General features: G+C 36.9%; 1 protein-coding gene across 1 annotated transcript; it reads left to right on the top strand.

Annotated features, from left to right (window-relative positions):
- The first annotated feature begins 7,858 nt into the window (after window positions 1-7,858).
- On the top strand, window positions 7,859-53,508 carry TNFRSF11A (TNF receptor superfamily member 11a). The gene is made up of 10 exons (XM_072411822.1): window positions 7,859-8,461; window positions 35,036-35,102; window positions 35,204-35,329; window positions 38,133-38,276; window positions 39,470-39,563; window positions 40,945-41,033; window positions 41,385-41,486; window positions 43,583-43,635; window positions 44,258-44,834; window positions 50,649-53,508. Exons 1-10 carry the CDS (start codon window positions 8,375-8,377, stop codon window positions 51,023-51,025), a joined length of 1,716 nt encoding a protein of 571 aa, XP_072267923.1. The 5' UTR covers window positions 7,859-8,374; the 3' UTR covers window positions 51,026-53,508.
- Window positions 53,509-60,074: the final 6,566 nt, after the last annotated feature.

Below are 60,074 nucleotides of genomic sequence, written 5' to 3'. Positions count from 1 at the left end.
AATAACCTATTACCCTATGATACTTTATCAGTGAAGCGGATAAAGTCAGATCTGATTGATAGCTTTATCAGGTTGGAAATCTCATCCGAAGTGAAAACCTGCCTGTGTCTACTAGATCCAAGGTTGTACACAAATGGTAAAGTTTAGCTATAGAAATCATTTTCTTTGATTGCCCTTCAATTACCTGGTAATAACTGGTATGGAACAACAATGCAGTGTAGCATGTGATAGCAATCATTTTATTGTAGCAGTAATAGTTTACCTATTACTATTATTTTGGACTAATAACTATTACTACTTATTTTGGATATCCCAAGGACATCTTAAAAATCTAAACGGAATGGTTGAAAAAGAAAAGATTCAAGATGTTCCAATGGCCTGATCAAAGCCCAGACCAACCCATTTGAAATGCTGTGGCAAGACTTTAGTATGTAAACGAGTGCATGCTTACAAATTAACTGAAGCAATGTCGTAAAGGAGAGTGGGTCAAAATTCTTCAACAATGATTTGAGAAACTGTAAGTTATTTAGAAAATTATTACTCCCAAGTTATTGCTACTAAATGTGGGTCTACAAGGTGTTAAATTATGGTATGTACTTAGTTTTTCACACTTCTGATCAGTAAAGCTGGGTGATATCAAAAACATTAGCTATTTGTTAGCAAATGTACAATTCTGGGCCAGATCCATTCCAGGTTTGCTGGATCACCGAGCTTCAAAAGACTTTGAAGTTGTAATTCTCCTTTGGAAAATCTGTTAGAAAAAAGGTGCCGGAACTCCATTCCAGTGAGTTCAATGAGAAAAAAAGCCCTATATATTTATATATGTGTGTGTGTGTGTGTTTCATTGAGCAACTTTTCTTTTTTTGTACTTTTGTATGTGTTATTCTTGATATTTCTTCAAAAATGTATTTAAAAACCATTGAAATGAAAAGTGTAACTCCGCCCATCCACCCAAATCTTTTTTAGAAGGAGGAAGGAATATCTGTGAGGTGTCTTGCCAATGTCTTTATTGGACAGACGCTTTTCCAGTAACAGTTACCATTTTTTGTACCAATAAAGCCTTTGCAGGTTTTTATTACAGTGTGAGTTTATATTTGGGAGATTCCCCTCACTGTGGGCCCAGTGCCTAGGGTTATCTAAATAGGAAAAAAGGGAAAACTTGATGATATATCACCTTGCCCAGTTTTTTTTTAGAAAAAATGCCAGGCTGGATTTGTACTTTCAGTTTGCTTTTATTGTAAGTAACCATGTTTTCCCAGAGGTGCATTATCTGGCCTCACTCATAATCAGAAACCTTGCTGTGGTTAGTTGTAATCTATACAGTATTGTATGTGTTTTTTTTTTTTTTTTTGTTCCCAGGATTATGAAAGTAGATCTCAACAAACCAGAAAAGTTTCATATCTGCAATAAGGTAACAACAGGTCAGACCACATAGACATGGGCTTTTACAATAAACAGAAGTAAAGTCATTTTTTAACTTGTGCAACTATTCAGATAGATATAGCTATTGTGATTCTTTTTTATGGCCCTGTTAAGGCATTTTGAAAACTTTAATAATATGTCAGTATCTTAGCCTGGAAAGAAAACTCAGTAACTTTAAATAGAGTTCTTGTATGATCACTTCCAGTATTATTAAGTTTTTGTCAAGAAGAATTATTAGAAACTCTAAGTGTTTATTACAATTTGTGCCTGATAGAAATTGTAGCCCTGTTTCGAAGGATGTTCAACAATTTTTAAACATGCAGCCAGACATTAGATTTAGAAGACATTAGAAGAATGTGAACTTCTTCATTTACTTCTGTGCTAAAGAAGGACATCTACTCAGAGTTAATTTGACTTAGGAAATGTTGGGTTAGCTGCCATCATAGGTGTTCCTTAAACAAGTCCTTACTGTGATCGAAAAGGAGGGTCAATCCCTGAAAAAGGGGGCACATATACCAATAATGACCAGGTGGAGATATTAGCTCTGGTTCACTTCACCCAAAACTTTCCACTCAAGATATCTATTTGAATCTAATTTGTTTTTTTCAAGTGGTTACAAAGTGGTTTTCAAAGGGGTTACAGCTACTCCAAAGCATGCAAAACTGAAAAGAATGCATGCTCAATTGGGTTCAGATCAGGTGACTGACTTGGCCATTCAAGAATATTCCACTTCTTTGTTTTAATAAACTCCTGGTTTTCTTTGGCTGTATGTTTTGGGTCATTGTCCATTTGTATTATGAAATGCCTCCCAATCAATGTGACTGAATTTAGCTGGATTTGAGCAGACAGTATGTCTCTGAACGCCTCAGAATTCATTCGGTTGCTTCTGTCCTGTGTCACATCATAGATAAACACTAGTGTCCCAGTGCCACTGGCAGCCATCCACGCCCAAGCCACCACACTGCCTCCGCCATGTTTTACAGATGATGTGGTATGCTTTGGATCATGAGCTGTTCCAATCTTCCACATACAAGCACCCCCCCCTCAAATCAACTCCAGGCCTTTTATCTGCCTAATTGATAATGACATGCCGAAGGAATTGCCCACACCAGCCCATGAAAAAGCCTTTGAGTCAATTGTCCAATTACTTTTGAGCCCCTGAAATAAAGTGCAGGCCTTTTATCTGCCTAATTGATAATGACATGCCGAAGGAATTGCCCACACCAGCCCATGAAATAGCCTTTGAGTCAATTGTCAGATTACTTTTGAGCCCCTGAAATGTGGTGATTAAAGCTGAAAGTTTGCAGTTCAACTGCATCTGAGTTGTTTCATTTAAAATTAATTGTGGTAATGTACAGAACCAAAATTTGAAAAAAGTTGTCTGTCCAAATTTTTATGGACCTTAACTGTATATATATGATGAATACTTAATAAGAATAGGGAGTTATCTATAGGAACGTTGCACCATTATCTTAACTAACCATTTATTGCCTAAAATTACTTCTGTTCAGTAGAAGAACATTTTGGTATTCATAGGAAAGCTTCAGCCTGTTAATATTGTTTATTCTTGGGAAGGCATGCACATCATGAGAAAAGCCATGTAAACTGTGTTTCCTTCTGAAAGTGCTAGTAGCCTAGCTGCCCAATGATCACTTCAAAGTATTAAACAGTTAATCATGTCCTATGTGTTTATAAATTCACTTATTTACAACTCATCCTCAGAGTAATAGCAAATCCAAATAAATAGTCATACATGTAGTGCTTTTGCTACAGACCTTTGGGCCCCAATGTGAAATTTGGACCCTGCCCCCCCCCCCCCTTTTTTTTTTGTGGCAGCTGTGCTCGTGGTTTTCTAGGTACAGATTTATGGACGGAAGGGTGTTTTTGAAAAAGCCTTAGCAATTACGACAAGCTCCACCGCATCCGAATCCCCCTTTCCCCCTTCAATACATCGAGAAAGCCTCTGAGAACATTAAGAACACACCTTTTACGTAAAAAATACCCACATCAGAACCCCCCAGACGTTGGTCAGCGCAGACCCTCAACAGCTTACTCGCAAGTGTAACTTCTTTTAAACCTATGCAAAATTTTTATGCAAACCTGAATTTTAATACTTACATACTAATAACAGCGATCTTGGTCAAACATGCTAGTGAAACCCTGAATTTGTTTTATCGGTTAAGATGTCAGCCATAAGGATCCAAATGCCTGAAAGTAAATCTAACTGGTATTTTAGCAATACCCATTATACATACTTTGTTACTATGAAGATGGTATTGTCATCTTTTTGTATGAAGGGGGATCCATGTATTTTTTGGGTGCTCTTTGTAGGAGCTTTTACGTTTTTTAATAAACATGCATGGTCCAGACCAGTGATTTTCAACCATGTTCCCTGGCACACTAGTGTGCCATGAGAGATCTTTGGAATATGCAATACTATGAAGTTCCCTGAGGGATCTTCCTATCTAGTTGTCATTTTATGTGATGATAAATGAATATGTCTCCACAAGAGCAAACATTGGCAGCTCATACTTTGTTTCACTGAAACAGAAACAGTTTTCCATTGTCAGCCTTTCATCAACTGTTAAACTAAACAAATTTATGCTACAAAATTAACTACCTGTGGAAACTCCCATTTGTTTAGACCAGTGTTTTTCTACCTTTTTTGAGCACATATTTTACATTGAAAAAAATCCTGAGGCACACCACAAACCAAAAATGTTACAAAATGACACTCTGTAGCTTAATACAATAAATATAATGACAATATAGTTTCTCAATTTATTTATACTCTCTCTTAGTGCGAAACCTGGGCCTGTTTAGAAGACTTGGATCAGGGGTGCCCACACTTTTTTGGCTTGCAAGCTACTTTTAAAATGACCAAGTCAAAATGATCTACCAACAATAAAAATGCTAAACATATCTTTATTTAGAGTATACCTTATGTTTAAAATACATATTGTTTACCTTATATAACAGCATAAACATGTATGGCACAATACAATTCTTTTTTTTTTATTATTATTTTAGTTCCGCTTTAAAATGATGCTTTTGCGGATTAAAGTTCACTTTATATATCAAAAAACAAATGCACATGTGCAGCAAACTCCTGGCTCAAATAGTTTTATGTATTATTAGCCCAATCACTCCACTAGCTGTGCATAGGTGTAACATAGGACTTCCACATTTAATTCAACAAAATTACACATGCCACATCCGGAAATTACCATTTGTATCACAGGACTTGCTAAAAAACTGCTAAGCTTTAAAATAATAGAGTGCAACACATTTTGAGCAAACTGTGTCATATTTAAGTAGGTATATTTTTGCACTCTTCATTCTTCAGTCTGTTAATGTAAATCTCTATTCCAGTTAGGTATATTTTGAAAATGGTGCATGGTTTCTTCAGTACCCAGTAACATGTCATACCCAAATATTGATCTGAGTAAAAATGCTAGAAAAAAATTAGGCAGCTTTAAAGCCTTTGCCAAATAATTGTCAGGTGACATGTAGCAGCCGCTCCCCAAAAAAGGAGTGTGTTTTTACATCCCCTGAAAGTTAGACTTTTAACAACCACTAGAAATCAAGACACTGATACAGGGAAAGATGTAAATGCCTTCAATTTATAAGAATATACATAAAAAGAAGTTCTAGCCAAGGTGCAATAGGACTCACCCAACCAAAGAGAGTGCAGAGACGGAGCGCAGAGAGAGAGAGCAGCCTCTGTATTCCTTTGTCACACTATGGGTTCTGTGCTACCACAAGCCAGGAACTATGGCAGGGGTGCCCACACTTTTTTAGCTTGCAAGCTACATTTTAAATGTCAAAATGATCTACCAACAATAAAAATGCTAAACATTTATTTATTTATCTATATCCTGAGTATAACACAGAAGTGACTGAAGCAAATGAGACATTAAATGGCAGAACATTGCACAGACATTGCACTACAGGAAAGCTACAGTTTACCTGTCATAGGAGAATGAGGTGCTGCACAAGAAAAAGAACTGCTAATTTGTACAAAGGTATCTCGGTAATTAAATCCTGACCCCCGAGCCTGAACTGATTTAGCCACCCAGCACTGCTCACCTCAGACTACCCTCTCTGCTTCCCTCCCCTCTGTTACATGGAGCCTTTACACACAGAAAGACATCCCCAGCATCCCAATAAATGTAGCAGCCGGACTGCTTGTTACCAGCAGGGCAGAACTGAGCCAGGGCTGAGATCACTCATATGACAATGGCAATCCTCCCCTGACTTGGCTAATTTCCCATGGCACAGCTGAAGCGTTTTCATGACATCCTAGTCTGCTGCAGAACAGTGGTTGAGAATCACTGCAATAGAGAACAGTGTTGTTTATTTTAAACCCTGTGATTATCACTTTTTAAAAGAGGCCATCATGATCACAGTGGAATCTATGGGAGCTGCTCTCCACTTTTAGTGTTAGTTGCTCCTGCATTCCAGTGAGTAGTTTTTGATTGTCAGTTTAGGGTTACTATTTTACAATAATCAATCACTGATCACCAGCATGTATATAGCTCATAAACATCACAGACCACACAGGCAGCCTGTGTAGCAATTTTTAGGACATTTATAATTTTTGTTACACCCTTTTGAAGACTAGTTCAAAGCTTACTTCATTTTAATACTGGCTCCTTTTGCAAATACATTTTGACAGCATGCAATTATCAGCATTCCATGATTTATTTAAATTCTATTTTGACTCTGCAAATTGATTTAATTAACAGATCTAATTCTTCCTTTTTCATGGAGGAGTTCATGCCAACATATAAACACACAGCCTTTATCCCTCATACACACCACTATCTGCTCTGATCAATCCATTATCACGTTGTGACACTGGGGATTTCCAGAGGTGTGCTGAGTATGTTTAGCTTGGACTGGTGTTTGTGATCAAAGTGGAAATGGAACACAAAGATGATCTTTAGTTAAATAGAGCCAACTGTGTGACACTGTAGCTGATAAGTATTGAAAAGAACCTGACACAAGGGAAACATAAAGGCTGCCATTGCCATTTTTTGTTTTGGTAATTCTAGCTGCCTGGTTATCTTGCTGATCCCCTTGCTTCATCATAAGTAGTCACTGCCCCTGGGCAATCAGGCAATTCATATAGTTTTCATCAGACTTTTCTTACTAGCTTGGGACCCCTGCACCTTACATTACACACTACTGACCTCTCCACTTTGCATTACACACTACTGCACTTTTTGTTACATATTACTGACTTCTGCACTCTTCTTTATATTCTGCTGACCTCTTCACCCTACATTACATACTTCTGTCCTATGCATTCTGCATGTGCATATGTGCATAGTACATGAGTACATCTCATGTGCATAGTACATGAGACATATCCTTCTGTCTCATGTACTATGCATTACTTACCCCTGCCCTATGTACTCTGTGTTACATACCACCAACCTCCCCAGTCTGTGTTACATACTACTGACTTCTGCACTCCGAGTCACTTAGTTATGACATGTGAACTCTGTGTTACTTACTCCTGTCCCCTGCACTCTGTGTTACCTACAGTGAATCTTTGCACTCTGTTATTCCAGATTCCAGACAGTAGCAGGTCATGAAGATGAAGTATCTTCTGTGGCCAGGTGCCACTTATGTTAAACCTCAGTTGATAGGACCCGAGTGTGCTTTTGTCTATAGCAAATGTAAATATATATTTTTCTTGCTTTTAACAATAAAAATTTCTCTTAAAATTTTTTTGGAAGAATAAAAATATTTTGGCTACAGATACACTTTAATACATTATTAAATGTATTTTATTCAAATGGAAGCAGTGTAAATACCTGAATTTGATCTGGCGTTATCATCTACTGTCCTTGTATAGTAGAGATGGAGTCTAATATGAAGAAGGAGCCAGTCAGGTAATAAGCTGGCAAGAAGTATACTGATAGAACAAGAGAGTAGAATGAGAGATGAGCTCATCGCTGTGTCTATTTTCATTGTCCAGTTACAGGCTGTGGCAGTTCCAGGACCACCATATGATTTGGCCAGAATGATACCAGTCATCAGCATCTAGTGACAGAAAAAGTACTTTGAACTCTCTGAAAAAAAATCAGAATATCTCAACAAAAGCTGGAATTGTTACATTCCTTTTTATATGATTCTTCTTTATTATGCTTTGTTATGGCTAGAGTTCTGCTTTAAAAAATGTATCCTATTTTCTAGCAACAGGGTTGCTTAAAATAATTGTCCGCATGCCATCTATTGTACCTTAAATTATGACATCTTAATATGAATCATGAATCCTAAAAAAGCCTTCAGAGTCTAGCAAAGCTGAAGCTGTATATGAGTGAATGCCATGGCTGTGTCTCCAGGCTGTGTGCAGCCAGTGTATGGGAGGAGTAGGGGGCTGGCTCCACATCTGGGAACATAGCAAAGTATGCAGGAGCCACACACAGAGGGAAGTATTGCACAGACACAAGATACAACCCAAAGTCCCATCAGCAGGCGTTTGGGACAGTTTCCAGTGACTGACTGCATGAAAGGACATTGTGGGTGAAGGAAGAAGTCAAGAGGAGTGCTTGGAATAATTTGATTTAGAAAAATGAGGACTGGGAATGACCACAGCTCTGTGTCAGGACTGGAGTACATTCTGAGATTGTGGCAGCATAAAAGGGAATAGTTGGAACTCTTATTCCTGTCATTAAAAGGGTGAGGACAGACTTTACAGACTGGCTGGAGCACACACAGATCACCCCAGGACAGAGAGAGGAACAGATCACCCCCAGGACAGAGAGGGATCACCCCCAGGACAGAGAGGTGAACGGATCACCCCCAGGACACAGAGGTTACCAGGTCACCCCCAGGACAGAAAGTTGATCATATTTCAGATCACCCCCAGACAGAAGAGTGAACAGATCATCTAAAGGACAGAGAAAGGCTATTGAACACTGGAATCAGCTACCATTTAATGACTAGAAGCATGGAAGGCTTGGTGAAAAGATTATGGACGATTTTGATACTCTGTGTCACTTTTTGGAGTTTTGGAGCAGAAACAGTAAGTGTCTTTTTCCTTTGCAAAATGTAACTGCTATGTGAAACTGTACGTTAATTAGACATGGTGGTTTATACTTAGAGGATAGCCTGTGCACAGCAGCAATGAGCAGTGGTTTATTGCAGCACATCTGTTTTAGTGTCTGGAGAACATGTGCAACTGTTGCCCAAAGAAACTATATTTTTCTTATATTTCAAATGAAAGAAAATGTATGGTCCCCATGCAACATGTCCAGATGTGCATTTGATCCTATGAAGTACCCAAATGGCAGGTCTGATTGGTTATGGCACTGTTTTTGCATCTTGCAGACAGTTTTAGGAGCTCTGATGTAGGACTAGTTATAGGTTCTATATGTGATCATGCAACCTACCACTGCTGCCTCCTACTGGATAAACAGGAGGTCCTATAAAGAGGAAATCTTTCATATTGGTAGGGATTTGTGAAGATTATTTGTCATTGGTTGCCTCATTAAATAGAGGACTTTAAACTAGAAACATACATAAATATATGTGTTTGACAGAAGGAGGATCAGTGTCTCATACACTAACAGGGTGTGTTCTGACATGCTTTTAGTAAGTGAGCTGAGTAAATGGAGATTCCCCTCATCTGCTGTCTACTGCTGCTTAGACACATGTTTTACAAGAAAGCCTGGGCTACGGAAACTCCCTACATCCTATCATTGTGTGCTAAAAATGTACAGGATCTAGCAGCACACTGTAAATCTTATATTACACAACTGATATGATTGCATGACTTTTAAAATCCAATATAAAATATTCAGTGTGGTGGCATCACAAAATACAACTAATATTTGAAGAGTAGTCATATCACCAATCACATCTGGATAAAAGCGACATATGTAATGTGAATTATTTTTATGGAAAGCCATCTTTGTCCTCTTTGACCCATGGTTTTCAGTCCTAGCAGGGAATGAAGCCACCGTGCTTTGGTTCAAGATACATGCTATGATTATGGATTTGATTTTTTCTTAGTACAACTGGGCTTATGTTTTGCCAACCCCTTAAAGTGAAAAAAAAAAAACCCTCCCAGACACCACTACTCTAATGCACATATATAGTAGTTACATTGTCAGAGGTCACCCAATAGAAAGAAGATGTCCGATGTAAAAGAAGCAGTAGAGAAGATGGCAATATCAGCGATGGGAAGCGGGGACCTGGTATGTTTGCCAAAATGCACAAATTGGCGGTGCATATTTGTTTAATTTTGCAAGAACCTAGGTCACCCCTTTAGCTTTAGTCCCACTTTAAAATGATATTTTAGGTGGGTATTTTAGAGCAACAAACTGATGGTAAAACTCTCTTTTCATGCAAGAGTACTGCATCAAGTGACAGCCAAGACAAAACCAACTGGTTTCTGGCTACCATGATGACTGCAGATGCCAGAAATTATTGGGGACTGCAGAGAGTCAGTGTACCAACCCAAGACAAAGAAAACAAAGATTTTTTTCCACAGTGCAATAACTACATAACAATGTAAACATTAAAATATTAAAACCATCATGATTCTATGGTGGAACAGTCTCAATTATTGTTCGACACATTTCATGACAAAAACCACCTTAGCACAAACTCAAATGAGATCTATCAATTACACATGATAACACATTTTAAAACATCATTTCACATATAGGTCCATAAATAACAAAATAAACACAAAACATAAAAGCAGAGAGTTTTTTCTTTTTCATTCATATTACAAAATATATTTATTTGTTCTCCTTATGAAATTTATTTTATCATTCCAAAGTCAAGTTAGTTTAGAGTGCTTCCCTTTTTATATTTTTCTTTATGATTTGTAAATAATGCTCTGATAACACATGTTTATCAATACCACTGGTTTATTGTAAAAAGCTAACACTCTATGATAAAGTTTTTTTTTAGCCAGTGATTGGACATTTGTAACCACATGACAAAAAAAATCAAAACATTATCCTAATGCAAAATCTAATGTCAGACGTTTAAAGCAAACTTTCAAACTGCTGGAGTAGATGTCACATCCAATACCAACTACACAATAGTGCTACCTGCAGAATTACTGTTTTCTAATGAAAATGTGGATGTAATAGATGAAATATAATCCAATCTATTTTGGAAGAAGTCTAATGTTAGAAGGAAGAGGCCTAGCTCTCAACAGCACAATTGTTTACAGCACGAGTTTTAAAATAGGAATTTATTGTCTGGTTCCCAATTTCTATATTTCCATTTGTTGGTCTTTATTATCTGTTTAGGCTTCCAGTTTATGACCTAGGCTTACATAGGTTCTGTCTGTTTCAAGAGGTAAATCGTGGAAGCTGTACTACTGGTAAATAAAGCAAGCTTGTTTTGGGTGAATGGTTAAAGTCCTATTTAGGCTATGCCATGCATGTACATTAATGCAAATGATTATTGTGTGTTAGCCATACTGCATTATCCACTAAAAAGGCGAGTGACTCTTTTTTTTTTCTATTGTACTATTTCTACTACAGGTAGAAACATATTATAATAGGAAAAAAAATGCAAGGGTGTGTTTTTAGCCTTAGGACAGATGCACATGTTTGCATTGTGGCAGCATACAATAAAATGCTACAGATGGTAATGTATGAGCTGCTCATTTTAAATGGCACCTCAAGAGACCTTCCTTCTGTCTCACAAGCTCCTCACATAGACATTGCAGCTCAAACTGGGAAGGGTTCAACAACAGAAACAGTACTTTTAATTTAGAAAATAGGCGTCAGGGTTTGGCGTGGCCAGATGCTGACTGACAAGCTACAAGCTTTTGAATCAGAAATTACAATGCTGACAGCCACACTGCTGCAATTCTTTTTTCTTCCCACTGTACTGCAAACAGTCACAACCTACATAGGAGTGGCGACTCTACTCTGAATTCAGGAGCAGTGCACCATTGTTGCCACACATCACAGGTACCCGCATTAGGTCAACGTCTCAGGCAGATTCAACGGGTATTTACAGAACTTTGCAGGGGGAATAAAAGAAAACTGTAAGTGCAGAGGCATTTATAACAATACTTTATTACTATTTTTATATTAAGCCGTGTTGTTTGCTTTAAATATAAAAATAAAGCCTTGTGTGGTGCACTGGTAGCCTGTTAAACAAAAAGAAAACATGTAGGTTACAATTCCTTTCATAGTTAGATAAGTCACTTTAAATGTAGTAAGTAGCTACCAATCACATAGAAACATTAACAAAGTATAAAAACTCACTTCCCCCTATTTACAAAAAAACGTTTGTTTTTCTGTCTGGATAGTTCAAAATTGAATATTGTTGGGGCACCTGCATCCTGACCCCAAGGTTCTTGGGGGTTCCTTTGTTTATCAGCCCTACCTTTAAATTTAGATTAAAGATCAGGCAAATAGAAGCCAATCCTCTCACTAAAGTTTCTGGAGGAGTTTTGACCCTATTATTTTGAAGGTATATTAGGAAAAGGAACATCTAAATGGTAGATACATACTATATAGGTAGTTTCCCTAGAGAGATAGTTCTCTGTGGTGTTGATCACAAATCTACACAATTTGCTAAAAACTAAAAAGACACAGATTAGGTACTTAGTCATGCTAACAGGTGTGTTTATGTAAACTATGTGGGATCATTTTTTTCACATCAAGCTGCTTAACTGCTTTTGAAGGGAAATACCAAGTAGATAACAAATCAGATAAAAAAAAAAAAAAAAATAAGAAAATCAAAGGCCAAGTTCAGTTTGTTGAGTTCATGTTTTTTGACATTCTTTGTACGGTATGTTACCTGCAAACAACTTGCAAATAGCAACTGAAAACTTTGTAAAAATAAGAGTTGAGTTGTTTTAGAGTTCAAACTCCAGGGTGGTCTTCCCAATTTGGCTTCATTGCCCAGTCATTTTGCTTTTGTCTGTCAGATAATACACTCCAATATTTTATTGCAAGGTAAACCTGCCTTGTCTCTCCCTCCTATACTGCAGCTAAACATGCTGCTTACATAGGGCATGTTTGGCTTTACCCTATCGGCCTGATTTTCAAAAAGCTTTCCAAGAGTTGGGATGATAAACCATCATGGAAGAACCAAGGTGATCCATCAAACTTGAAATTAATTCCTAAAAAACATTTGCTTTTAGTTAGCAAATATTTTCATCAGCCCAAATCCATTATAGATTTCCTGAATCACTCCCCATGGTTCCCCATGATAGTCTATCTACTCCAGTCTTTCAAAGCTTTCCTAAATCAGGCCCAGCCAAGCAGAAATTTGTTGGCTATTATCTGTCAACAGACCAGGCTTTTGAGGGGGGGCCTGATAATTCCCTGCAAATGAAAAGCTCTACTATTACAGCAGAGTCTGAAGCATGGTCCAGGGCCTTATTTCTGCAAGAGGAAAGCAGTACTCAATAGACTTTGATCACCTTTCTTTGTACTGAAGGACAGAAGCAGAGAAGAGCTTTGCTTTATCACCCGAGTGTACAGTACAATAGTAGTACAATAGTATGTTTGTGTGTAAAGTACAGGACTTTGTGTGTTTGTATGTACAGTACATAAATCTGTGTATGTTTGTGTGTGCATTACAGATTTATGTTTACATGTACAGTACATGACTGTGTATTACAGTCCATAATTGCAGTAGTACAGACCACTGTGTATGTTTGTGTATATAGTCCAGAGTTCTGTGTATGTTTTAGAATACAATGCAGTTTCTGTGTACAGTGCAATTTATAAATTGTTTTGTGTTAAATGGCCTGCAGTTGTCTAGTGGTTAGGACGTCAATTTGACACCTGCCCAGGATCCCAAATTATCTAAAACTGTCCTTGTCTGTCATATAATTCACTGTAACTGTAACACTTGCCTGGTCTATTTCTCTTCTATTGTCACCTAAACAAGATGCTTATTCACTTTCTGCCAAATTGCAATATTTTGGGCTCTCAGATAATACATTGTAACTTTTATTGAAACATAAAGCCTGCTTGGTCTCTCCCTATACCAAAGCATAAAAAAGTAGTTGACATTTGTACAGCCAAAAAATGCTTTTTTATGTCACTCTAAAGTCACATGAGAGAAAAGATCCTCTTTTTTAAAAGGGTTTTCATGCTTTGTTAAATGACCATCATTTCAGTGCCCATCTCTCCATAACAATAGTTTGCCTATTAGCCTAGAGAATGACCATAAACAGCCTAACAGAAGCCACCATAACGGTCCCAGGTTGACCTAGACAAATTCGATCATTTCTGGTCACTGGTGCAATTATCATCAAATTACGTCCTAATTACCAGATACCCTGTGCAGGTACTTTCTGTAATGTAGTACAGAATGTAATGATCCTATTCAATCAAGCAAACATTATTGTTCTGGATACAGTACAGTTAAAATCTGATGATACTGTTGACTACAGCCTTTTGTAGTTATTATTCAATGACTTTGTCATTATCAGAGCAGCACACAACCGTGAGCATATGTTTTATCATTTTAACATTATCTATTATTACAATCAGGGCTCGGTTTATTTTTCCACAGAACAGGGACATAAATTTTGGCAGACTTTTTTTTACCACAAAGCACACAGCTTTGCCAGCAATATAACTGTTACTATTTCTGCAAGAGTTTAGATTTGACAAATGATGAATCATTACCAGCAATAATGACCTTTTTACCAATACTTGCTAGCTATTTTACGTTGCTAAATATAGTAGGGTCCTGTATTGTGTTGGCCATTGATCAGTGCAGAAGGTTTTAGGTTTATTAGTTAAAAAAACATTGAAGATAAAAACACTAAGGGCTTTATTTATAAAACAGGGAATCTGATTCATCAAACATTCCCTAATGGGAATCCATTACTGACATTGAAACACATGGACCTGGAAGATCCCCACAAGGGAATGTTTGAGGGAATGTCTGATTCCCTGTTTTATAAATAGAGATCAAAATAATCATATATTTCATATGTGAAAACTTGAAATGTGCCTCAACTTGCTAGAGAATTTGACTACTCCAGGAAGAGTCAATTCCCTAGCACAGCCTCCTCCCTCCATGTACATTATAGCCCTTTTCTCTTCTGGCATTGTCTAATTACTCTTTGTGCTTTCCCAGCTCATTTGCCATCCACTTACATTCTTTGTCCTTTCTTGTAGCAGGAGAATACTAAAGATTGTTGAGAATACTTGGTAACCTAGTTTTAGTGCTTTTGATTTTCTACACAGTAGAGGCTTTTATAGGTGAATAAGATCCATTATGTAGTTTAAACACACATAGAATCATATATGAAAACTTTTGGTTAAAATATATGGTCTAGCAACATGGACTCTTGTACCCATTTTAGCTAATTTAGGTTAATAGAGATCAAACATATAAATCAAGTGGAAGAGTTAAAAATGTTGTCTTTTTTATTCTGCCCGTGTCCCCATAGGCAACGTCCTTTGCTCCCTGTTGCTGTGATGCTGATATTAAGACACATATTGTAATAAAAATATTATCACTATTGCTAACTCTTCCCCATTACTAAAAATGTGTTTTTTTTTCTACCGTATGTGAGTTTGGAATTATTTTCATTACTTCCTGTCCTGGCAAAAGTTCTATCAATTCCGAGTCGGTTTATTCTGAAATTGGCATTTATATGTATTTGTGCTGCCGCAATATTTTAATTCCATGATACATATTCTTTATTTAGTAAACTACACAATTCATTTTCATCATATTAGTATTTGAAAATAAAAAACTAGAACTAAAGCTCAAATGTATTCTTCACTAATGTGTTTGTTGGATAACACATTGCAATCTACTTCCCAGAGACTGACCACAAGGCCATGCATGTGTGAATGCAGCACAAAGTGGGTATCATTTTGTAATGGAGGAAAGTGAACATTGCTAATCCTCTCTGGTAATATTGTGTTGACTAACATGTCCTCATTTTTTCCCTATTGGCATCAGATTCCTCTGCTGTTTTTCTCATTTTGTATTATGTGACCAAATTCTGACAATCACAATACACTCCTGTAAAGCAGTGCTTTGCCCATGCGGATATACTTATCTCCCTACCTACCAGCAAAAACGTTTTCATTATTCCTCTGCCACCTCATTTAGGTTCCTGGGGGTGCTAGTTGTTCAATGTTTTGCTTACACAGAGCTATGAACTCTCCTTAAATTTCATGGCTACTGCTTTACGATTGACCCATTGCCGTCATATGCTCGTTGTATTTTCTTGGCTCCTGGAGGTTAAACAGGGCAGCCGGGAAAGATAAGAAAGATGAATGTAAGCAAAACATTTATATTTGATAGGGCTTGTTGATAATAATATGAGCTTCATAAAAAGTATTACAAGTAATTGTACAAAACAAGAAGAAAGTTTTTAACAAATATATGTATGAATGGAATAGTGGTCTATGAACATTGAGTTTGTTTTCAGTTTATATCATTTATAGTGTTGTACTTGTAAAACAAAAAGGGTAGCTATGAAGCAGAGGAAGGCAGCTGCATGGATTATTCCTAGGAAAACATACATTGTTGCATTTGGGAAGCAATCAAGTGAGTGATTCAGATGTGCTTCCTGACCAGGGAACACATTTCCTGTTTTCTTGGTTCCCTCTCACCTATGGCCTCTATTCAGCCACTCCTGGGTGGAGTACTTTGTTTTATCGTTACTAAGGGTTATGTGAATATGAAAAGTGTATGTCTAGCCAAATTTTTTTGTTTTGTATACAGCAGGGAAGGGTTAAAACCCCTATTGGGTTATTCCTTTTCGGTCGGCACTCCACCAGGGAGATTTTCCTGCTCTGCCTGTCGTAAAGAAAATGAGATGACATTTATTCAAAGGGAACAAAATGTTCACCCCAGAGAGTTGGTATAAGAACAGGTGTCCCTATTGGAAGATTTCATCCCATGCATTACAAATAAATTTGGATTTGCCCTTACTTTCTGTTGACAGTGCTCATAAGGTGGCTTTCTGCAGATGGGTACAGAGGCAACAATAACAACTTGGCAAAGGGTCTTATTCTTCCCTACTTTATCCAAAACAAAAAAGAGAAAAAAACAATTGTCTTTATACATTAATCATTCACCAAAAATGTTGGTGGCACGCAATTATATAGAGAGAAACAAAAGAATGTTGACTTTTGCTCCTCCCAGCCAATAAAGAAGGCAAATTGAGTGGACATGAATGCCGCCACTTTTGGGGTTTACATATTTGGGAATGTGACCTGGCAGAGCAGGCCAAGAGCAATAAGGATTATATTAATCAGACAGATTAGAAAACCCTGTCTGGTCACTGTTATTTATGGTTGTACCACAGTTATCTGTTCTATGCTTCCTTTTCCTCCCCATTCCCTTTTGCATATCATACAGTCTGGAAACTGTACCATTCATCTGTGCAGTGCTGGCTATATTCACCAACATCTAGAGACATTGAGAATGTATAGGCATATCTTACTGTTCTTTGAATTTTTTTGCCTGTGGGCAGCAAAACAGTTTGGACTAATTAACTTTTGTAAACTCTTCAAAGCTTTTAAACTTGTAAAACTGCACTCAAAGTCTATGGTAAGATCTGTTATTCTCGTATTAAAGATCAAACTTTAATCAATGTGATCTATTTTGTATAATATCAATAGTTGATCACACAACATTTACATTTACATTTACACATTCCTGTATACCACTTTTTCTCAACTGTTTTGCACCAAAACAACCTTTGAAATATTTTAGGTCTTAGGGAATCACTGCTAAATCCAATCAATGTGTGGACAATGAGAAAATACCCTTTTTATGGTTGCAAAAGGAAAGAATTCTCACCGCATCGCAGTGGTAGCCAAAATATTACTCTTATAGTTAGCTAAAACTGTCATGCCACTGGTTCTGATAAGATGTAGGCCCTGGAACTAAATAGGCATCATTAGATGGTAGGCCAGTTAGCCACATCGTAGGGGACCAACCTTTGGCGGAACATTCACTGCAGATGAAGCCCCCTAATATACTGTGCGTTTTAAATAACAGATATTAGTTTACTATCAGTGAATGTTTGGTGAAAGTCACTTTCACTTCTTAATAAATTTGCCAAAAACCATATATAAAAAAACGCTTTATACTTTGCCAGGTCTTAATGATAATGGGAACCCCTTTGTGTTCATTCCTCTGTACACTTCTGTTTTAGATAAACGCTGGTATATTTCAATTATTTCCATGCAGAGAGAGGACAGCATGGATATGTGGGCATTCTAATATATCTGGATCAAAATATGTCCTAAGATTTTGTATCCTTGTTTGGGCTGAAACCAGACACAGAGCAATGCAGTTTTATTCATGGCTTCAATGACCGCTTTTGTCATTAAATTTAAAAATATGTTTAAAGTTTTTATGTTGTAGTTTAAATTTATAATGATCAACAGGTAAAATTTTAGCCAAGATTACCTTTTTTTTTCCATGTGAAGTCCCAGCAACGGGATGTCTGACAAAGCCAAAAGTATTATACAAACATACAGAAGTTTCATGTTCTTACTGCAAAACTCATTCTATATCAATCCATTACTTTATTTTTATCCAATACTTTATATTTGTCTATTTATTTTCTACTGGTTTGTAAGGCAATGATGACAACAATGGTGGATAGATAACAAATAATAAATACACACAGCATTAAAAAATTGGGTTGTGGGTTGGCATATAAGAGACTCATCTTTTCCTTTTCAATGGCACTGCTTCATAATCAGTTTTTTGTTTAAATCTAATCCATCTAATCTCAATTTGTGTATTCAATGGAGCCCATGTCAGCATAGCCTCACAGACTCAAGCTTCATAATATTTAAAGCAAAGTTCCATTAAGGATAAAAATTGTCTATGAATTAGCAGTAAAATAGCTGTGTGCATTGTATTGGAAATATCTGAACATTAAGGTGAAAAAGTACTTACTGAAGTATAATTTCCAGCTATAGTGGTAGTCTGGTTGTATCAGATATGGATTGTATTTTAATAAATTACTATTGTGACAACACAATGCACTTAATGTGTATCTCCCAGCTGAATTAAATACACACACTTTATATTACTAAGTGTGAAATTGTGCAAAATGTAAAATGTTATTAGTGGATTTGGTTATGTTTGCTATTTTGTACCTTTCTCTGGCAGTCTGTCAGTTATCAGCCCTGAGCTCAGGTAGAAGATCAGTCAACCCCCATGGGAACCCTATAGCTTGATACTAAACTGACATTTGTGCTCTAATGGAAAGAGATAGTAATACACTATCAGAACATACATAATGTATATGCAGGAAAGTTTTTACTAATATAGCAACATAAAAGTAAAGAATCAAATTCTTACAAATATTCCCTACTAAATATTTCATATTAAACAATAAAAGCAATAACAAGTATCAGCAAGTGTTATCAAAAATCTGTAAAAAGCCACATGCTTTTTATTGTTAGTTTCAATTTACAAAAGCTGAGCTTTGGGGAAATCAAATATTGTCTAAATACAAAGGGCAATTGTATTGTTACTTAAATCTTAGCATTCTTTTTATATTTCCTCTATAGCTGTGCAGTAATTCAGTGTGAAACTTGGCCTCTGTGCAGGAACTTCCTTTTTAGACCAGTCACTTTGCTTTTTGCAGGGTGCCTGGTTTGAGCCCCTGTAATTTTCTGTAGGTATCCTCCCAGAGCTTTCTGCACAGGTTATATGCAGGAAGGACGATAATGCTACTTTCAAGGAAACAACTGGACTTGCAACAACATTTTAGTGCACACAAAGTGGATTTTTATCCTTTGTGGATATTGGGCAATATATTTATTGAGTAAAGTGTTTGTTCGACAAATGTTTTCTTTAACATGGAATATATAGTTGTTTATACCAAATACATTACTATTCTCATATCTTTTTTGTAATACACTAAAGTTCTAATAGTGTAGAAACATTTTGTAACAGTGAATAAATCAGTTCCACTTTTTTGCATCAGAATTTTTGTGGTTTTGGTGTTTTTTCAAAATACTGAATTTATGAAGTGTTAAATTTAAAACTTAAATCCAGACACTTGCAGTCTAGGGTCTAATATTCATAAAGAATCATGTATTGTAAATGTCATGTATGTAATTGAACATGGAGCTAAAAATTCCTTTATTTTATACTTAGACTTTTTTATTTTAAAAAATCTTCTTCATACTAGTTATTGACTATTTTGTAAAATGATTTATATAAGTATAATGGTTTATTAATGTAAAGAAGAAGGGTTCATTATACAGTAGAGTCTTTTAGTATATTTTGATGCTGTTGGGATTATTGGATCAGGCTGTTCATAGACCATAGAAACCATTTACCAGTTTGTTAGGTTTGCTGGAAATCGAAATGTCCCCCTGAAATACCAGTGACCACTTTTTTCTTTGTGTCTCTGTATTTTATGTAGTACTGAGGCAACTAAGCAAATCTATTTTATTGTCTAGTAATATATCTGGAAAACACTTGTCTCATCGCATTCCTATAGGCCATACTTTGTCAGGCTGATGGGAAAGGTAGAATAAAGTAAGGGGTGGGAAGGCATTGGGATGTGTTTTGTTTTGTGGGTATTTTTGGTTTAGTTGTAAAAAGTCCTTTAAAAAAAATAGTACACCAGTAGAGTAGATGGGCATGATGTGTATATGTATTTAAGCTGTAAAACAGCGCTAACTATCATTTGTATGTACAGTGTGTGTTTGCAAGAAAGTATTGTGCAAGTATAGCATGGACATGTAGTGACTTCAAAATTCCCTCTCACACGATCTTCACCTTCCTTTTTTTTTTTTTTTTTTTTTATTTATTTTTTATTAGCAACCAATAAAAACAGACAATTACAAAACTCAAACCAGTGTATACAGATGGCAAAAGCAAATAAAAGCGTGAAAAGGCATACAATTTTACAGAAATAGTCATATCTAGCAACTTGAGAGAACATATAGCATGCCATGTAATGATAAATGGAAAAGAGAAACAAATGGTATACGTACATAAAAACATTTCCGTTATACCAGTAAGCATTCTACCATTAGGTTTCATTGGTCGCTGATTTTATATTAAAAAGTATAGGAAAAGAGAGAAAAGAAAGAGAGAAAAAGGAGAGGAGAAGTAAAAAGGGATGGGGGGGGGGGGGGTGCTGTATAGGGATATAAACAGAAAGGAGGGTAGTGGGAGTAGGGATTGGTGCACAGTGGAGGCGCTGTATGCTCACGGTAGTGGGCGAAGCAGCCGCAAATAATCTGCAGTGGTCTTAAATTCGTCCCAATAATACCAGGTACGTAAAGGTCTGCGTGCTGAACGGTCTCCTGCACTCATAAGCTCCTCCATGTATTGAATATCATTTACCCTGGTCAACCATTGCTGCACAGTAGGTGGAGCAGTTTGTCTCCATAGGGGGGGGATGCAAGCCTTGGCTGCATTCAACAAATGTCGCAGCAGCGACCTTTTATAGCATTTCCTCGACATTGCTGATACATGAAGCAAAACAAGCTCTGGTTTATCCCTTATCGACACTTCTGTCAGCTTTAGCACAATATCAGCAACAGCCGCCCAGAACGATACTAAACTAGGACAGTTCCAAAATATATGCAACAACGTCCCAACGTGTTGTCCACATCGCCAACAGTCTGAGCTAGTGTGTTGAAAGAGTTTTGCCAGCCGATCGGGGGTTCTATACCACCTGGTAAGCACTTTGTAATTAGTCTCCTGATAACGATTACTAATAGAGGCTCTATGTCCGTAATATAACATACACTCTATTTGTTCTTGGGTAAATTTAACTCCAAGGTCTCTTTCCCATTTAGCAATAAAATATGGTATTGAGGTTTCCTGAGTTGTTAGTTGTAATTTGTATGTATGAGAAAGAACTCCTCCTAAGGGATCGCCATTCACACATAAACTCTCTAGAGTACCTAGTGGGCGGCCGAAATCCTGTGCCGGAGGTAGTGATCTAATAAAGTGTTGAAACTGTATTGTCCTCCAGTTATCCAGACATCACCTTCCTAACCATCCAAAAAGTTCAATCTTCTTTGTTCAAACATCATCTACAGCCAAAATCTATTCCATGGACTGAGATGCTGGAATAAGTGAAATGATTTTCATTTTGTTGCCTGTTTAGTGGCTTTTATGTTTTTGGATGTGCGTCCATGTGTTGTTTATTACAGCTCATCCCCATGCTGCAGCCTCTTATTCTTTGTCTTACTAGAGAATTACATGTATTGTTTGAGTGAAAGGTCACTAAGGGGGAAAGAATGAGAAATTCTTGTATCTTGCAGGAGGCCCAGCAGTCATATTTTTCCCAAAATTTTTAAAATATTTTTTATTAATTATATTTTGTTTAGTCATGTGCATTGCGGTAGGACAGATTATTCATTCTGAAAAGGGTGCCCAGGCACCACAAAACAGGGTAACCTTGTCATTGATAACTATCTTTACAGCTAATCTTTTTTCCTATTTTAAAAGCATATCTAATATGTAAAATAACTCATAATGTTTTTGTTTAATTCTACATTTATGTTTAGCTGTATGAAGAACATGCATGTCCATTTTCTGTTGCCCACGCTGAAAGGGACTGTTGTTGTAAAACAGGAACATGGGTTCTGTGCTCATCCACTGTGACAATACATTTTTAGCAGCGGATGTGGGAGAACAAAGTAGAGCTTGGCAAGAAAATGCATAGCCTGCTCTACATCTGTTTTGCAGCTGGGAAATGCTGAAGCATAATAAAACATTTTTTTGGAATTTCTTCCTGGAAACAAGTTTAGTCCGTCCGATTTAAATATATTTTTCTGGACTGTGAATTACGAGTTTACTTGTGAAATTGCTAAATATTTGTATGTAAGTATGCGAGTGAAATCATGCAATTTTCAATGATTATAAAATAGGATTAACTGAGGATCTTAGTATGAGGATAGAAATGCACAAGGATATATATACACCCTGCTCCCAACCTTGTGCATTTCTATCCTCATACTCCTCAGTTTAAACAGAACTCCAAGATGCTGTTATGTGTAATATTATATTAACGAGGACATTATTCCTTATAAATATATTAAACAAGGCTTCAATCCCTAAAGGAAGCTAAAACTTATATCTCAGTAGATTGTAGACATAACTCACAAATTCTTTCCAACTTTCCAGTGGCAGTTTGACCGAGGTGTGTTGTGTTTGCTATGTCTCTGCACAGGGCTTCATTTAAATGTCACAGTATGTGATAACCTGATTGTATATTTAATCAAAACCCAACACACATAAAAGGACTCTCTGGAAGATTCTCTTTAACTTCCCGTTTTGATTGACACCACTAAATGCACAGACCACTAAATGCACAGACTCCGGACTGTGCATTCGCCCAGCCGTGTTTTACTCAAAGTGGAAGAAAGTCCCCCCCAAATTCATGATGCCAGAACCCGCCCACTCTCCCATCACAAGTCTGAGCCTGTGATGGGAGAGTGGGTGAGTTTTGTCCAGAGACACAATGCCCATTGCCCCAAACCTGCGATCCATATGGGAGACATGGTCCGCGGCTCTGACCCGTGCGCCCCCCTCAATGGCGTCCTTCTCCTCACCCCGCTGGTGGGTGCACCGGCCCACCTTTCACACAGCGGCGGCCTACTAGCCAGTGCCTCTCAACCAGGATTCTGGAGAACCCTAAGATTCCTCCAGGCATTGCTAGGGGTTTCTTGGGTCATGAACAATAAGGTCAGTTTACCTGACACCAATTCTTTTTTTATTTATCTGCAGTGGTGATATTTTTTCAACTGGCTAGTAATGTAAGAGGCATTCTTCCTACTGTCAACCAGATTAATGCACAGTGAGTTGCAGATATAGTAATTATAGACAAGTTCCTTGATGACCTAAACATATTTTAAGGGTTACCCAATAAACAAGCTGAGAAGGGCTGGTTTAGACCATATGACACAATAAACTGACATTGAGGAACTGGGCATTTAATATGCATAGTAAATACACAATAGGTTATATGATTTTAGACTATGGTGTGTACAAAGTTGCAAAGAATTGTGAATTATGTTATGAATTATGTTTATACCTAAATAAATATTTATATTATTGTTTCACATTGGCTACCTAAAAAACTTACATTGTTATAACCACTCCCTAAAAAAACAGACACCTTCATGTGTTGTCAAACTTTTTTTTTTATCTAACACAAAAGAATAGGCACCCACAAAACACAAACATTGTGCATGCCAGATATAATGTTCTTTTCACTATAATCGATCATTCTCTGACAAGCCTCACCTAGACTAAATTGCCATTTGTTTCTAAAAGAAAAGACTTATCATGATCCTCCCACAAACAAAACAGTCATAAATATATGGAAGTCAACACTAATTTGTGTGTACATAATGTAAGAGATTTGAAACAATGCTTGTATGAAAGGAATTAGATTAAAACATTAACCTTTTAATGCTCAGTTCTAGCTTCTACAAAAAAAAAAAAAAAAAAATAAATTTTAAATTATACTCAGCAGGCTAACATATTAGTCCACAGTAGTGAGACGCTGCTTTCAGAGTAAGCAGCCTTCTGTCCAGCCACAAGCAAAGATAGAATAATATATGTTGAGAAGAAGATGAGGGAGGTAAAGCCAGGCTTTTGAAGGGCAACCAAAGTTAAATTTAAAAACATAAAATCCTATTGTTCCAACAACATAATTTAAAAGATTAAGAGCTGTGTCTCTATAAAAGAATCATAGGCTAACATATAACCACTAGTTTCCCCCCAAAAAATAGCAATATCGTTTAGTATCATACTAGGTTAGCGATGGCGGTAAGGTGTCCCACCCGACGCGTTTCAGCCCATACCGGGTTTCCCCAGGGGTAGGGGGAGACTTAGTATTATTGCTGGGGCTTTTTACTTCATTAATAGCCTTGTGATACTGAATTGCTACTTGTAAGTGATTTGATAACGAGACCAATATCAATTTGGATGTACTGCTGGTGTTTCCAGATGTCCCAGACGGTGTGATAGCTTAAAATGTTTTTTCCAGGACCTTCATATGCACAATGGTTATGACATCTCTGTCTGTCTTAGTAGAAGTAAATGACAGTGATTTAGCAGGAGAAGATAAAGTGTTGTCTTCTCGTTTGGAGTTTTTAAGTTGTGGTATGCGGGTGAGCTGCAGGCAGCCGTCCAAAAGGGGACAGTGCAGTCTACTGCTCGTGCCTAAATGGGTTAACCCATCTGTGTGATGTTACTTCTTCTTCTCTTCCTCACACAGATACACGATATGTAATCACAGGCTGGGCAAATAGGAGTCCACTCCTCTTTGATTATCCATTGGGGCTTTTCTTTCAGGTGGAACAAACTAACAAACTAATATATGTTGATTCTATTCTTTGAGAATCTTAATAACTCCTGTGAGTACATCTCCAATTGAGACTTAACAAGTCTCTCATTAGGTACAAAGTTCAGCCACCCTGAAGATTTTTAATCAATAGATTGCAAAATATGTTATTGAAGTTTTAGACACATTTTTAAGACAGTTTTAGTAGCAGGGGAAGGGCAATAGACTGGCATCCAGCATTGCCTGTAGTATCCCAGCAACTGATCTTTTCCCCAATTTTGACTTATCATGCTTTGTTCTGCACTGTCCCTTTATTAGGGTGTCCATCGTGGTGCTCCTTGATACTAGAATCTTCCAGTTGTCAGAGGAAGCAGTACCGTAGTCATGCTGTGATGTCATACAGCTATGAGGCTTGTACACACAGGAGTGCCTAGGCACCTTCACATACCGGGACGTACCAAAAGTTCTATACACTATTTCCAGGGCTGACAACAACCTCCAGACAGGTGGACTCACCAGCTGACAGCATGACTGTTATGGAAATTTGTATTTTTTTTTTTTTTTTTATAAAGCACCCACATATGCAGCTTTCCACAATAACTAGGGGTTGCAGATGACATACCTTCATACCCGATGAGGACAATGACATGGGAGAAGAAGTGGGCCCTGCCCAATAGAACTCTAAGAGGTAGGGGGGAACAGTACACAATAGGATAGGATATGAAATGATAAAAATATGATGTTGGAATTTGAGGCAGATGAAGATCGGTAGGCAAGTGTAAAAAGGTGAGCTGAAGGGGCTTTTTTTAAATATGTGGAACTAGCAGCAAGCTTAATAGCAGTGGTCCTCAACCTTTTGGACATCAAGGACCACTAAATTTACGGACTCCGGACCGCTAATGCATGGGATTGATGTGTCACTCCAAGCGTGATGTCATTATGCCAGAACCGGCCCACTCTCCCATCGCATGCTCAGAGACACAACCTACCCACCACCCTGAGCCTGCGATGCATACGGGAGACATGGTCCGTGGCTTTGGCTGGTGCACCCCCCCAAGCGGGGTCTTTCTCCTGACCAACAAGGTCTGACAATGCTGCTGAATATTGTTGACCCTCCACAAGAAATGTAGACATCCTCAGGATCGCTGGTAACTTTTGAGGACTCAATTCATACAGAAAACATGATGTATTAAGGAATTGTATCACTCTAACTTTATTTTAACTAAAGCAAGACTTTTTAAGATCAGGTTCACTTTAAAAACATACTAACTGATAATTTTTTTTTTTTCTGCTTAGTTCTAAAAGAATAATTTTTAGGGCTTTCACAACACTAACTTTTAGTTTTTAAAATAGCCAAATATGTGGAGTTGTGCAACGAGCCTGTCCTGAGGGAAATCTAGTTTATGCTTCCCATGGTCCCTTTTCTATGTCTGCCTTCTTTTTTTTTCCTGTACATTTCAAATGTGGGAAATAAATGAAAAGCAGTCAACCTTAGATAAAAAATAACACTAAGTCTAGTAAGGTTTAGCCTGTCAGGCTTCTACATATATTGTATTTTCTGCATGAAGGACTTTGTGTCATTATAAAATGGAAATACCCTGCTGCACTGCTTTTTGCTGCCATTAACTAATGTAACTTTAGATAATATGACCTAATAAGCAGAAACGTGTACATTTCTTATGGAACATTGAATGAGAAAAAGAAAAAAATCAAGACATTACAGGGTTTCACCAGATACTTATAACCAGCCAAAATGCACAGAGCTTTTGTATTTGTTTTTTTAGCCAAGATGTTACCATATCTTCCCTGAAGCTAAATATCAATGCAATTTTTAATAAGGGGATTTTAAAAGTAGTACAATTACCTAAATTTGACCTTGCTAACCTTTTTCAAACCTTTATACAGCAGAGAAAAAAGGGAAAAGCTGCACAAGGAGCCAATTCCTTGTGCTAGAAATGAGGATAGAGTAACAGGGATAAGCTGATCTGTCTACTGTCCAATCACAGGCTAAAGGATGAACCAGATCTCTACTTTACTTTACTGCATTGGAAAAATAAGGTCTTTAGGTTGTCTATGCAAATAACTTTTTTTTCCAGATGTACACAGACGGTTTCTTAGCTCTCCTACCCTGTTTCCCCGATGATAAGACACTGTCTTATTTTTTTTTGAAGGCCAAAATATGCTTTAGGGCTTATTTTCAGGGGGATGCCTTATTTGCCCATGAAGAAGACTACAGTACACAGTTATTGTTCATGTGCCATTCATGTCCACTTCTGATCAATCTGTGCCAATCATTGTAAGTAATCGGTGGGTGGCTTATTTGCGGGGGGGGGGCTTATTTTTCATTTTTACCTAAAAAGGGGGGGCTGTCTTATTTGATGGCCCTGCCTTATCATCGGGGAAACACGGTAGTAATATGATTGATATAAGCAGAGCCAGCATCAAGGGGACATTTATCTAGCAGTCTGTTGTTCTTGATATTTATTTTTTCATGAGTAAACCAGGAAATATTAACAAAACGTGAGTTTAATTTTCCCTGTAATATTTGGTGCTTACATGAGAGGTCTTCATTTGCTAATGTACCTTTGATGTACTTGGCACGAACACCCATCGCTTGTCAAGGTGTTCACCTGATAAAACAAGAGAAGGTAATTAACCAACACTATTTCGGGGGTCCATGGTGAACCTTCTCAGATCCCACTGCTTCTGAGGCCTTAGTCACCTACTCCCCAATTCTGTGGAACTGTTTCAGGATTTTTAACACACACCCTGATTCCTACAGATCCAGGCTGTGTCCTGGGGCCCAGCTATCTCCAACAGTGTTTAAGCTATTTGCAGGTTCTGTTAGGTGGAATGAGCCCAATCTGAATAACCCCAGTAAAGGAGGAAGAGGGTGGGAAAGCAAAAGCAGGGGCAAAACTTCTGATTCAAGTGTTTCCTAGTGACACCACCACTTATCAGTACCATTCTTCTTCACCTACCCCTGGGCATCGTTGTTCCTCGCCAACCCCCTTTGATCACTATTATTGTATACTTCTTATAGTGTAAAATACATTTGAATTTTTTTTTCCAGTTACCTAAGTCCATGTCCCTCGTCAGTGCCACTCGGAACCCTACTACACTGCAAAATAGAACAGAAGAGTTATGACCGGAGGTTGCACATGACTGCCTATTTAAATGATTTTTGATGAGTATGTTAGCCTGTTAGGAACTTTCACTGTAGCCATGTCCCCATTTCATTATAGAAAATGTATCAATTATTTCATCAAACAAGTAGTAAGATGAAAGTATTTAACAAATATAGAAAGATATTGTGATGTGTTCAATTATTCTGCCCTCCTCCCCTGGCCAGATTTAGGCTATATTCAGGCTGCAGGTTGCAGTTACTGCTTCCTGAAACTCCTAAACTGTTCCCTTGGGTATCATCTCACCCACAGCCACCCATAGAGATCAAATAGGGGTGGCAGTGAGTGGTTCTGTATCACCAGCTACCGTCTGCTTTAAAATGTTCTCAAAAGAACCAGCACAGCGGTGAGGATCGCTTGGAGCTTTGTGGGAATTGCTGCCTCACCACTAGTCTGAACATAGCCTCACCCTACAGCCATGGCTTCAGTATGTAAAAGTATATTTTAAACACTCCTGAAAGGTTTCTTTTTGTGTTTGTGATGTCGATTTTATTGGTATTAGATTACATTCCTTTTTTACTAAGAGAGATTGTGTGCTTAGTACTTAGCTGTACTGTGTAAGTAAATTGTTGGCAAGCAGCTTTGGTGGAGATCTGAATTATAATGAAACTGAATTGTACCATTTTATGTCTAGAATTCATGTCTGTTTGGTTGTGTAAACATTAAATGAAATGTTCTAGGACTGAGCCTTTTATGTACAGAACAAATATGCCTTTTTTAAGAGTGTACAAATATGAATGTTCTACTGGTAAGTTTACCTGTAACTTTCCATGTCTTCATGAATATCCATGTTACAATATACAGCAGAAGTATCATTTTTCAAAATTGTACTTTTATCATACCTCACAACATTTGTAAATAGAAACACTTATTAGCTCAAAAATAGGGCAGTGATACACTTTTACCCATTTTGTGGGCCACCAAACATGATCAAGCAAAAGTCTTTTTTCACTGCTATGTTTCCTTTATATTAGCTTTACCTAAATTAAAATTCAATCATTCAGAGGGTAGATAAAAGGTAAAGTACAAATGAATACTTTTTATTACTCAGCGAATCATTTTTTATAGAAGTGTATACAGTACATCCATCCAAAAAAGGGACAAGTGATTTGAGGGTCAGAAGGACTTGATGAAAAAGGATGGTACCTCTAAATAAGGGACAGTTGTGGGTATGATTTCATTATTAAAATGTAGACCTTGACAGGGGACTATGCGCAGACATCAAAGAGACGTCTTGGGAAAATGATGTCCTTAGTCTGCTGCACACAGAAGAAAGAGCATGAGTGTGCCACGATTTATTATGATTTAAAAAGTTCTGAAAGTAGATGGTGACTTTTGATGGTGATGGTGCTTTCATAAATATGGTTCTGATTGTCTGCAAGAAGAGAAGATTTATACTGGTAATTAGATTTTTCTACTTGTGTCAGAGAGAATTAGAGATAAAAATATATTCTACAAACTTTGGACAATTTGGTGCATATTTATTAAATTATCGTCAAGTGAAAAAACAAGACCAATCCACTTGGCATTGTCTGACACTCCCTATGTGAAACCAGGGAATCGCTTGTATTTTTTTCCTTTTTAGAAGCTAATTTTACTGGGTGAACATTGAAATGTAAATCTGAGAGATGGGTGAAAAAATGGGTAAAGGTTGTTTAAATTAACCCAAGGATTCAAGGTATGTAGCCTAAAGCTATACAGATTTATAAACATTTCCCAATTTGTCATTATCAATGCCTATTCTAATAATTCACACACCATGACTCCTTACAGCATGTATGGCGATTGTGTGCATTATATCTGTGTGTTGGTTAATGTACATGAGTAACTGTGTTCATGTCAGGGTATCATTGTATGAACTTAGCATTGTTACTGAAGGTATATAAGGACTTTATATCTATTAGTAAGTAGAACTAAATATCTTTGTCTGCTTGTGAAAACAGTGACTGCATATGACTTTGGGCTGCTTTTTAACATCTTTGGAGTTTTTTTTATTTGATTTATATTTAGTAATTTTCTCTGTGCTTTAGCAAGATCTACTTATTGTTTCAAGATCCTGCCCCCGAGATAGCTATGCACCTGCACACACATTACACACAAACACCAATGTACACACTAACATGCATACAATATGCTAAACACACACCTACCTGATCTCCCTTTGCAACTCTCAACTCTAAGCACTTATAACATGCTTCTGTGCTTTTTCCTGCCTTGCTATGCCCAACCTCTCTTCTATGAGTAATGGATTATGGGCTCCTCTCTCTGGGCCATGTGGCTTCCCCTGGGAAGGAGCTAGGAGCTCTACCTTTATGCTAATATTGTAGGTTGTGAGCAATAAATTTAATTTGGCCTCTGATGTCCCTTCCTTGTGCTACGCTAGCAATCTTAGTGACAGGAGCAAGTAAGATGGCAGGGGAACAGGCCGCTGAAAGCTCAAAAAATAGGACAACAAAGTTATGTACCTCCCTGATACCTACACGCCTGAGAATGAATACTTGCCTTTCCCCCAGCTATGAATTGGGTTACTCCTAGGAATAGTACTACAAGGACAAATAATGCAGTATGTAAACTGGGAATATGTCAAGTTTTAACATTTTTGCCATTGTACCATTTTGGTCCATGCATTATACTGCAGTTTTTAAATGCCCCAAAGTAATCTGTGGATCATGCTTACTTTTGGCACAAGCAATGGACCTGTCTTATTAAAGCTCTCCAAGACTGGAGAAAATAAACTATCATGGGAGAACCAGGGTGATTCTGGAATGAATTTGCTCCGGGACTGAACACATTTGCTATTTAAAACCACATGATTTGTGGGAAATATTTCCAGGTTTGCTGGATCTCCCCAGTTCCCCCATGAAAGTCTTTCTTCTCCAGTCTGCTTTGCAGTTCTTTTTGAATGCCACGGCAATGCACTAAAAAGCATCTATGATTTTGTCCCCATAAGGTGTCATTGGTAGTACATTAATTTTTAGAGGACTCTCCAGTGCCCTGCAAAAAAAATTGAAATGAGCTCTCATACTCTTCCTGCAATAGGGCCTTCCAAAATACCAAGAATTACATTTTGGCCAACCATGTTTAAGTAGTTGAATACCACTGCCATACCACAATAATGTTTGTGTTGACAAAATTGAAACCTCTGAATATTTTGGTGTGGCTCTCACATTAGGAAAGCTATAGGAAAATCTAGTTTATACTGTTTGTAAGTTCATGTAACATTGCTAAAACAAAAGTTTTAAAAGTCTGTTATTTAAATAGAACCTGTGTGAATAGAAATATGGGAGCTGCCAACATGAAAGATTCTTTTGGGGCTGTCAAAACAATTCAACCTTTTCCACTTATTCACACATAACTTGAATCAAGTATGGGCATATGTTTAGGCATTCTTGACTGCATGCTTGTTCCAGGTAAGTGGTTTACTAGTTGGTAAAACCAGAATAAGCATGACAGTTTTGGAGCCTGTAATATTGTTGCACTTTAAGACCTCAGGCTTATACCATATAGTGGATCTTTGACAACACTTCTTTATTCACTTGAATATGTCTTTTTTTATTGATTTACAATTTATATAATTTCTAAATTTTTTTGTTTGGGGATGCAAGGATTATGTGTCCTGTCCTGCATGTTTGTTTCAAGTCAGTGAGCAGAGTTACTCTTACTACTACTACTCCTTACTAATGTTATCAGTGTTAACTGTTTACTGTTTACTATTATAAGTAATAAGAGATTGCTTCTGCCCTACTTCAAATTGACCACGATAATTCCCAGAAATTCCTGATTTCATCAGAGATTTTCCCTATAAACTACGATGCAGAAGCGATGTGGGTACATAGTGCTACATAGCACTATTTTATGGTTCTTTGTAGCAGAAGATCCAAGTCAGGAGCTCATCCAATATCTGAAATTAATACAAAACCATTGCTGTCGTGACAGCTGACCGTTCCAGTATGGACCATTTTAATAACCACTGCAACAGAGAACTACTGTGGCATTATTTGAAAACACCACAAGTTTTATAAGTGGTTAAAACAAGTTTGTATTCTTTATTTTATTGTATTTTAACAAACAATTCAAACAAAACACTTCAATTTCCAGCAGTTCAGATAGGTACATGTAAATCAATAAGCTACATCAAAAACATTTTTTTCCACACCTCAAATATAATAGTAAACAGTACAGAAACATACTCATGAAGACATACATCTTATGAAATCTGAGGAAGACAGGAAATCCTTCCAATAAAACCAGGTATGCTCAAATTTCTCAGGGGTATCGTGGATATTGGCTGTTAGATCCTCCATAAGCATAATCCCGGTAACAATTTTAAACCACTAGGTCACTGAGGGGCAGGTATTCAATCTCCAATTTGTTGGATTACAAATTTTCCCTGCATTCAGCCAAGTGGCTCACCACTGATGTTTTATGAAAACTGAGGAAGAGGGGGCTATGTTGGAGCAGGAAAAATGAGGGATCCTGAGGCAAAGGATAGTCGGTGAATTTCTGTACAATATCTTTAACCTTGTTTCAGAAGGGTTGCAGGTTCGGGCATGACCAAAAAATGTGTACTAGCGAACCTTCTCCCACTTCACAACACCAACATTGGTCTGTGTTAAAACCTATGTAGCTAAACAGGACTGCGGTACCATCTAGACAGGATTTTATAATTAGGCTCCTGAAACCTACTACTAACGGAGGTGTGGTGGGTAAGCCAAATCACCTTGGGTCGCTGCTCTGCATCCAATGTAATATTAAGCTCTCTTTCCCACATTACCATACAAGGGGGAGGGTTATCATTAGGTGGGGAATTCAGCATAGCTTATAGATTTGAAAGAATATGTCTGTCTATTCCCGTACCTGAGTAAATCACTTCAAATGGCGTGAGTGGCCTGGCAAACTCTGCTCCCTGGTAAGGCGTGCAGAAAATGAGACACTTGACTCACTCGCCAAAATCCAATGGGCCTCGATCCCCCCAAGCAAGTCAGATCTGACAACCGTATCTATGAGTCACCCTAAATAAATTTCACTGCCCTATAATATCCCAAATCCTTCAGATGAGCAAAAAGAGTGTCGGCAATGCCTGGCTCGAATTATGGATTTTCCAGCACCGGATATAGTGGGAAAGGGGAGAGAGCTACGTACGCTAAGTGGGGAAAGGGGAACAGTTTGGAACACACCTTTAAGATGGAGCCTATCAACGGATGTTGTAAAAGATTCCCAGTTAAGTTGCTTGCCAACCATGGAGCCAAGAATAAGCTTTGACCTCCGGCCAACTGCTCTAGTCCCAACCACTGCTTAGAGAAGCCGTTTCTAGCCCAATCTACTGCCCTCACCAAATGGGCGGCCATGTAATAATTATACATATTAGAGACCCCTAAACCACCCACTGTTTTGGGTTGGAATAGTAGGTTGTGATTCAATCTGGGTCTGTAATTGCCCCAGATATATTGAAGAAATGCTGTATTTATCTTGTTAAAAAAGTTGGCAAATCGGAAAGGTCTGGAAAAGGTCTGGAAAAAACCTAGGCAGTACATTCATTTTGAGCCCTAATATTTCTATGCTCACAAGTTTACTTTAAATGATCTGATATGGGTTTGTGAAGGGAAAACATTTGCAACAGAAAGTAAATGGTAGCATATCTTTAATGGTGGCCCACTGATAAAAGACCAGGGGCAGCCACCAACATCATACATATAATTCTGGATATGTAATGCCACAGAGGATGCCATAGGATATAATCCTCAATGACCTCTGACATGCTACAGAAACTAGTCTGAAATATAAGTCTAATAAAATCATAATAAACAAAGTGTAATATAAAATATTATTAAATATAAGTCTAATATAAAACAGATAAAACATAATAAAAATGATATAAAAGGTCTTTTACAAATCAGTGTTTGCACATTTGTGCTTTCTCAAGCCCTCATTTCTCGCCACCTTTGAATTTACACACCAAGAATCACAAGTAACATAGATAAAGAAAAGGGAATAAATAGGAGGAAAAAGTGAGAAATAGCACATCAGGAACTATCAGGTATTAATGGGGTAAGGAAGCTTAATGGCTTTATAAACAAGTTCCCCTCTTTATGTTTCTATGTTTTATTGCAGACAGGCCATGCAATGTGGTGCCTCTAGCAATGTGTTTAATATAGACACAATGCTGAGTAATACAATTACATTTTTGTATCTCAAGAACTATCGTACACATCTTGCAGGTGAAGGCTGATATTAGACAGAAGGAATTAGGTATACGAACATTTGTATCTATTCATTAGTATGGGACTTGTCTTTGCCACAGCCATCAGAACTGTAATGAATTATTATTTTGTTATCTGTGTACCAATTCTTTAAAAAATAACATATCCCTATTTAAGGTTACTTTGCCCGTAAAAGCAGTGTTTTTTGATAAATGTCTCTCTGTATTAGTTTCTATTGGGCAGACTTCCCAGCAGGTTAGACTGTGGCTGAATGAGTACTGTGCTGAATGAGTACACCTTTGTGACATATAAAGCACCAAAATGTTTCAGTTAAAAACCTAAAAGAGAAAGGGTTTTACATTAAGATTAGGAATGTATTATTGTTTTAAATATCTACATTATCTTAACAAGTACTTACCGACCTATGTAGTGGCAAGCATTGTAGAACAAATCATCCTTAAATAATACACCAGAAAATATTTTTAGCATTTCAGTGTTTTTGTTGCTATCCCCTACAGCAGTGAGTTGGCATCCTTCCTCCTTCTGGTAGGTTCATCAGAAAAAAAAGGAAAGCAGATTGAATGATTTTTCTATGTTTGCAAATATTTATAATTCACTGTTCAACATTGACTTCAGTTAGAGAGGTCAATGAAGGTTTATTCTAAGGCTTTTAGAAGCTAGTCCACAGTTCTACCACCATGAAGGTTGTGGATTTAGAGGAAGGTAGCATAATGTAAGATGATAATTTAAAAAAAAAACCCTCCAATAATCACAATGCAGATCCTCTTTAGCATGATCCCCCTGGGTTTGCATTGCAGTGCATCATTCTGGGTATAAATTTGCTAATACTGTACTAATAGTAGATTGATAATGCGTTTTAATTTATTTTATACATATGGACTTCAGTATACACTAAAAAAATGTATTTTGTTTTTTTAATTACACTTTAGAAACCTCAATGTGATCCAGAGAAAGAGTATGAGCATTCCAAACAATGTTGCAAGAAGTGTGAACCAGGTATGTCTTCTCTCATTAATGATGCTTTACAGAAGGTATATTCAATTATTGTCATTTTCCTGGGATATACATTGTACTAAAACCTCTTTTCTTTATTTCAGGAACACATATGGTTAATAGGTGCACCTCTAGTTCAAATACTGTTTGCAGCTCATGTGGCCCTAATGAATACATGAGTGTTTGGAATGATGAATTAAAATGTGCTCTTCATATGGTGTGTGATGCAGGTAAATTATTGATATATAGATGTAAGTTCTATTTTCATTTCTTTGTCACCACTTTTTCCTGTATAGTACATTACAATGAGTTGAATGCACTGCAATGTAGCTTCATTGGTTTATATGTTGGGGTATTTTTGACAATGAATGTCATTGGAATGTATAATGCAAATTAACTTGCGCTGTGGAAACACACATTAAGGTGTGCATTTCCTGGAAGTAAAGGTGTGAATGGGCTCTAAAGCAAGTCATCTCACCTATTTAGTTGCCTCTTTTGTGAAATATTTCATCCTCAAAACAAACAGCTTTATAAAGTGTTCTCTGCTCATGTGTCCTGTATTCACATAGCTCACGGTGCCTAATGCTCTCTTTGCTTCCTTGAACAAGGTTCTCCATGTTGCCTTTTTTTCTTTACACACAAAATTCCTAAAGGTATGGTTGCATAACAGAGGGAATACATACCTTGTATATATTGTGTCAGACATGTTCTATGATATGGCATTAAAATACTTAGTTTATGCCATGTACATGTTTACATACAGGAATGACAGGGAAAAAAATATTCAGTCTTTGGTGGGACAAGTTCAGGTGATGGCGAGTGTGTTTTTGAAAATTACAAAGTAATTACTAAAATTTGCAGCCATGTAGGCTGGTTCTTAATTTTTCCAGAATGCCTGCTAGCTGCAGTGTAATTGCAAACAGTAAAATTTGAATACATTTTGCATATAGAGCCTGCAAATTTCCATGCCAAGAACCATGCACGGCTGCTCCAAATACACGCTTTGCAGCTAAATACTTTAACTGGATTGGTTAACTAAAACTTACATAGGTAACTGAAAAACTGCCTTAATATAGGAAATTTGTGAAGAGGTAATGTTATTACACCACAATCACATACTGTCTGTGTAAAGTTGGCAAACTATATTGCCATATCAAACCATTTTTAAAAAATATGTATATGATTTATTCAACAAGTCATGTATATAATGTATTTTTATATATAACATGTTCACAACTATCACCCAAGTTTTCTGGTGTTTTGGTAAAAGTTTTTTTTTTTTTTTTTTTTTTTTTTTTTTTTTTTTTTACTATGCAACCCGGTATAATGTTTTCCACACATCCCCTGAGAAAGCCTAACGGCGAAATGTGTCGGGCTACGAGACGTTTTTGCATTAATATTTATCAGAGATATTTTTGTCTAGCCAACTGGTCAACCCATGACTTTTATATTGGGAAAGACCAAATAAGCACTGTATATCGTTTACTTATGAAAGCTGTAATTTTATATGATTGTCTTACACAATACAATGTCTATTTGCCGCACCCTAGCTTTCTTCTGTCCTTTCTTGAACAAAGGTTCTAACTCCCCAACAATGTATTAAAAGCTGTTCAAATTCAGTTTAAAAAACTGGCTTTAGATATACTTATGACTTTGTTTATTATGATTTAAAAGCACAAGAAAAAGGAAGCCACCTCAGTACTTACATTTTATAGGGTGGGGAGGGCTAACAAAACAAAAAGGGTGAAGGTACTTCGGTTTTTACTATTAAAAATATTTTAGTTTTAAAAAAACACTCTATGCTGCAGTTTTCTGCATTAGCATGGAGTACTAAAGTTTCCATGGAAGGCGGCGGCCAAAGAAAAAACCCAGCTTGTTTTTAGATCGTAAAACCTCCAACGGTGATTTTTCTCTGATGATGACTGGTAGATGTACTTTAAACTTACACATAAACTGAATACTAAACACTAAAACTGAAGCTGGCAATTACCTGCGTACCCGGTGAATATGAAATTCAGCCCCGTTTTGGAAACTTAAAACATACAACAAATGCATGGCGGATAACAGAGCTCCCACACCTACCTTTAGTTTGCTCTTTATACCATGTTATCAGGGTCTTTATGCAAAACCAAAATGGCTATTCTGAATCCTTGCCAACTAGCACCCATAACAGCAATCTCCAATCACTGAAAACCTACCCAACCCTGCCCTCCCTGCTGGTATATAATATGGAATCCCTGGTAGCAGCAGACCAAACTGGACTACAAGAGGCCATCCCTTCGTAGTTTCCTGTATGGAGGTATTTATGACTTATGCCTAAAACCTTACAATTAAAATTTCACCAAAAAAAGTCTTAGCTGATGTGCCCTCTTGGGGCTCTTTTGTGCACCTAGATCAACCTCAGTATGGAAATTATACATTTCCCCATCTTAGGTCATCAGTACCAAGTAAAATTTGATTCATCAGTGCCTCCTACCTACCGACGGAAAACACAATAGGTGCAATTACTGGCCTCTCCTTTTGAAATGCTGCATGCTGACCCTCTAGCTTTAGGAATTGGACAGGATCAAGTATACACATAAAGATTTGGGACTTTTTATTGCTAATTTAGGATGATAAAATAACACAAACCAACCCTATTAATCATACAGTACTTTTATGCCCCATTTATCTTCACATCAACAACATCTGGATGCAATCTGCATAATACATCAGATCAAAGCATCAGTACATTTAAAGTAAGTTAGAATTAAAGAAAAATTGCTAAGCTGTCTTTGAGAATACTAGTTTCCTGACTGTCTCTCTGATTGTCCCTTAATCATTTGATCAAGTATTCAGATTAGGGACTTGACTTTCCTGATCAGCATGCTACATTCAGATCTGTGTCTTAAAATATTGGAGTCCAGAAACCTAGTGATTTTCAGGCAGTAGACAGAAACAGTCTCTGTATTTCTCTCATTTCATTTTTCTTTAACTACCAGCCTGTTGAGAAAGTCTTAAAAAAGTGTGTCCCCCTATGTTTCTTTCTGATAGGAAAAGCTTTGCAGGAGCTTCACAAGGGTAACAGAACATACCCCCGAGTATGTGTGTGCACTAATGGATACCATTTTGATACCAGCCAAGAAATATGCATGGAAAATACAAACTGCCCCCCTGCATTCGGTGTACAGGTCCCAGGTAAGTCTGTACTTGTTAATCAGATCAAAAAAACTATGTGAAATTGAATTTGGAGCCCTGCCATATCTCATACATTCACTTTAGATAGGCCCATTCTGACCTTGTAATTATATAATAAATGTAGCCATATTTTTTCCTACGTCATGATGATTGTCTCTGTGACTGTTATGACCCAGCTCTGTCACACCCAGACAAACTGATACCAGAAAATATATGAAACTACCGTAATTACCAGCACAATGTTACTGGACAGAAATAAATTATTCATTTTGTATTACATTTATTCAATTGCCTGTGTAATTGCCATGTGCATACGTCAGCTGTATACTACTCGGCACAGTACAGATCCCAGTAATTTCCTAACATTTTTTTGACCTCAAACCTTTTAAGCAAAGAGCTAGTGTCCTTCTGACCTAGGATAGGGGGGCAGCCTGTGGCCAGTGGGAGTAGAAAATGCCCCAGCATCAGCAAACATTGCCCCCAGTTTGGTGATCATTCGATATCAGTGAGAGGAATTCTGCTTCATTGTTTGTATCAGAGGGATTCATGATTCCTCTAGGACTGGTTGAAGCATGTAAAGGGCTAATACATACAGTAGTGGTGATGCCAGGGCTTATAGTGGTCCTTTGTTGAAGGATGGGTCTTCTGCAATCTTGTGTGTACCATTCTTTCTCAAATATACAGACTGACAATTAAAGCATGTCTTCAGGAATGCCATTAGCATTCTCCAGCACTTACTGATGTTGCCAGCATAATTTCTCTTTCTTCAGACTTGTTATTCTGGTGTCTTTGGGCTCCCTCCCTCTTGTTTTTAATTGCAGCCTCCTGGTTAATGAACATAAACCGAATAAGACTGTTAATAAAATCTACACTACCTTATGTCATTTGCAGCTTAAATTGTGAGAAAATATTTTCTTCATGGAATGCAGTTATGAACATTGCAAATATTACTAAAATATTAAGCATTAAAATGCTACATTTTGTTGATCGGCAATAAAGTTGCTGTGGCACTCAATAGACATAAAAATAAGATTATTTTCACTCGGTTCGGTTCACTGTTTCATTTAAGCCTGTTTTAGATAGTTGATATAGAATGTTTCAAATGTTCATAAACTGTTTCAGAGAAGCTGTTATTTTTAAATGTTCAATTATCTAAATCTGCATATTACAGACTTCTTGCTTCCTTTCCATAGTTCAGCAAAATAAAAATACTGTGTGCATACCATGCCAAGAGGGATATTTTTCCAATACTTCCTCATCGACAGAGCGGTGCCAACCCTGGACAAAGTAAGTCATTCATTAACTAGAGAAAATAAAAAAAAGCTTTAAAGACACAATGTGCCCAACTGCCTATTTATACTTATCTAGCTTTTTATTACTGATTGACAAATTAAATGGAAGATTATTGTGTGATCTGTCAGATCAGGTAACCATACTATGTCTGTTGTGCAAAATATAAATTCAACTGATGAATAACTATCTGTAATATTACTATTAGATAAGGTTTTTCTATGACATTATGTTGTCCATAACATGTGTTTAGCTGCACAGTGGCGGAGTTCACTGTTGTAATCTCAGTGGATCATTGCTATCAATCTAAACTTCTCAAAGACATGCCAATTCATATTGAAGCCAAATGGGTTTGATGTATATAAAAGCCAAAAAAAACATACAAACAAAACAACTTGACATCAAGAAATGTTGTATTTGTTATTCTAATATGTTTAAATTATACCCAAAAGCTTAATAACAATTCTGTTTTTTAAAATATCTACAATTAAGAGGACATAGCACAGTTAAAATATGTCATAGGATCAAGGGGTGTATGGAAAGGTCAATTAAATTCTGGGGTTGTACCCCCTTTTTAGAGGTACTTAATGATTACTTGCCTTCCTGAGTACCATTTAAACATGTTAAAAATAAATATGTATTTCAGGATGCCAAGGAGCACGTTATCCCTCTCTTCTCCAGAATCCACATAGGAGGGCATATGTTAACTGGGCATTTACAGTAGACCTCATGGGATGGTGGTATTTTCCATACACAAAAGACCATTTTTAATGGTTTTGATTCATATTGGTATATCTGTCACTTCTTCCCAAAGAAGTCTCTCAGTTTTGTAGCACCTTTGTCTTGCATTGAGTGCCCCATGTTTTAATAGTTACTGTGTGGCTTACCCAGCTACATTGAGAGTATTGAATATTTAGAGCACTCCTTAATATGCTGCAGGGTCACAAACAAATTTTTTCAATATGCATATTTTGCATATAGATAGAGTAACTATTAAGTCGGTGTAATATTTTGCATCGTATGGGCAAGTAGAGGTTCACTTTAAGCTCTTTTGTGATTTGATATGTGGCATTGGAAAGAAGCCCACCTGAGCCAGAGCTCAGAATCTAATATGATTCCCAACGATAATGTAACTGCATGAATAGCATGTGTATGCAAATCATGCTTGTTCAAAGTTCTTACTTGATCTTATTAGTTTATCAAATTTTTTTTTTCTTGTTTTGAATCATTTGTGAAAGGCTTAGACTGTTCCACATTCCAAATAAAGTGTCCTGAATACTGCTTCAATGTAATATCAGTATTTATTATGTTATTGACCTTGCTTTGTATCTTATTAATGGCAATCCTAATAGTAAAGCTTGTTTTGTTCATCCAACAGTTGTTCTGAGTTTGGACTTCTAGAGATTCGACCTGGCACTAATTTGTCTGATGTTGTTTGTGGTCCCATCCCAAAAGGTCTTCTTAATGGTGTGTAATGTATTGATAAGAAAATGTACTAAGCATGTGTGTCATAGATATTTTGTTATTAGGGTTGTTTTATAGTTTAAAGTATGTCCATTTTATTATATTAAGGTCTCTCATGGTGGGCTCTGTATTTTGCTTTCTCATACATATTTGTTTAATAAATGTGTAGTGGACATTTACTGTACATCCCCCGGTCACAGATTTGTTCAAAAACACAATATATGGAATACATTGTCAGAGCTTCCTATTCTACTAACTACATACACAACATATATCTATCAAATTATAGAAAAATGTTTTACTATTGAGTAAATTTTGTGTTAACACATTACTATGTTTCTCCTTATCTTACAGAGCCACAGATGATTATTCTTATCACTGTTCTCATTGTATCACTGACAGTGATTTTATTTGTCTGTGTTTTGTGTTATATGAAGAAATACAGCACCATAAAAGGTATGTATGCTTTCTATGGTAGGTCAACAGGTCAGCTATATTTTAGATGAGGTTATTCTTGCAGGTTTCATTTCATACTGACTTTAATATCTCTAAAGATTTCAAGCACAGAGATCTCTGCCCCTACGTTCCAAGATCTACTCCAGGAGTTTCAAACTCTGGCCCGCAAGGTCCTTTTTTTTGGCCCCCCGAAGAATTACAAAAATAAATTACATCTGTCCCGCCCGCTACTACGTATTGCAGTGAGTGATGCTGCTAATACAATTCCCGGCATTACTCGCGTCTATAGACCAGCGGCCTATGCGTGGCCCCGCATTGTTGTTCTGTCCTATTGACTGTTCTATAGACTGTTCTATAGAAGTAATGCCAGGAATTGTAGTCTCGGGATCACTCGCGTCTATGGAACAGGAGGTGAGATATCTCAGCCCCTCCCAACCCCCCTCTCACACATCACAGGTACAATCTATGATTGTAGTACATAGCTGGGAGGACTTACAGTCAGTATTAAGCTGAGGATATATTATATTGTGCTGGAACATGCACAGAGAATCTCCATTCATTTCCTTACACATGGCAGGATCCACATGAATCTCTATGTTACTACCTCAAATCATCATTTTTAATACATGCAATACAAAGACATTATTCCTGTACACCCATCATGTAACACAGAGCCTAGGCAATGATCACATGGTGCCTGACTACGAGGGGCATTGTGTTTGTTTCAGTCCATTGCAGACTGCACAGTGTAATATTTAGTGTCAGACAAACTTGTTATGTGAGAGAATGAACAACACAAAGGCTGCAAAGATAGATGGAAATTCGTTTTTGCAACCCTAATGTGTGTGTAGAGGGTTTGTTTTTGTTATGTTATGGATGAAGTAGTAAACTTCCTCAATTTTTTCAATAAATTTCAAGTTTGGTCCCCGACTTGGTCTTAGTTTTTAGATTTCAGCCCTCTGTTTATTTGAGTTTGACACCCCTGATCTACTAGTGAACCTATCGTGGCCTGCAACCTTTTCAAGCTAGCAAGAATTGTTAAGCGTAGGCATAATGTAGTGCTTGTAAGTAACTGTGTTAATCTTTAAATTATACAGGGAAGCCACCTATATGCTGTGCCTAATGTAAATCTGGCCCTGGCTGTCTCTAACATTGTCTCTGCTGTACAAACTTGTCCCTCAGCTAATGGATATGATGGGCTTTAGTACTAGGAGGGGCCACGAATTAGTTTCCACTTTGGCAGAAGTTGAAGCCCTATGTTGATCTAAGAGGGCACTCTTTTAGGACACAGGTACTTGGGGGCATTATAAGGTGTCTATACTTCAGTATAGTATTAACTTGGATTAATATAGGCTAGGTCAAGTTAGAACTAGGGACTTCAGTGGGGAAGTGACATGACTAAAGCTGCTGAAAGGCCAGTTAATAATTAAAACCAATAATAAGGTTAGAAATATGAGCTTCAAATATACTGCATAAACATAGGAACATTACATTTTTGTCATGATCCTTGTTAGCCAAAAAAAATTTTATTGCGCTGCTTTGAAACTAGTTTTAAAGGAACTCTAGGTCAGGCCTTTGCCCTGCCAACATTACATTTAATACATTCAATAAAATAACTGACAGTCCTACTTTAAAGCTCACCTATAATAAAACAGAATAAAGGTTGTATTGACTGGCTGGTTTTGCATCCCCATACAATTAATGAAATCCCCATACAAAACAATGTAAATGTAAAACTTGCCTTAAGCAGGGGATCAACTTTAGGTAAATAAGCAACTGTCAATGAGAGCTCTAAATGATTTCAGATGACTCAAACTGATGTCAATTTTATGCTATAAATCCAAGCTCAGAGCCTGTTGACTGTGAATATCAGATTCACTGCTTTATAAATAGCCCCCTTGGTGTGTTAGCATGAACATGGCAAGAATATGTAATTTTACGTTAAGTAATATGATAGTAGGCATATTCTTCCATCTTTTAAGCCATCAGTTAGTTAAAAATGTTGTTAATATAATATGTTTTGAAATGCAAATATATAGAATGTAAATTTGTATAAAATGTATTTCAATAATTTGAGTTTTCTTGTTCTGGTATAGCATCTGTTCAAGAGTGGGTACAAGAAACCAGTGTCAAGCTATGTGGTTCAGAGGTAATGATTATCCAATACTCTTTTTTCCATTTAATGATGTAATAGGGCAAACTAAAAAAAAAAGTGAATCTATTCTAAATAGCAAGCATAGTATGGAATCATAAGAGAATAGTTCTTCATTTTATTTTTACAAGTTATTTACATTTAAAGCCAGGATATCACCACTAATCATCTTCATAACATAGGGATGATGTGAAATGAGAGGGCTAATTATTTTTTATCTTCACAGCTGGCCCTGAATACTCCTTTAAAATCCAAAGTACAATTTATATTTAAAAGATTTATAGAGTGTATTCATATATATATATATATATATATATATAGATATATATATATATATATAGATATATACAAAGCATGATATCAACGGCAGATGCAAAAGTAGAGCAAGTCATTCAGTAACTTATCCAGAATTTTGAAAATGGCAACACTTATTGTGTAAAGAGTTGAGTCGAAAGGCAGCGTGCATGATTTAATACTGTGGATACCATCTTGTGTTGTCTGTTTGTGTAGGCAGTTGAAGCAGAGACAATATGTGTACTGTTTTGCTTTATATATGTTGGCCTACAATGCATAAAATGGAGCTTACTTTTTCTTCTTGCTTGTCTGGAATTTATTCTAGAAAAAATCGCACTATAAAGAAGCAAACACTATTGGACATAATTACATTATAATACCAAATGCAACTCTAGTGGAAAATATAAATTCTGACAACTTGAAAGAAATAGAGATCCTGGGAGGTAGATCTGTCCCAACCGAAGATGAATACATGGACCAGAGAGGATCACCTGAGCCTGAAAATGGAAACATGGTTGCTGGCATGGAGCCATTATTAGACCTGGAGAATATCTCTTTGGGAACCTTCAATGCTTGCTCTGACACTAGCTCAGATAGATTGCTCTGTCCCAATGAAGAGGGAATTATTCCGCCATGTCCAGAATATCACTGTAATCAGTCTGCCAAAGATACATCTAGGAAACGGAGAGAGGAACACTGCATTCCAGATCAAGCAGACCACAAATATGGTCAACATAGTTCTCGTCATGGGGTCCATATAAACGCACAGACATCATACCATATCCCAGATAAAAATACTGACAGGGAACCGTGTTCCTGCTCCACCAGTTCCCAGTACACAAGAAGCAGCAGTAGAAATAGTTCTGACACGTCGTTTCCAGAAACCCCATCCACGCCATCAGGTGAGGAACAGCAAATGTAATTCACACTGCTTTTATAAGCACGTAAGTGTCTGCAGATGTATATTAGGCTGGGTCTACACAGACAGTTTTAAAAACACATATAAACATTTCTACCACATTTATATGCGTTTTTATGCACTTTTACAAGCGTTTTAAAGCTTAACTTTAAAACGCTAAAAAACTTTTATAAACACGTTTTACCACAAATTGCCGCAATTTTACATAATAGTTTTTAAAAGTTTTACTTTTAACCTTTTCAGGGAATAAGTACAGGGGGACATGAAAACCCCTTACTCATTCCCCGAATGGGTTAAAATATGTGTAAAAAATTGGACGAGGCTTTATTGCTAAAATATTTTATTAAATGTTTGTGTGTTTCTGTAACTAAACTTTTTTTTTATTACAGGTTATCCCACAATGGGAGGATGATTCCCACGGCTGCATTTATTCATGACATGAGCACAGCCCTGGGACTTCTCCTGACAGTGAGGGATCCCTGGGCACTGGGGGTTAAATGAAGACAACGCTCCCCATTCACCCCTAGTGCTCTGTGATTGGCTGAGGTTTTCCTTTTCTCAGCCATTCAGAACTAGACTTGAAGGGGGAGACTTGTCCTCATTTTCCCTTTCCTCAATCAATCAGGGAGCAGAGCAATCAGCGGAGCTCTGCTATGCTATGCTGACAACTCCACTCTCCTAATTACTCCCGCAGCCCTAGAGGAGCTGTAGTATGTGTTACAGATACAGAACACATAGTGCGTGTAGACTAAGCCTTATTATTGCATCTACTATTGAAATATAAAAAAAAACTCTTTTTGGTAAAAGATTTGTTTTTGCTTTTTTACATATATTTTGTAAACATATGTATATATATATATATATATATATATATATATATATATATATATATATATATATATATATATATATATATATATATATATATATATATATTCATGGGCATATGGAGCACACAAGGGAGTAAAGTAAATGGATCACGATTGTTATATGTGGGGAAATACATATGGGTGTTATTTTAGCAGAAAAATAATGTTTTGCTAATAGTGTTTATGGAAAACTTATAGAATTCTTTTGTTCAGCTTGGATACAGTAGGGAAGGGTAAGAACGTCTGTCAAGGTTTTACTACTGAGTGTGTCCATTTTAGATCTGCCCCAATTTTCTGTTGTCACTGTAATAAACAAAGGGGGGGGGGGGGGTGTCCACTACTGACATCTCCCCCTGGAACAGGAGGTGATGGGAATTGTTTCAATAGAAAAACAACTTCTGGTGGTAAAGGGGGAGGTTTCTTACTTTGGGGAGATTTATCCTAATTTCCTTTCATAAGACCAGAGGTGAACAAAACTACAGACATCAATCAAACCCCCAAAAATGTATAGAAATTTACACTCTGTTTCCAATGTTTTAGCTTGATGCGGTTCCACTTTGGAACTGAAGCTAGGAGGTGTGTCAGGAAAAAATGTACATTAGGGCAAGATTACAGTTTGCTGGTGTACATAAAGGTAAAGAACAAACCTCTGATGAAACAAAGATTCATCCAGGCAGCTTGCAGTCATTGAGTTAATCACAAATTCTGCATATATCAAAGGTCTTCTGTTACTTTTCCACATCACTTTTACATTTTTAAATGCTTGCAATGAACACTGTCAGGAATATGCCTATGTTTTTTAGTTTTTTTTATTTATTTATTTTAAGTTTTTATTAATTTTTTTTTTAAAAAAGGTAAAACAAAATAACACACAAGGAACATACAATTGGGGATAAAGGTAACAAAAAAATAGCTGAAAGGGGGGGGGGGGTAGTTTCAATGAACAAAATGATCATAGATAATAGTAACAAATAGAAACAGTGCAACAACAAAGCTAATCGTATTTGTATAAAAGAAAAGGTACTTATGTGAGAGATAGGTATCGCAGTCTTCCAATATTTTTTCAAATTTTTCTAATTTAGTGTTTAACAAAGTAGTGAGTTATTCCATCAGGCGAACATTTGAATGCGTTTGTGCAGATCTTCTATAGCGTGAGGGAGGATGGATTTCCAATTTGTAGCAATAAGTCTTTGTGATGCAACTAAAATATGAGAGATCAATATGTGGGTGTATTTAGGTAGGGCCAGTAAGAGAAAGTCCCAGAAGATGGGAAAGTGGTTTCAGGGTTAGTTGGTGATGAGTAACCTCTTGAATTAGTCATTTAACCAAATCCCAGTAGCCCTGGATTAAGGAGCAAAACCAGAAAATATCTTCTAGGGCAGTTGTCGCCAACCTTTTGGGACCAACGGACCACTAAATTTACCAGGTCCACATGTGCGGGGAGCCAGGTGTCACTCAAAGGGGAAGAACCTTTGCCAGAACCCACCCACTCTCCCATCATAGGTCTGAGCCTGCGATGGGAGAATGGGTGGATTGTGTCTGGAGACAAAACCCGCCCACTTCCCTAAACCTGCGATGTGTACATGGGACATGGTCCGTGGCTCTGGCCAGTGCACTCCCCCCCCCCCCCCCAGCGGGGTCCTTCTCCTGACTCCCCTAGGAGGTGCACCGGCCAGAGCTGCGCACCACCAAAATTTTCTCAATTGGTGACCGCTGTTCAAGGGAGCCTCTATGTGCACCGCAATGCCAACATGTGGGATCAGAACTAGGGAATAGACAATACCTCTGGGGTATGATACCAACTGCAAATAATTTTATACAAAATTTCCTTATAGAGTGTGCAAATAGAGCTTTTGGTTGCTGCTTCCCAGATCTCTGACTACGTTTCATAATCTATTGTATGTCCTAATATTCTTTCCCATATAAGCATGTACGGAAATTTAGCCGAAGGAAGGCGGCTGGCCAAATGAAGTAATTTGTATATAGAGGAAATCAAACCTGTTCTTTAGGCATCTTGAATTAAAGTAATACTGAAAGGTTACACATGCTGCATCAGCATCAAAACCCAGGCTGCCAATATCATTTAGTCCTTGCATCTATCAGTGACCAAATCAATATGAAATAGAAATAAAGTAAATGTGACTAATGTACTTACGGTTTCAAGGAGGTGATCAGATATTGCACTTTATAATTCTTGAATATTAGTCAATGGACGAATGTGCTAAACTCATTGATTTATTGGGCTTGAGTCACTAGAGAAGGCTGAAGTGTTCCCTTAAACTAGTAAAGTACTTTTAATTTAAATACCAAATAATGTGCAGGGGAATTACAATAAAATTATTTACTCAAAAGACGAATAAAGTTACCAGAGCATTGCTGTGCTAAATGTGAACATTCACTTGAAAGTTTGATTCCAAATAACATCTTCAGGAAAACATTATATTATGTTTTACATTTTTCTTTTGCAAAAATGTATATTGTGTTATTATAGGAAAAATGTTGAAACATAGGGTCGGATTTAATAAAGCTCTCCAAGACTGGAGAAAGTAGATTATCTTGGATGATCTAGCTAACCTGGAATAGATTTCCTGAAAATCATTTGCTATTAGTTGGTACATATTTTTAATCCTGGAGCAGATCCATTCCAGGTTTGCTGGATACCCAGGCTCTCCATATTAGTGTATCTTTTCCAGTCTTGGAGCACTTTAATAAATAAGGTCCATAGAGTACAAATAAAACTTGTCTTGCCTATAAATTACACTGGGGAACCCATGTTTTGTTGAGTTAGATCTTACACTTGCTTTATTACTTTTTTTTTTTAATTTTTGGGTGGTGAATCCAGAAATGACCCCAGTTAAATTTCTTTTGTTCATACAAAGGATTTATTGTTACTCTATGACTTTTTTTTACAGTAAAACATTTGAAAATTATTCGGGTAAGCGGTTAAGGTAAAAATTTACGCTTAAAGCTTTTCCTGGGGTGTTTAGTGTTAGGACAATTCCGCCAGATGCTCCAACAATAGTCAGTCATCATATGTACATCCCATCTACCCTGATACTGTCCTTCCATGACCTTCAAATCTCAGTGGATTTGTTCACTTTGCTCATCACTGACTGCACCAAGGTTTTCCGGGAAGTTAGAAAGATGGCTATGCAGAAAATGCACCTTCATGCTTATATTGCAACCAAGCATTTTGTAGCTCACCAAGAGTTTCAGGACAATTTCTGTGTAATTACTTGCTCGTGTGTTTCTAACAAAGTCCTTGACAATGGCTTTGAATGATAACCAAGCATTCTTTTCGACTTCTGACATTGTCCTGAAATGTTCATGTTTGATGAGCTGCCAAATCTGTGGATCATCAAACACACTGGCCTCAATTTTTTCAAATGACAGGCTAGGAAATGCCGAAATAAGATACTTGAAACAGTCTCCTCCAGTTGCCAAAGCTTTAACAAACTGCTTCATCAGACCCAGTTTCATATGCATAGGGGGGAATATAATATTCTTTCTATCAACAAGTGGCTCATGTAGAATGTTTGGATCACCTGGTTTTGAGGCAGATCTTGGAGGCCAATTCATTTGCTCAACTCAGCTGACCCACATGCACAGATATCAGTTGTTACCTGGTGTATTTGCGTTGCTGACCAAGAAGGAAGCATACCATTTTAAGGTCAACACAGATGACCCAATTGTGTTGTGATGATATTTCAACAACTCAATGACACTTTTTATGTCTGCATATTCTTCACAAAGAGAAACTGAATGGCCCATTGGGACTGACCCAAATATTTTGCCATTGTGAAGGAGTACACACTTTAGGCTCCGCTTTGAGATATTGATGAATAGTTGCCATTTAGTTGAGTTATAAATTGGAATTCCTTCATAAAACCAGATATGTTATGTCAATACACAAAGCCACTGTTAATTCTAAACTGCAGAAATGCAATTACTCTGGTTCAATACCTTCCTTCACTTTTCAAGTAAGTTTTTCCCACGCAGTCTTGATGCTAGGAGTTCTGAAGCCTTCTTCAATAGTCCCAAATCACTCCTCATGCTGATCAAATCTCTTACGAACAGAGTCCTCTTGAATTTCAAACTCTTCCTTATTGTTGTCACCTAGTTCATCAACATAATCATGTTCTTCAAGAGAGGGTAGTGTAATGATAACTGGCACTGGGATTTCATCTGAATACTCTGTTACATTTTTTTTCTTGTTATATCCTGAAGTTTTCACTATACATAAGTACCAGTCACTGAAATATTCTCCTGGCTTTCGCCAAACCATGGTATACCAAATGGCATCTTATCACGTGTTCCCTTTGTCCACAACCGTAAACTCTTGACACACTGCACACCTTATGGGGGCCCAAGACTTATCTTGATCACCAAGTTTAACTTTGAAATATGCCAAATAGGCTTGCTCTACAAATGTGCTGATGTTCGCCCTTTGACTGGGAATTGTGTAACTGCCACAGATATAACAAAATGAATCAGGGTTGTTTAGGAACTTACAACGAGAAACAGCAGAGCCAGACATGATCTGAAAAAAAAGAAAATACGTGCTTAAGTTGAAAAATAAAATTTTGCTTATTCACTACCTAGAGCAGCGAACAATCTCTGACCACACTGTAAATGAATAGCCTATACAAATCCACGCTATAGTAATCGCATTAATATAAGCTGTAGAGAAAAAACCTGACGTGATAGAAGAAAACTAACTGCACTTTCAGAACCCGCATACCTATTTTAGTGTAAATAAGCTTAAAAATTGAAGTCAACAAAAAATTTGTTCAAAATTGTTCCCCAGTGTTATTTTACAATGTTCCTTTTTTTTGTCATATCTCCATGTCTTTTTTCAGAATAATGTGCTATATTGGTATCGGCAAAATAAATGGCTAATTGATGCAAATTTCTTTTTTTCAACCCAGGAAATGTTACTGGAAATAACAACACAACAGTTATTTCAAGCGCTCCAGTAATGAACATTAAAACAGATGTGGTAGTAGTATATTACAGAGGAAGCTCCCAGGAGGCACATATACCTTGTGAAAGTGAAGAAAACATTAAGCGACCAATGCAAGAGGAGAGACGGGACCACAATGACACCTTTGTTGCAAACGTACCACCATACAAATACAGTGACATTCCTTGCTGCTCGGTGCCAGATACAAACTGTTCAGAAAGGGATAGTACCTTGAAGGACTCGAGCTGTCCAGTCATGTCCAGTAAAGAGGACCTTTGTGATATTTTCTGTCAAAATACAGACTTTCTACCTGTACAAGAGGAAGGAAAGCCAGAGTTCTAGCACACAAAACATGTATAAACTAGTCACAAAATTACCGGCAATATAAAATTATATTAATGGACCATATACGGACGTTCCAGCGAAAGCTCTTTCTTGAACTACAGAGCCAGAGAACATTATGACTAATAAACCAATGTTAGCCTTGTAAATGATAAAGAATTATTGGGCCCATAGTGGGAATTCTTTTGTACTATCCCTATTTATTTTGCCGTGATTTGTCTTTGCATTTGGTTACCTACCTATATTTAGTGCTTATCATATTATGGCGTGTTCCTTTCAAAGATCATCCTCATTTTAATATACTTATTGTTCTCCCCCTTCACCTGTTCTGTAAGATACAAAGTGCTGTTCTCTGAAGAAAATGATTTTCATATTTGTGCTAAATGGAAATTTTACTTACTATAAGCCTTATGTACCAAAGCTGGAATTACTTCTGATTAACCACCAACCATCTTCAGATTTGCCTTTAATGATTAAATTTGCTTGGTGGCTGTGCGGAAATAATTTCAGTTCATAGTTACAGTATTAACGTTTCCCCTTTCCAGTTCCTTTTTTGAGCAGATTTCCAAATTTGATCATACTCTTTTTTCAGTCATTTCTTAACAGAAATGAGGTGGGTCTAAATTACTAAAAAATAATGACTGTAATGTGTTGGTGTGCAATGATAATATTGCTAGATGATAACAAGTGAGCAGGTAACTACAGGTCCTATCACCTTTGATCAGAGAACAGTGCTTCTCCCCTCTGTTCTAACTAATTTCCTGATCCATCCAATGCTGTTCTCTGGAGTATGTTGACTTGTTGCAAAGCTTTATCCTTAGTTAAAGTGAACCTGAGCTCAGATCATTCACACTAAAATATTTATATGTTCTGAACAAGTAGTAAAGCTCTTTAGGACAAGTCCCTAATCCCATGAAAAAGCATAATACTTGTGTTTCAAAAACTTCAAAAAAAGTTAAATTAAAAAAATTACAGCCTTCAAGAAGCCCTCTTAAATGTTAAAATTATAATTTTAAAAATGCACAGAAAAGCATTAAAAGGGCATTGATTAAGGCTAAGGCTGCAACAGTCCACCCTTATAGATGTGTGTTTTTACAGTGTATTTAGGCAAGGCAGCCTTTTCATTTGAAGGGTCAGTCTGATGTATTGTAGAGTAAATAAAAAAAGTGCATGACCCTGTTTTGTGGTTTACAATTATACTGCACCACGGCACACCATAGTGCATTGCCATGTGCTATAACACATGCCACATGTCTGCTGGCAAGATATGTTGGGGTATTGTTCAAAATAAATGGCAACAGCACCAAAAGGTATCACATGTGTTACTACGTGTAATGGTAATGTTTGGTAGCACCCAGGGTAAAGCATTGCACAACGCATACATTACCTAGGGAGGTGAGTGTAGAATCATTTTAAAGAACTTTTACTGTTTGTTAGGAATATACAATTGGTTTATTGTCCATAACCTGGTCAAAGGGAGATTTTAAGGACAGTACAAGCAGGAGTAAGTGTAAATTTATCTCAACTCATTTTTATATTACACAAATGCAAAATGTAACTCCAAAACCACTGGTTCCAATGCTTCATATTTGGCCTCAGCAGAGCCACTTTCCCAACACTATTCTGATAAAAGTACTTTGTACTGTCAATCTAATTCGAGTTTCTGCACATATTAAACATTAAAAAAAATTATAAAATGCAAGAAAACAATGGATCTTCAATTCAGAAAAGCCAAATCTACAGTGACTCCGAAAGCACTAGATCAGCATGACAGCCAGGGATCTAGTATTGTCAGTCTCTAGGTTCCTTAGGTCACCTTTAAATAACCAACATCACTTTATTGTCTGAAACAGGTAAGTAAATTCAACAAATGTATTTTTTAGTCGTTTCCTATGTAGAAAAATATACAAGATTAAGCCCCTCCAAGTTAGGCAATTATTTTTGTGGAATATATAAAGGTATGATTGCCAAACTATATCTTCCTTTGACTATCCTCTCATACAAAACCTGTTTATGGTAAGCCTTTCAAAAATAACAGGCAGCCTATAAATAGCATTCTAACTGTAAATATATTTCAAGCAGACAGATTTATTTTTGTTTCTGTTCTAGAATCTGCCCTAAAGGGACCCCTGGAGTTTGATTGCATTCTGATATAAGTGGGAATGTGGTTTCCCCGTTTACATTGCAGCAAATAAACCAATTTTTAGCCATTTAATTACAAATGTACCATTGTATCAAAGCTACTCATGTCATTTGTTCAAGAATATTTGTATTGAAATTTCTCTGTACATATTTATGTAAACACTGTAAATGTTTTGTATAATTTGTCTTCATTTATTCTCAGGGAAATGAAATGTTAAAATAATAAAGTTTATGTTTGTTTCACCAACAACTTTATGACAATGGTGCCCTCTAGTGTTTGCTAAGTAAGGATATTCATGAAGGTAACGAGATGGGCAGAAAAATAAATAGATAAAACTGAATAGATTTTTGGTTCATTTTTTATTTATGATGTATGTCATGCAGTTTTAAATTTTATGGTGACTCACTGCCATGCAGCTATTTCAACCAGCAGTAATCCAGATGAAGAAAATTATTTCCTAATATTTATACTGACACAATATACCAAAATCTTTATTTAATAAAAATTGTACCTGATATTTACCTAGGGTTTAAATTCATGATGAACATTTGCCATGTAGCAAGACAAATTAACAAAAATGTTAGTTTCACTCAGCAAAAATGATATCTCCTTAAACTAAACATCTTTTTTTTAAAAAAAACAGATGTTTAGTTTAAGGTGATATCATTTTCAGAGGAAGCCAATTAACCTATCCATGTTTTTAGATGCATGGAAGCAAATTCACAGTGAAGTAGCCAGGTTGTTTCCCTGCAAAGCATGCACATGGCATACCTGTATTTCCTATAGTCAGTGCTCCAGCCAAGCTGACCCCCTCACTCCCACTCTTTTTGCCCCCCTTGCAGCTTTAAACCGTAGGAGCCTGCATCACAGAAAGGTTTCTTTCAGCACACACAGACGTTGAATATTAATTCCTACTGCATATGACCTACTACATTGCCCACCCAACATTAGCATGGAAGGACCAATGTGGTCCAAACAAAACATGAGCTAAAAAATTCAGATTTACATATTAAGTTGGTGCAATGTTGACAGTAGATTCACAAATACTATAACTTTATTATCATCACAATGGAGACTGAAAATCTCTTTCACAATGGCAGGTTTCACAGGTGACAGATTCTCATTATTTAGAACTTAAGAAGTCTATTAAATGCATACCTCCTTTGCCCCAGCTCATGCAAAATCATAATTTATTACAGGTGGATTTTATGTTAGCCATGGTAGGCTCAGGCCTCATAAATACATGTAAAATATTATTACATAATTTAAAATACATATTTTTCTTTTGTAAACATTTTTATTTCATCTGCAAATACCGTTTCAATGTTTTGTACCAAAAATTAGATTTTAGTGTCAGCGTATATATTGTGAATTAAAATATCCAAATTTCATCTAAAGTACCACTAACACTTTTCAAATCAGAAAAATTGTTTTAGCCCTATAAAGAGAAACAGTTACAATTGGACAATATTTTAATATTCAGTCATATTGTTTAATATTGTAAGTTCACATATAAAAGAGATATATTTTCTACCCTTATTTAAGGTTTCCCCTTAAATAGGAGACATTTAGGGGTCAAAGCTCATCTACAGTCTTTCCAGCAATAACTGATAAAACGTACCAGAAAATAGCAAGAAGCAGACTCAGGCTATAAAGCCAATTCCACAACTTTAGAAATTTAAGCAAAGAAAAACAACCATGTAAAATTATTTTTTAAATAACAGAGCTTTAGGTTATGAATTCACACAGTAAATTGGTAAATTTGTAAGGAAACTTCCTCTTCCAGTGTTTGTTTAAACTGTAATATGAGCATGAAGGTTTCTCTTTGCATCAGCTAAAGCTTTAAAATCACTTCCCAAAACATCACTTTTTTCAATCCCTAGGAGAGTTTAACTGTGTAATCAACAGCATCTCATAGTCAAAAAAAACATCATAGCTTTGTAACGCTAGTATACACATTTAGAAGCAGGTTAATGGTCACCCCAGTCCATGGCTGCCATCAGAAATTTCTGGGCCTCATACTCGCAAAGCTTTCTTCCTCCCCCTCCTGATGTCTAAAAGTCTCACCTAATGGTGGTTGTATTGTACCAATTAGAGTTGATTTCGGATTGGAGCTATTCTCACCTTGGATCGGAATTTGAGCAATACGAGTTCCAATCCGATATATTTGTCAATAATTCAGCTGCCGGACATTGACGAGTACAGAAGGCCACTGGATGATGACAGCTGAGTTGTAGTCTACCTGTAATTGACAGGTATAGTAGAAAAAAAAAAACATTTTTGAATTCAGTCGGATTTCTCAACCACTCTGACCAGATTTGGTACAAGTCAGAATTTTTGTGTTCTGAGCCCCTCTATATTATTCCATCATCAGTTCCACTCATGGTTGTCAATGCGCAATAAGTATTAGGCTGGTCACAGACAGGGTGAAGACAATGTATACATTCTGAGACCCTTCTATCATGGAAATTTATCTGCTGTTTATGTCTGATATCTGGAGTGTGTGTGTGTGTTTGTGTGTGTTGCTGGCTCCCATCACAAGTCTGATATTATCCATTAGGTTCGGTCTACATGGGCATTTTTAAAAACGTGTGTAAACAGGCTGCCTGTTGCACTGATAATTGTGTGGTCACTGGGGATTGGGGTGTCACCAGGGTGGGTTGGAGAGCAGACCCATTACATGATCAGTAAACACTTAAGGGTTAAACCTTACACCTATTTGTATATTTAAACCATTTGTATGTGTGTGTATGCTGTGCAGGCAGAAGCATTGATAAATAAAAGTTATAAAGTGGCTCCAAATCACATATATAGACGTGAAATAACCAAAAAAGATTCCTAGTCCATAGCTGCGTAGTAGACCAATCAGAAAACCAGGTCCAAAAAATCAGATCCTAGCGTGAAAAGCGCAGATTGGCCTTGATGAAATTTTTAATTTTTTTGATGGAATATATTAGTTTTTAGGCGTGCTAATGTTGACTTTCAACCAATAATATTGAATTGACAGATACTGCAGACTGATGAGTCGTGCTTAGTTTGTGGCTGTGGGGTTATTCAATTGAAACAACCATTATATTTCAAATAACCACAGACATTCAAACCTAAGAACACTATTCAAGCCATTATGCTTGCCCATAAATCAGCCTTCATCCTCCCTGGTATCAGTGCTGGGACACCATTACAGCTACTGAAATATGTCCGCGCTTATTATATTAATCAATGTAAATCTGAATGTAACTATATGATAAAATGTAATTCAATTTTTGTGAAAAGCTTATTGAGACCTGCTGACACCTAGGGGTGAAAAAAACTAACTACATCCCTTTGATAAAAATCAAATTGCCAATAAATCTATCCATTAAATGCCATTCTTATCCAGAGGCTAATGTATAGGAAAGACACCTTCACAAAGTGGTATCAATAGTCAAGTTCATTCTGATGGTATCCTTCTGTAACAGGTTTTCTACAATTCCAACAAGTGTATTCAGAGTCTGATAAATTTAATGTGGCTTTCTTGAAGTTTGCTGTGACTCTCCCTCTGAATATATAAATATATACAAGACTTTCTTTTAGTGAAATTGTTTGTAAAAGTAATTATATTTTCTGTGATCATACTTTAACCTCTGCTAGTATTAGGTCATATAAAAATACACATTTTATTCTATGAACTCTTTCAGCACCAAACCATGCCGTGGGTGACCAGATTGCATGCAGCTACAGCGCAAATTTTCAAACAACAATCAGGTGACCATAAGTGACAACATTTTTGGGACTGCAGTTGAGCCCATGGCAGGTCTGAAATCACCCTAATTGGTTGCTTTAATGATGACACTTAGGCTTCGTCCACATGGACTGTTTCCCTAGCATTTACCCTGAGGCTTTTAAAGCCCATGTTTAAAATCCCCATGCATTACAATAGGGAATCTACGTTTCCCTGAGGCACGTTTATAGGATTTATCTTAAACGTTGCTTGCAACGTTTAAAAAATGAAAATGCGGGTAAACGCTGCCATTGATTGCAATAGTGCGTTTTTAAACACTTAATATGCAAATTATTTAAAACGTGACAAAACCGCGGGAAACGCAGCGTAGGTGTTTTCCAACATTTTAAAGGCATGCTTTAAAACGCTAATAAAAGTGCATATAAACGCCACAGGAACGTTTACATGTGTTTTTTAAAAAATGTCCATGTAGACCCAGCCTAAAATCATGTTGCTTGTAAAAACTATGGCAAAGATATTTGTTTTTATTTTGCACATTTTCATTGCAAAAACAAATAAAAATATTAAATATTTTCCCATGTTTTTCAAACAAGCTAAAATGAATATTGCTTACTAACCCCTAAAACCATGATACATTTTCTGTAAGACTGTAGTTATAGTTGGTCATATGATATTTGAACTTCCACTTATCAAACCTAGATAATCATATTTATCCTGTACTGTTATTTTTTCAGCAAGTATATTAACAATTAAACCTGACCTTGGTTCGGGGTAAAAACACTTGCAAAAAGTGTTAATCCCGAACTTTTCTCAGGTGGGTAAACAAACATTATATTGCAATCCGATTGCCATACATTGTATGACAATCTGATTACAAGTGAAAGAATATACTTACCTGGTCCCCGCAGCTCCTCCGGACACGTCTGTCCTCTTCTGTCTTCTCCCGGCGAGTGCAGTGACGATCTCCGGGGGTTTTCCGGTGACGTCGCTGCATGCATCGGTGCAGGAGGCAGGGCGGGAAATTCAAATAACTTTGTATTGAGCTCAATACAAAAAAGCTGTATTGAGTCCAATACAAAGAAATCTTTATATAATATATATAATTGTATTATATATATATTATATAAGCTACTGTACAGGTACATTACATTATACACTATTTTTTTTTTTAAGTTTTTGTTTTTTTTTTAATTTTTAAGATTTTTTTTTTATGTTTTATAAAATGTATTAAATTTATAAAATTTTGGACATATTTCGGTGAGTTATGCGGTAATTCGGTGAATTATTAGTAATTATTGAGTAATTCGGTGAATTATAGCCTACAATCTAAAATAAATTTCTATGCCAAAAATTTAACACTTTTTGCATGGAAGTACAGAAGTTCGGAAAGAATTAGAATACCTGGCGTTGGCGTACGCGTCCCTCGGCGATTCCTGATGATGTCCGTGCGTGTGCCTGTCGATGGGGGTCGTAGCGGGAAATTTAAATATTTTGTATTGGATTCAATACAAAGTCCTGTATCCAATCCAATACAAAATAATACAAAATATATTTATGTGGTTTTGTCTATAGGTATGTGACGTTGGACTGTTTTAAAATTTACCACACTTGGGAGGTGTTTTGGAAAAATATATTACTATAAAGTATACCGAATTATCGCATTTTCAGTATTTTTGATTTATTTATGCATTCTTGTTTAAGCTGATTTTTGTTTTTTATTTAATTTTATTAAAAGTAATTTTTTTTTTTTTTTTACATGATTGTGTGTTTCAAACATTTTTTATATTCATGATATCTACTAGACCCCTATTCGGACATATTTCTGTAAGTTACAGGTCTACAATTTAAAAAAAAAATTCATGAAAAACAGTGTACGTCTTTTGGTACAGAAATCTAGACCTCAGTGTAACGCCCAGGTGGTTAATAGAGAAGCTTAGGCGCTGTGAATATTTACAAAGTGAAACAGTGAAGCTGGTGATCCAGCAAACCTGGATTGAAAACAGTTGTTAACAAATAGAAAATTACTTTAGGAAGTCCATTGCAGGTTTGCTGGATCACCCAGCTTTACTGGTGAAAGTGTATCTTCTCCAGTCTTGGAGATGTTTAATTAATCAGGCTCACTATGAGCATTGGGAAAGGGGAAAAAACCATTGCCAAAGGGGTGAATGCTAACTGCATATCAGAGTATTGTGTGGTTTTAAAAAAAAAAAAAATAACAGATGAGCAGGAACCTTTTGTCACCGCTCTTCACACAGCATCTCCACTGATTCCTTTGTTGAGCACTGTCAACACTTCCTTCTCTGATATCCTACAGTTCCAACCAATTTTGTTATCAATTTCTAGAACCCTATCCACATTGGGTCTGTTTTAATAAATCTCTCCAAGACTATCAAGACTGGGATCAGGATCTAGCAAACCTGGAATGGATTTCTTATAGTTGGCAAATGTTTTCAATCCTGGACTAGATGCATTCCAGGTTTGCAGGGTCATACAGCTTCACCCATGATTGTTCTTCTTCTCCTGTCCACTAGCAACTTTTCCATCCCTTGTCTGCATCATTATCTAGACCCTTAACTCTTATTGTCAACAGCATAGTTACTGGCAGCCCCCTCCACATTTTGTACTCTTGCAGCCCCCTCCATCCACATTGTTTTCTGCTATCTCACCTATCTACACTACCACATTACTGGGCACCTCTCCCTCTGTTCTCACCCCCCCCCCCCCCCTGTTCCAGATATGCTCCACACCACGTTCTCCAGCATCTCACCTCCTTTTCTCCATAATACAACCCTTCTTACACACAGTTTTCTGACAGATTATACCCCTTTATATTTCCTGACATCTTTCTTTGTTTTCTTACATTATATTATTTATTTTTTCTTGCAGCACCCCCGGCCTATCCATGCAAACATTTGTGGAAGCTAAACTGTGAACACTTATATATGAGTAGCTCTACTTTCACCACTGAAGACCAAGACTGTCTCCATGATCAGCTTGCATTTGCCTCCTCTGTCTTAATTCCATTATAATTCTTATCTGGGATAATCATGTTTCATTGCCTTTTCTCTCTTCCCAGTCCACCATTTCAGCTTCTTATTTGTCCCCAACTTCACTCTACTTACTCATACAGTGTTCGGATCACACTCTACAAGCTCTATCACCTATCCAAGATCATAATTACCATT

This window comes from Pyxicephalus adspersus, chromosome 5 (assembly GCF_032062135.1).
Source record: "Pyxicephalus adspersus chromosome 5, UCB_Pads_2.0, whole genome shotgun sequence".
In the NCBI taxonomy this organism is placed as follows: Eukaryota; Metazoa; Chordata; class Amphibia; order Anura; family Pyxicephalidae; genus Pyxicephalus; species Pyxicephalus adspersus.
Note: the sequence above shows the minus strand (reverse complement) of the source record. Positions and strands in the feature narration are given on the sequence as shown.

What these genes read in the sequence shown, in the direction of transcription:
- TNFRSF11A (XM_072411822.1), top strand. Translation starts at nt 8,375, where the DNA reads ATGACTAGAAGCATGGAAGGCTTGGTGAAAAGATTATGGACGATTTTG. An exon ending in CGGTGCCAACCCTGGACAAA is followed by an intron (nt 39,564 to 40,944) that starts GTAAGTCATTCA and finishes TTCATCCAACAG; the next exon opens with TTGTTCTGAGTTTGGACTTC. An exon ending in CCCAAAAGGTCTTCTTAATG is followed by an intron (nt 41,034 to 41,384) that starts GTGTGTAATGTA and finishes CTTATCTTACAG; the next exon opens with AGCCACAGATGATTATTCTT.